This window comes from Apium graveolens, chromosome 5 (assembly GCF_009905375.1).
Source record: "Apium graveolens cultivar Ventura chromosome 5, ASM990537v1, whole genome shotgun sequence".
Classification (NCBI taxonomy): domain Eukaryota; kingdom Viridiplantae; phylum Streptophyta; class Magnoliopsida; order Apiales; family Apiaceae; genus Apium; species Apium graveolens.
This window is the reverse complement of record NC_133651.1, coordinates 310,273,784-310,345,872: the sequence shown is the minus strand read 5'-3', so window position 1 is coordinate 310,345,872 and position 72,089 is coordinate 310,273,784. Positions and strand designations below refer to the sequence as shown.

The following is a 72,089-nucleotide window of genomic DNA, read 5'->3' as shown; positions in this document are numbered from 1 at the left end:
ATTTGATGATTGCATGTTGTAGAGCTTGTTTTCCCTATGATTTTCATATGCCATATGACTGATTTTGAGTTCAATAACATGTTCAAAATTGAGTTTGATTTTCGAATTTTGAAATTAGGGTTTATAATTCGTTTGAATGTTCTTAATTGAATTTGGGGGTTTCTTATTTCGGGATAAATAGATGTTCTTGAGGGGTGGGCTGTGTTCCTTATGAAATTTGCAATCAAATCGTATAAGTCTTGCTAATCGACGAGGTCTGTAGAGGAGAGGGAGTTGTCTTTTAAAGTTTTCGTTGAGTTCGCCGGAAATCGGCAAACTTCTCGGCCAGATTCCGGCCAACTCAGGGATTGTTAGGATTATTTGATGATATGGTTATGTTCCATGTATTGTGTAGATGTGATCTGGAGGTGTTGGTGGGGTGAGGATGTCGGAATCGTCTTCTCAGTCGAGATATGACATTTTCTGGCGACCCCCCTGTAAATTTACAGTTTAGTACCTGAACTTTTGGGGACGACGCAGTTTGGTCCTTGAAGTTTCCAGAACTTATAAATTTAGGATTCCTGTTTATAAAATGTTTAAAAATCATATTTCCTATTTATTTTAATTATAAAAATCCATTTTTAATTTCTAAAAATTCCATAAATTATTATTTTAATTCCAAAAATTATTTTTAATTCAAAAATAAATCTGAATTAATTAGTTAATTAATTTTAATTGATAATTGATTGATTAATTAGTCAATTAATTCAAAAATTAATTGATTAATTGATGTAATTAATTATTAATTGAATTTAATTACTTATTTAATTAGAATTAATTATTTAAAAATGATTTAAAATTTCCGAAAAATAGTTTCGAGCTTAAAAATATTTCTTTAAATTGTTTTCAAGGCTCGATAATTATTTGAAAATTATTTTGAAGCCAGATGTGGCCAACCGAACCCTGTTTAATACTTTAAAAATTGATCCAACGACCGTTTTTATTCCGAAAAATGTTTTAAAAATTATATTACCCGAAAGCCTGTTTATGACCCAAGACTTCTTTATAAATGGTATATCATTGATTGTTTGACGTGTTACGTGTTATATGTGACTCGTTGTTTGCCTGTCGGTCTATATGTTCGGTGTTTACTTGTTTATAACATAACTTTCAATCCGTTAATCGGATTTGGGTAAAATGAAGGGTAGATAGAAGTGTATATCGAATAGAATTGTTTGAGTTGAGTAATGATAGATGTTTATGATATGTGAGCAGAAGAGGCAAGGCGTAGTAAAGGGAAACAGATAGCCGATGAGTAAGATGGTGGTAATTGAAAGTTAGTGAAGTATAGCAAGCTAGTACCAGCCAAGTAATCTGAACTTTCTCGAGATATATTGTTGATGATTGATAATCCTGTTCTATATTAAAAGTGCTTTGAAGCACTGAACCTTAAAACTTGATTCTAGTTATCCATCTTTGAGCCGTAAACCTTATTCTTTCTGAACCATTGATTGTTGCTTACCCGAATATGAACCACCGATATACGATACTACTCCACATATACATACAAACTAAATACCAAACACTGAATTAAATTGCTTACCTATTCAAACCATTGTGCCTTATGCTTTGAAAGACCAAATCCTTGTAACCTTGAAATGTTGATTTCTTTGTTATCCAATTCTTTCATTACCTAACAGCCATTCTTTAAAATTGACATATTGATCCTTTGTGAAGATTGAATGTCTAATGTTGCTTATGATTTTGGCTATTGCTTTACATTGTTTATTCTGTTATTATGTTAGAATTGGATTGTTTTATAAAATTGTGGACCAGATTCATGGTTAGTCCAGATTGGTGGTCAAGTTAGGCCAATGTGTGCCTTGGATCCAGTAATTAGAGTAGAGCTGTGTGCCTTACTCGGGGTTAGTGCGTGACTGATCAGCATCCTAACCTTAGTTTTTAAAATAAAAATATAATATCCAATTCTAAATCATTAATCCTTGTTCACTTGATACCTTAATCCTTTTTACTAAATTGTGGACCAGATTCATGGTTAGTCCAGATTGGTGGTCAAGTTAGGCCAATGTGTGCCTTGGATCCAGTAATTAGAGCAGAGCTGTGTGCCTTACTCGGGGTTAGTGCGTGACTGATCAGCATCCTAACCTTAGTTTTTAAAATAAAAATATAATATCCAATTCTAAATCATTAATCCTTGTTCACTTGATACCTTAATCCTTTTTACTTGATGATCGTTATTCTCAGTCTTGTCATTGTGACTTGCTGAGCTAGTTAGCTCATTTGTGCGATGTTGTATATGTTCTTTTCCAGTTATGAAGGAACCGGTTGGTAGCGAGGATCCCCAATCCAGTGCGAGAGCTAGGGGTCCATGTTTATCGAGTTAAGCTAGCTGGCATCTTTTGAGATAGTTTAAGTTTGTAAAAGTTTGTAATTATATTTAATATTCAGTTCTGAGTTTGAATAGTTGGGATTTGGATGTTTATAATATAAAGTGTGTGTGTGTGTGGCTTGTGTACATACTCTAACCTGTTGCGGTCTGTGGTAGTTGGTAAGTAGGGTCACTACATATTATTATTATCTTTACTATTGTTATAAGCAGGTTATAAATAAGGTGTATGTGCGTGTGGACCCCAAACTTCTGACCCGAGTTCAGAAGGTGCCACAGGTTTGGTATCAGAGCTACATGTTATAAGTCACTGACACAAGCCTAGGTTGACGGGAATGGGTAGATGGTTAGGATAATAAGTAAGGAAATAGAAAGATAGAACGTTGAGAAGATGAGTGCGACGGTATAACAGGTATTAGCATAATTCTCGTTATGGTTCGAGATTCTTATATTGCGATATGATTTTAGATAGCAGCGATGGCCGGCTCTTTCATCTCTGTACCAGCTGATCACTCAGAGCCCTCAGTTGGAGGACCATCTTCGGATCCACGTCCTGTTGTTCCACCCGTGTTGGCTATTTTACCTCCACATGTGTTGCAGCCCGTACCACTACAGGCTATTCCATCCCCAGGCATGAGGCCACCTATCAGATGACCCCCACCTGCTGATTCAGGTTTTACTGGTCACTCAGTTATAGGTGTACCTTTTCAGTTCTCTTCCTATCCTGTCCCATATCATCAGTCGAGGCTTTCCTTATGGAGCAGCGATTCCTACGGGGTCAGATTCAGGAGCTATTACATATTTTGCGTACCAGAGAGGTTGGGAGTGGTGAGAGGCGACTTAGAGAGAGACTCCAGGTATTTCGGAGAGCAGCTGCTGTGAGGATTGCTGAGGCTACTCATGAGGATATCACCCCTGATTTTCTTGTGGAGTGGGCTAAGTGGGTTCTGGAGGAGATTGGAGGACCAGACTTGCCATGAGCTAGAGGCACAGAGATGGAGATGCTGATCAGTGCTGTTGTGGTTATTTAGTATGTACAGTAGTGTGTAGTATGTATCAGTAGATTTTTGTGTTGTATTTATAGACTAGATCTGCTGACTAGTGAGTAGGTTTGTTGTACCCTTTTTGCTTTTACTTCCGAAGCGTCTTTACGCTTGTACTACCTAAAACTTTTGATCTATATATATCAGTACCTTTTCCTTTCCAGCATTGTCATTTACATTACTGCACCTGTTTTATTTTACTTTATTTATTGCACCGGTTATACCCTTGTGATACCATATACCCTGTTCCCTTAACTGTTGATATTCTGTAAAGAAACATGCAATTTATTTGGTCCAACTGTTACAACTATTTAAAAAAAAAAGAAAAAAAGAGATATTTCTGTTTTATGAAACTTTTCTTTTATGTAAAGGATTTGATTTAAAAGCTAAATAAGTTGTTTGATTCTTTATAGAAAATGCCTCCTAGAAGAAATACCCGCACCAACATCCAGAATGAAGAAACCAACAACAACAATAACAACCAAGATGATACTAACCAGAATGCAAACCCAGGACCCATAGACCTAGCAACAGCCCAGATTCTTCAAATCTTGGCTCAACAAACAGTTCACCTGACTCAACAACAACAAAGACAGACCAATCCCCATGTAACTTTCAAAACTTTTCAGGCGGTAAGCCCACCAGAATTCAAGGGATCTCTAGATCCGATTGAAGTAAATGTTTGGGTAAAGGAAATAGAGAAGTCGTTTGCTTTAGTTAAAGTGAAGGAAAACAGAATGTTGAATTTTCAAGTTATTATTTGAAGAATGAGGCCACCTACTGGTGGGAGACTGTGAAGATATTGGAAGGTACAGATGTCATTACTTGGGAGAGGTTTAAGGAATTGTTTTTATATAAATATTTTTCCTAGTTTATTCAGGATAAGATGGAGCTGAAGTTTTTTGAGTTATAGCAAGGAAATATGTCGGTAGCTGATTATGAAAGTAAGTTTGAAGAGTTGTCAAGGTATGTGCCGTCATATGTAGATACTGAAAGGAAGAAGGCTAAGAGATTCCAGCAAGGGCTGAAGCCATGGATCAGAGGGAATATAGCTATCTTTGAATTAGATACTTATGCGGGAGTTGTACAGAAGGCCATGATTACAGAGATAGAAAGGAAAGTAAGAAGAGGAAGTTTGAAGGAAATGAAGGACAGTCACAACTAGGGAAGTTTCCAAACTTTAAGATGGGTAAGTTTCAGCCAGGGAGAAATTTTAATTTCAAGAAGCAGAATGCAGGCGACGGAGATCAAAGCAACCGTCCAGTCAATGTGAATTACCTGAAATAGTTAAGGTTAACTTTTCCAGATTGTCAGGTATGTGGGAAGAAGCACAGAGGAGTTTGTAATAAGCTAAACGTGGTTTGTTTCAAGCGTAATCAGAAAGGGCACTATTAGAGGGAGTGTCACAATCAGCCAGCGCGAGAGCCAGCAAACAAGGATCAGCCTATCCGAAATCCAACAGTTAAGGTTCCAGCTATTGGATTTACATGTTTTAAATGTGGGAAGCCAGGACACATAGCCAGGGATTGCAAGACACCAGCCCCAGTCAGTAATACATTGAGAATTATGGGATCTACCCCAGCAATGAATGAGACTGCAAGGGCTAGAGTTTTTGATATGCCTGTGAAGGATGCTATCCAGGATACTGATGTCGTGGCAGGTACGCTTAATGTGAATTCTTTATGTGCCAAAGTATTAATAAATTCGGGAGCAACTCGATCATTTATTTCTCAAGATTTTGTTAGTAAGTTAAACTGTTCAGCTGAGTATTTAAATAAAATAATGACTGTGGAATTAGAAAATCAAGAACGTATATCTGTTAATCAAGTTTGTGGGAATTGTGAGTTTGAGATTTTTGGTAATAAGTTTTGTGTAGATTTGATACCATTTAAGCTAGGAGAGTTTGACGTTATCTTAGGAATGGATTGGTTATCTAAGCACGATGCTCAGATAGATTATCGAAATAAGAAGGTAATGGTGAAGACGCCAGACGAAAGGATAGTAACATTTAAAGGCCAGAAACAAATGAAGAAGTTTTTAACAATGATTCAAGCTAAAACGTTACTACGACAATGATGCGAGCATTACGTTGCTTATGTGATTGATAGAAGTCAGGAGCCAACAAAATTTGAAAATATTCCAGTAGTCAATGAATTTCTAGACGTGTTTCCCGATGAGTTACCAGGACTTCCTCCAGACAGAGAAATTGAGTTTGCAATCGACTTAGCACCTGGAACAGAACCGGTATCCAAGGCCCCGTATTGAATGGCGCCTGTTGAGATGAAGGAACTAGCAAAGCAATTGCAAGAATTGTTATAGAATGGAAAAATCAGACCCAGTGTATCCCCGTGGGGTGTACCGGTATTATTTGTCAAGAAGAAGGATGAGAGCATGAGAATGTGCATCGACTATCGGGAGCTCAACAAGCTTACAATCAAAAACAAGTATCCGTTACCCAGAATTGATGATTTGTTTGACCAATTGAAGGGAGCCAAGTACTTCTCCAAGATAGATTTGAGATCGGGATATCATTAACTAATGATTAAGCCAGAGGATATACCAAAGATAGCTTTCAGAACAAGACATGGACATTATGAATTTTTAGTGATGTCTTTTAGATTAACCAATGCCCCAGCAGCATTCATGGACCTGATGAACAGATTTTTCAAGGAATATTTGGATAAGTTTGTTATTGTGTTCATAGACGATATTTTGATTTATTCAAAGACAGAAGAGGATCATGCTGAACATTTGAGAACAGCTTTAGAGATTTTGAGAAAGAAAAAGTTATACGCTAAATTTTCAAAGTGTGAGTTTTGGTTACAGGAAGTTCAGTTCTTAGGACACATAGTCAGTAATAAAGGGATCAAAGTGGACCCAGCGAAGATTGAAGCAATTACAAATTGGGAAAGACCGAGAACACCAACAGTGGTAAGAAGTTTCTTGGGATTAGCGGGATATTATCGCCGATTTGTTCAGAATTTCTCAAGGATTGCAACACCATTGACGAAGCTTACACGGAAGAATGAAAAGTTCGTATGGAATAATAAATGTGAAGAAAGTTTCCAGGAATTGAAGCGAAGATTAATTACAGCACTTGTTTTGTCACTTCCAGATGATCAAGGGAATTTTGTAATCTATAGCGAAGCTTCTCATATAGGACTCAGATGTGTTCTAATGCAACACGATAAGGTTATTACGTATGCGTCAAGGCAGTTGAAACCACACGAGCAAAAGTATCCTACTCATGACTTGGAATTAGCAGCTATTGTATTCGCTTTGAAGATTTGGAGACATTATCTATATGGAGAAAAGTTCCAGATTTATATGGATCATAAAAGCTTGAAGTACATATTCATACAGAAGGAGCTTAACATGAGACATAGAAGATGGTTAGAGTTGATCAAGGATTACAACTGCACGATTAACTATCATCCCGGTAAAGCAAATGTTATGGAGGACGCGTTAAGTCAGAAAGAAAAGTTGAATGTGTTATCAGTACCCGAAGAGATATACAAGGAATTTCAGTAACTGGAATTGGAAATTAGAGTTTATAAACCTGATAAAGCGAAAGTGTATAGTATGACTTTCCAGCCAGAGTTGTTAGAGAAGATAAAGAAGTGTCAAGAAGAGGTAATGGATTAGGACATAAATCATTTGGTAGGTGAAGAATTGTGCACGCAAAAGGACGATCAAGGTATTATTAGGTTTTCTTCTAGAATTTGGATTCCACCAGTAATGGAGTTGAAGAATGAAATTTTAGAGGAAGCTCATAATTCAAGGTATTCAATCTATCCAGGAAGTACCAAGATGTACAGAGATTTGAAGGAAAATTATTGGTGGCCAGATATGAAGAGGGAAATTGCGGAATGGGTTAGTAGAAGTTATACATGTCAGAAAGTTAAAACAGAGCATCAGAGACCAAGTGGATTGTTGTAGCCATTGGAGATTCCAGAGTGGAAGTGAGAGCATATTGCCATGGATTTCATAGTTGGATTACCAAGGACAAAAGCTAATCATGATGCCATTTGGGTTATAGTGGATAGACTTACCAAGTCAGCTCATTTTCTGCCTATAAATGAATGATTTTCACTACCCAAGTTAGTCCATATATACCTGAAAGAGATCGTAGTTCATCACGGAGTCCCTATGTCTATCGAATCTGATCGAGATCCGAGATTTAATTCGAGATTTTGGAAAAGTTTTCAAGAATGTTTGGGAACGAGACTGAATATGAGTACGACTTACCATCCACATACGGACGACTAGAGTGAAAGAACAATCCAGACGATCGAAGACATGTTACGTGTTTGTGCCATTGATTTCAAAGGAAGTTGGGACGAGCATTTACCCTAGGTAGAATTTGCTTACAATAACAATTATCATGCCAGTATTGGGATACCGCCCTATGAAGCTCTTTATGGACGCAAATGTCGATCTCATATATATTGGGACGAAGTAGGAAAACACAAAATACTTGGACCTGAATTGGTGCAACGGACGAAGGAAGTTATTGAAGTTATCCAGAAGAGACTGATAGCAGCAGAAGACCGTAAAAGGAAATATGCAGATCAATCAAGGAAAGATATGGAATTCGAGAAAGGGAATTTGGTATTGCTGAAAGTATCGCCGTGGAAGGGATTAACAAGATTTGGAAAGAAAGGAAAACTGAGCCCAAGATATGTTGGACCTTTTGAGATTTTAAAGCACGTTGGCAAAGTAGCTTACGAGTTAACGTTACCTCCGCACATGGAGCACATCCACAATGTTTTTCACGTATTGATGCTTAAGAAATATAATCCAGACTCCAGGCATGTAATTGAATATGAGCCAATAGAGCTTCAAGCAGATTTGTCATATGTAGAGAGTCCGATAGAGATTCTAGAAGAAAGAGAGAAAATGTTAAGGAATAAAGTGGTAAAGTTAGTAAGAATATTGTGGAGAAACCCAAAGGTTGAAGAGTCAACCTGGGAGTTAGAAAGTAATATGAGAGAAAAGTACCCTCATTTGTTTTCCTAGGAGATTCTGAGGATTTTATCCTTTTAAGTGGGGAAGGATGTAATATCTGGGATATATCGTGTAATAATTTTTGCTAATAAATAAATATTATGCATGTCCAGTATTTATTATGTGAATTAATTGTAAAGTGGTATATGTATTTGGATGTTTAAAAATAATATCAATTGAGTATTTTAATTTTTATATGTCCAGAATAAAATATGGATAATTGTCATATCTTCCTATTTATTTTTATATTGATTTATGATTTTATAGAAAATTTATGGATTTTATGAATTCTTTTTCCGAGTATTTATGAACTATTTTATATAATCGGGAACCAACCGACGTCATCCGCTTTTACGTTTTTATAACCCGAAACTCTCCCGAGAACTCCTTCCTAACCTAATTGCAATATTCCGGGCATTTTCCATGTTTCGACTTTTTCGATCCGGCATACGATTTATCCGGTGCGGGTTCCGGCGCAATATTTGCGATGCATTATTCATTTCGGTAAATCAATAAAACTCGTATTTTTGATAAACAGGATCTTTTTATTGAACTATTACAATTATCACCTCGTAATACGTGTAACCAGGCGCTGAGACCAAGACCCCAGTACAAATTGTACTGATTTGGATAATTGTACCGAAAACCGGTACCGTTTGGATATGTTTTTATCAATAGACGTACCATTTTATATCCGGAATGATCCGGCGGGATACTAATTTTCCGTAGTTATAAATAGATGTTCTTGAGGGGTGGGTTGTGTTCCTTATGAAATTTGTAATCGAATCGTATAAGTCTTGCTAATCGACGAGGTCTGTAGAGGAGGGAGTTGTCTTTTAAAGTTTTCGTCGAGTTCGTCAGAAACCGGCAAACTTCTCGGCCAGATTGCAGCCAACTCAGGGATTGTTAGGACGATTTGATGATATGGTTATGTTCCTGGTATTGTGTAGATGTGATCTGGAGGTGTTGGTGTGGTGAGGATGTCGGAATCGTCTTCTCCAGCGAGACATGACATTTTCCGGCGACCCCCTATAAAATTACAGTTTAGTACCTGAACTTTTGGGGATGATGCAGTTTGGTCCCTGAAGTTTCCAGAACTTGCAAATTTAGGATTCCTGTTTATAAAATGTTTAAAAATCATATTTCCTATTTAATTTAATTATAAAAATCCGTTTTTAATTTCTGAAAATTCCAAAAATTATTATTTTAATTCCAAAAATTATTTTTAATTCAAAAATAAAACTGAATTAATTAGTTAATTAATTTTAGTTGATAATTGATTGATAATTAGTCAATTAATTCGAAAATTAATTGATTAATTGATTTAATTAATTATTAATTGATTTTAATTACTTATTTAATTAGATTTAATTATTTAAAAATGATTTAAAATTTCCGAAAAATAGTTTCGAGCTTTAAAATATTACTTTAAATTGTTTTCAACGCTCGATAATTATTAGAAAATTATTTTGAAGCCAGATGTGGCCAAGCGAACCCTTTTTATTACTTTAAAAATTGATCTAACGACCGTTTTAATTCCGAAAAATATTTAAAAAATTATATTAAATACCCGAAAGCCTGTTTATGACCCGAGACTTCTTTATAAATGGTATATCATTGATTGTTTGACGTGTTACGTGTTATATGTGACTCGTTGTTGGCCTGTCGGTCTATATGTTCGGTGTTTACTTGTTTATAGCATAACTTTCAATCCGTTAATCGGATTTGGGTAAAACGAAGGGTAGATAGAAGTGTATATGGAATAGAATCGTATGAGTTGAGTAATGATAGATGTTTATGATATGTGAGTAGAAGAGGCAAGGCGTAGGAAAGGGAAACAGATAGCCGAGGAGTAAGAAGGTGGGAATTGAAAGTTAGTGAAGTATAGCAAGCTAGTACCAGACAAGTAATCTGAACTTTCTCGAGATATATTGTTTATGATTGATAATCCTGTTCTATATTACAAGTGCTTTGAAGCACTGAACCTTAAACCTTGATTCTAGTTGTCGATTTTTGAGCCATAAACCTTATTCTTTCTGAACCATTGATTGTTGCTTACCCGAATACGAACCACCGATATACGATACTACTCCACAAATACATACAAACTAAATAACAAATACTGAATCAAATTGCTTACCTATTCAAACCATTGTTCCTTATGCTTTGAAAGACCAAATCCTTGTAACCTTGAAACGTTGATTTCTTTGTTATCCAATTCTTTCATTACCTAAAAGCCATTCTTTAAAATTGACATATTGATCCTTTGTGAAGATTGAGTATTAAACATTGTACTTTTCATTCTATAACAGTTATCATCTGAATGCATTTGTTTTTCTCAGTTTCAGAACTAACACCTGTGTAGAAATACCCTAGTTTACTTTCTTGTGTCTACATTTGGTATTAGAGCGATATCACCAGTACATGACCAAGTATATATCCAAGTCAGCAACCGCAAAACCTACAGAACACACAAGCATGGACACACCCAAATTGAAAAAAGGATCACCAGGACTCAGTTACCCAATGTTGACACGGACCAACTACACTGCCTGGTCAGTAAAAATAAAAGCCTTAATGGAAGCACATGGAGTATGGGGGGCGATTGAAACAGATGATTTGAAGGAGAAATGTGAAAAGTTAGAACCACATCTGGAAAAGATAGCACTTGCAGCCATATATCTGGGAATACCTGAGGATATGCTGTTGACGGTGGTTGAGAAAAAGACTGCCAAGGAGGCCTGGAAAGCCATCAAAACTATGAGCATTGGTGCTGAGTGAGTGAAGCAAGCCAAACTGTAAACTTTGAGAGCTGAGTTGGATCTGTTATCTCTGGGGGAGACATAATCATTGGACGACTTCTGTATGAAGTTGTATAGATTGGTAACCAACATTCGAGTGGTGGGAGAAACCGTGGATGAGACAAGTGTGGTCAAGAAATTGTTGAGAGCCGTCCCTTCGAAGTATGTGACGATTTCAAGCACAATTGAACAGTTTGGGATAATGGAAGAGATGGCGGTGGAAGACATCGTAGGTCAATTGAAGGCTCACGATGAGAGAACAAGAGGAGTATTTGAAGACAAAGGGGAAAAATTGTTGATAACAGAAGAGGAGTGGCTGAAGAGTGAGTCACCTGATGGAAAGTTATTGTTAACTCGTGAAGAATGGGCGAAGCGAGCAAATAGGGGAGGCAGTGATCAGAAATTCAGACGCGAATCAGGTAGTGGCATTCGCGGGGGACGTGATCGTAGTAAAATGAGGTGTTTCAATTGCAATATACTTGGACACTTCGCATATGAGTGTCGAAAACCTCGCCGTGATAAGGAGCAGAAAACTGAACAGAAATCGGAGGACAACTTGACGCAAATTGAGGGAGATGAACCTGCATTACTCTTAACTGAATGTGGAGAGGAAGAGAATAATGTAGTGTTGCTGAATGAAGGGAGTATAACGCCACAGCTCAGGCCAAAAAATGAGAAGACAGGAGAATCCAACCTTTGGTATTTGGATAATGGAGCAAGTAACCACATGACGGGGTTACGCTCCAAGTTCTATGAGTTGGATGAAGCAGTGACAGGACGTGTAAATTTTGGAGATGGGTCAGTTGTACACATAAAAGGTAAGGTTTCAGTGGCTTTTGAGTGCAAGAATGGGGAGAAGCAGATATTACGCGAAGTTTACTATATTCCATCACTTTGCAGCAATATTATAAGCTGAGGACAGCTCTCAGAGGAGGGAAATAGGGTGGTTCTTAAGGGTGAATATATGTTGGTGTATGATGTGAAATAAAGGTTGTTAATGAAAGTACAAAGGTCTGTAAATTGATTATACAAGGTGGTGCTAGAGGACAATATAGGTGTGTGTTTGAGCACTAAGGTGGAGGAAGATTCTTGGCTTTGGCACTCTCGCTTGGGACATGTCAACTTCCAGGCAATGAGCATGATTTTGAGGGAGGATATGGTTTACGGTATACCAAAATTGATGCAGCCAAAAGGCATATGTGAGGGATGCCTAATGTCTAAGCAAGCCAGGAAACCGTTTCCTCACCAGGAGAACTTTGCAGCAAAGGAAGTACTAGAGCTTATACATGAAGATATTTGCGGACCTTTCACGCCTGAAACATGTGCATGGAATAGGTACTTTCTTCTTCTAGTTGATGACTTTAGTCGAAAGATGTGGGTGTATATGCTAAAGTCAAAAAGTGAAGTACTCGAAGCCTTCAAGAAATTTAAGGTACTTGTTGAGAATGAAACAGAGCAAATGGTGAAAGTGTTACGAACAGATCGAGATGTAGAATTTTGTTCAAATGAATTCAATAAATTTTGTACTGAAAATGGAATAAAATGACATTATACAACTCCCTACACCCCACAATAAAATGGGGTGGTAGAGAGAAGAAACCGCACCGGGTTGCAATGGCCAGGAGTATCTTAGCAGGTATGAATCTACCTTCAAAACTATGGGGAGAAGCTGCGAGGCAATCGATATATGTTCTGAACCGTTTACCTACAAAGATTCTACATGGGAGAACTCCTTACGAGGCGTGGACAAGTAAGAAACCGGATCTCAGCTACCTTAAATTTTTGGATGTGTTGCCTTTATGAAATTACCTTCAATTCACATGACTAAGCTTAATAATCGAAGTAAGGCGGTGGTATATCTTGGAAAGGAGCCTGTAACAAAAGAGTATCGTTTGTACGACCCAAATACTGGTTCATTATGTGTTAGTAGAGATGTGACTTTCAATGAGAGGAAAACATGGGCATAGGAACAACATGATGGAGAAACAAGTATATTCTAAGTCAGCTTTTAGAGATTCATTTAATTTTAACACTTCATCTCTAACATATAAAGCATCATCTTTTTCTTTCTTAGTTTGATGAAGAATAACTAACTCCTTTTCTAAATAATCATTTCTCTTTTTATAAGCAGAATTTTCAGATGTTAATCTTTCACATGTTAAAGTCTGATCTCTATAACTAATAAACATGGTTTTAAGATATAATCTCAACTCGGTTAATATCATCAGTATGAAAAGCATAAGTTGTTTGAGGTACCTTCAATTCAGCAGTTTCTGGACTGCTATCAATGTAATATCTGGGATATATCGTGTAATTATTTTTGATAATAAATAAATATTATGCATGCCGAGTATTTATTTTGTGAATTAATTGTTAGGTGGTATATGTATTTGGATGTTTAAAAATAATATCAATTGAGTATTTTAATTTTTATATGTCCAAAATAAAATATGGATAATTGCCATATCTTCCTATTTATTTTTATGTTGATTTATGATTTTATAGAAAATTTATGGATTTTATGAATTCTTTTTTCCGAGTATTTATGAACTATTTTATATAACCGGGAACCACCCGACGTCATCCGTTTTTACGTTTTTATAACCCGAAACTCTTCCGAAAACTCCTTCCTAACCTAATTGCAATATTCTGAGCATTTTCCATGTTTCGACTTTTTCGATCCGGCGTACGGTTTGTCCTGCGCGGGTCCCGACGCAATATTTGCGATACATTATTCGTTTCGGTAAATCAATAAAACTCGTATTTTTGATAAACAGGATCTTTTTATTAACCTATTAAAATTATCACCTCGTAATACGTGTAAACAGGCGCCGAGACCAAGACCGCAGTACAAATTGTACTGATTTGGATAATTATCCCGAAATCGGTACCGTTTGGATCTGTTTTTATAAATAGACGTACCATTTTATATCCGGAATGATCCGACGGGATACTAATTTTCTGTAATTATAAATAGCCTTTACCGTATTTTATTTCGTACCGAAAATCATTTGCAAACAGTAATTATATAATTTTACATTGAAAATCTATATATTCATATAATCTTTCAAGAATCAAACTACTATTTGGAGGTGTTATTGAAATCTGCTCGGGAACCTCTGGTAACCAAAACGGAGGTTTTGAAGAGTACTATCAGATTATATAAGTTTCAGAACTGCAGAATCAAAGGTTGATTTTAAATATTTTTATTTATTTTCGAATTATTTTGATTAAAAATATGAATTTTTGTTCGGATGATTGTTTGAATGATTTGATGATTGCATGTTGTAGAGCTTGTTTTCCCTATGATTTTCATATGCCATATGACTGATTTTGAGTTCAATAACATGTTCAAAATTGAGTTTGATTTTCGAATTTTGAAATTAGGGTTTATAATTCGTTTGAATGTTCTTAATTGAATTTGGGGGTTTCTTATTTCGGGATAAATAGATGTTCTTGAGGGGTGGGCTGTGTTCCTTATGAAATTTGCAATCAAATCGTATAAGTCTTGCTAATCGACGAGGTCTGTAGAGGAGAGGGAGTTGTCTTTTAAAGTTTTCGTTGAGTTCGCCGGAAATCGGCAAACTTCTCGGCCAGATTCCGGCCAACTCAGGGATTGTTAGGATTATTTGATGATATGGTTATGTTCCATGTATTGTGTAGATGTGATCTGGAGGTGTTGGTGGGGTGAGGATGTCGGAATCGTCTTCTCAGTCGAGATATGACATTTTCTGGCGACCCCCCTGTAAATTTACAGTTTAGTACCTGAACTTTTGGGGACGACGCAGTTTGGTCCTTGAAGTTTCCAGAACTTATAAATTTAGGATTCCTGTTTATAAAATGTTTAAAAATCATATTTCCTATTTATTTTAATTATAAAAATCCATTTTTAATTTCTAAAAATTCCATAAATTATTATTTTAATTCCAAAAATTATTTTTAATTCAAAAATAAATCTGAATTAATTAGTTAATTAATTTTAATTGATAATTGATTGATTAATTAGTCAATTAATTCAAAAATTAATTGATTAATTGATGTAATTAATTATTAATTGAATTTAATTACTTATTTAATTAGAATTAATTATTTAAAAATGATTTAAAATTTCCGAAAAATAGTTTCGAGCTTAAAAATATTTCTTTAAATTGTTTTCAAGGCTCGATAATTATTTGAAAATTATTTTGAAGCCAGATGTGGCCAACCGAACCCTGTTTAATACTTTAAAAATTGATCCAACGACCGTTTTTATTCCGAAAAATGTTTTAAAAATTATATTACCCGAAAGCCTGTTTATGACCCAAGACTTCTTTATAAATGGTATATCATTGATTGTTTGACGTGTTACGTGTTATATGTGACTCGTTGTTTGCCTGTCGGTCTATATGTTCGGTGTTTACTTGTTTATAACATAACTTTCAATCCGTTAATCGGATTTGGGTAAAATGAAGGGTAGATAGAAGTGTATATCGAATAGAATTGTTTGAGTTGAGTAATGATAGATGTTTATGATATGTGAGCAGAAGAGGCAAGGCGTAGTAAAGGGAAACAGATAGCCGATGAGTAAGACGGTGGTAATTGAAAGTTAGTGAAGTATAGCAAGCTAGTACCAGCCAAGTAATCTGAACTTTCTCGAGATATATTGTTGATGATTGATAATCCTGTTCTATATTAAAAGTGCTTTGAAGCACTGAACCTTAAAACTTGATTCTAGTTATCCATCTTTGAGCCGTAAACCTTATTCTTTCTGAACCATTGATTGTTGCTTACCCGAATACGAACCACCGATATACGATACTACTCCACAAATACATACAAACTAAATACCAAACACTGAATTAAATTGCTTACCTATTCAAACCATTGTGCCTTATGCTTTGAAAGACCAAATCCTTGTAACCTTGAAATGTTGATTTCTTTGTTATCCAATTCTTTCATTACCTAACAGCCATTCTTTAAAATTGACATATTGATCCTTTGTGAAGATTGAATGTCTAATGTTGCTTATGATTTTGGCTATTGCTTTACATTGTTTATTCTGTTATTATGTTAGAATTGGATTGTTTTATAAAATTGTGGACCAGATTCATGGTTAGTCCAGATTGGTGGTCAAGTTAGGCCAATGTGTGCCTTGGATCCAGTAATTAGAGTAGAGCCGTGTGCCTTACTCGGGGTTAGTGCGTGACTGATCAGCATCCTAACCTTAGTTTTTAAAATAAAAATATAATATCCAATTCTAAATCATTAATCCTTGTTCACTTGATACCTTAATCCTTTTTACTAAATTGTGGACCAGATTCATGGTTAGTCCAGATTGGTGGTCAAGTTAGGCCAATGTGTGCCTTGGATCCAGTAATTAGAGCAGAGCTGTGTGCCTTACTCGGGGTTAGTGCGTGACTGATCAGCATCCTAACCTTAGTTTTTAAAATAAAAATATAATATCCAATTCTAAATCATTAATCCTTGTTCACTTGATACCTTAATCCTTTTTACTTGATGATCGTTATTCTCAGTCTTGTCATTGTGACTTGCTGAGCTAGTTAGCTCATTTGTGCGATGTTGTATATGTTCTTTTCCAGTTATGAAGGAACCAGTTGGTAGCGAGGATCCCCAATCCAGTGCGACAGCTAGGGGTCCATGTTTATCGAGTTAAGCTAGCTGGCATCTTTTGAGATAGTTTAAGTTTGTAAAAGTTTGTAATTATGTTTAATATTCAGTTCTGAGTTTGAATAGTTGGGATTTGGATGTTTGTAATATAAAGTGTGTGTGTGTGTGGCTTGTGTACATACTCTAACCTGTTGCGGTCTGTGGTAGTTGGTAAGTAGGGTCACTACATATTATTATTATCTTTACTATTATTATAAGCAGGTTATAAATAAGGTGTGTGTGCGTGTGGACCCCAAACTTCTGACCCGGGTTCAGAAGGTGCCACAGGTTTGGTATCAGAGCTACATGTTATAAATCACTGACACAAGCCTAGGTTGACGGGAATGGGTAGATGGTTAGGATAATAAGTAAGGAAATAGAAAGATAGAACGTTGAGAAGATGAGTGCGACGGTATAACAGGTATTAGCATAATTCTCGTTATGGTTCGAGATTCTTATATTGTGATATGATTTCAGATAGCAGCGATGGCCGGCTCTTTCATCTCTGTACCAACTGATCACTCAGAGCCCTCAGTTGGAGGACCATCTTCGGATCCACGTCCTGTTGTTCCACCCGTGTTGGCTATTTTACCTCCACATGTGTTGCAGCCCGTACCACTAGAGGCTATTCCATCCCCAGGCATGAGGCCACCTATCAGATGACCCCCACCTGCTGATTCAGGTTTTACTGGTCACTCAGTTATAGGTGTACCTTTTCAGTTCTCTTCCTATCCTGTCCCATATCATCAGTCGAGGCTTTCCTTATGGAGCAGCGATTCCTACGGGGTCAGATTCAGGAGCTATTACATATTTTGCGTACCAGAGAGGTTGGGAGTGGTGAGAGGCGACTTAGAGAGAGACTCCAGGTATTTCGGAGAGCAGCTGCTGTGAGGATTGCTGAGGCTACTCATGAGGATATCACCCCTGATTTTCTTGTGGAGTGGGCTAAGTGGGTTCTGGAGGAGATTGAGGAGATTGGAGGACCAGACTTGCCATGAGCTAGAGGCACAGAGATGGAGATGCTGATCAGTGCTGTTGTGGTTATTTAGTATGTACAGTAGTGTGTAGTATGTATCAGTAGATTTTTGTGTTGTATTTATAGACTAGATCTGCTGACTAGAGAGTAGGTTTGTTGTACCCTTTTTGCTTTTACTTCCGAAGCGTCTTTACGCTTGTACTACCTAAAACTTTTGATCTATATATATCAGTACCTTTTCCTTTCCAGCATTGTCATTTACATTACTGCACCTATTTTATTTTACTTTATTTATTGCACCGGTTATACCCTTGTGATACCATATACCCTGTTCCCTTAACTGTTTATATTCTGTAAAGAAACATGCAATTTATTTGGTCCAACTGTTACAACTATTTTAAAAAAAAAGAAAAAAAGAGATATTTCTGTTTTATAAAACTTTTCTTTTATGTAAAGGATTTGATTTAAAAGCTAAATAAGTTGTTTGATTCTTTATAGAAAATGCCTCATAGAAGAAATACCCGCACCAACATCCAGAATGAAGAAACCAACAACAACAATAACAACCAAGATGATACTAACCAGAATGCAAACCCAGGACCCATAGACCTAGCAACAGCCCAGATTCTTCAAATCTTGGCTCAACAAACAGTTCACCTGACTCAACAACAACAAAGACAGACCAATCCCCATATAACTTTCAAAACTTTTCAGGCGGTAAGCCCACCAGAATTCAAGGGATCTCTAGATCCGATTGAAGTAAATGTTTGGGTAAAGGAAATAGAGAAGTCGTTTGCTTTAGTTAAAGTGAAGGAAAACAGAATGTTGAATTTTCAAGTTATTATTTGAAGAATGAGGCCACCTACTGGTGGGAGACTGTGAAGATATTGGAAGGTACATATGTCATTACTTGGGAGAGGTTTAAGGAATTGTTTTTATATAAATATTTTTCCTAGTTTATTCAGGATAAGATGGAGCTGAAGTTTTTTGAGTTATAGCAAGGAAATATGTCGGTAGCTGATTATGAAAGTAAGTTTGAAGAGTTGTCAAGGTATGTGCCGTCATATGTAGATACTGACAGGAAGAAGGCTAAGAGATTCCAGCAAGGGCTGAAGCCATGGATCAGAGGGAAGGTAGCTATCTTTGAATTAGATACTTATGCGGGAGTTGTACAGAAGGCCATGATTACAGAGACAGAAAGGAAAGTAAGAAGAGGAAGTTTGAAGGAAATGAAGGACAGTCACAACTAGGGAAGTTTCCAAACTTTAAGATGGGTAAGTTTCAGCCAGGGAGAAATTTTAATTTCAAGAAGCAGAATGCAGGCGACGGAGATCAAAGCAACCGTCCAGTCAATGTGAATTACCTGAAATAGTTAAGGTTAACTTTTCCAGATTGTCAGGTATGTGGGAAGAAGCACAGAGGAGTTTGTAATAAGCTAAACGTGGTTTGTTTCAAGCGTAATCAGAAAGGGCACTATTAGAGGGAGTGTCACAATCAGCCAGCGCGAGAGCCAGCAAACAAGGATCAGCCTATCCGAAATCCAACAGTTAAGGTTCCAGCTATTGGATTTACATGTTTTAAATGTGGGAAGCCAGGACACATAGCCAGGGATTGCAAGACACCAGCCCCAGTCAGTAATACATTGAGAATTATGGGATCTACCCCAGCAATGAATGAGACTGCAAGGGCTAGAGTTTTTGATATGCCTGTGAAGGATGCTATCCAGGATACTGATGTCGTGGCAGGTACGCTTAATGTGAATTCTTTATGTGCCAAAGTATTAATAAATTCGGGAGCAACTCGATCATTTATTTCTCAAGATTTTGTTAGTAAGTTAAACTGTTCAGCTGAGTATTTAAATAAAATAATGACTGTAGAATTAGAAAATCAAGAACGTATATCTGTTAATCAAGTTTGTGGGAATTGTGAGTTTGAGATTTCTGGTAATAAGTTTTGTGTAGATTTGATACCATTTAAGCTAGGAGAGTTTGACGTTATCTTAGGAATGGATTGGTTATCTAAGCACGATGCTCAGATAGATTATCGAAATAAGAAGGTAATGGTGAAGACGCCAGACGAAAGGATAGTAACATTTAAAGGCCAGAAACAAATGAAGAAGTTTTTAACAATGATTCAAGCTAAAACGTTACTACGACAATGATGCGAGCATTACGTTGCTTATGTGATTGATAGAAGTCAGGAGCCAACAAAATTTGAAAATATTCCAGTAGTCAATGAATTTCTAGACGTGTTTCCCGATGAGTTACCAGGACTTCCTCCAGACAGAGAAATTGAGTTTGCAATCGACTTAGCACCTGGAACAGAACCGGTATCCAAGGCCCCGTATTGAATGGCGCCCGTTGAGATGAAGGAACTAGCAAAGCAATTGCAAGAATTGTTATAGAATGGAAAAATCAGACCCAGTGTATCCCCGTGGGGTGTACCGGTATTATTTGTCAAGAAGAAGGATGAGAGCATGAGAATGTGCATCGACTATCGGGAGCTCAACAAGCTTACAATCAAAAACAAGTATCCGTTACCCAGAATTGATGATTTGTTTGACCAATTGAAGGGAGCCAAGTACTTCTCCAAGATAGATTTGAGATCGGGATATCATTAACTAATGATTAAGCCAGAGGATATACCAAAGATAGCTTTCAGAACAAGACATGGACATTATGAATTTTTAGTGATGTCTTTTAGATTAACCAATGCCCCAGCAGCATTCATGGACCTGATGAACAGATTTTTCAAGGAATATTTGGATAAGTTTGTTATTGTGTTCATAGACGATATTTTGATTTATTCAAAGACAGAAGAGGATCATGCTGAACATTTGAGAACAGCTTTAAAAAGTTTGAGAAAGAAAAAGTTATACGCTAAATTTTCAAAGTGTGAGTTTTGGTTACAGGAAGTTCAGTTCTTAGGACACATAGTCAGTAATAAAGGGATCAAAGTGGACCCAGCGAAGATTGAAGCAATTACAAATTGGGAAAGACCGAGAACACCAACAGTGGTAAAAAGTTTCTTGGGATTAGCGGGATATTATCGCCGATTTGTTCAGAATTTCTCAAGGATTGCAACACCATTGACGAAGCTTACACGGAAGAATGAAAAGTTCGTATGGAACAATAAATGTGAAGAAAGTTTCCAGGAATTGAAGCGAAGATTAATTACGGCACTTGTTTTGTCACTTCCAGATGATCAAGGGAATTTTGTAATCTATAGCGAAGCTTCTCATATAGGACTCAGATGTGTTCTAATGCAACACGATAAGGTTATTACGTATGCGTCAAGGCAGTTGAAACCACACGAGCAAAAGTATCCGACTCATGACTTAGAATTAGCAGCTATTGTATTCGCTTTGAAGATTTAGAGACATTATCTATATGGAGAAAAGTTCCAGATTTATATGGATCATAAAAGCTTGAAGTACATATTCATACAGAAGGAGCTTAACATGAGACATAGAAGATGGTTAGAGTTGATCAAGGATTACAACTGCACGATTAACTATCATCCCGGTAAAGCAAATGTTATGGCGGACGCGTTAAGTCAGAAAGAAAAGTTGAATGTGTTATCATTACCCGAAGAGATATACAAGGAATTTCAGTAACTGGAATTGGAAATTAGAGTTTATAAACCTGATAAAGCGAAAGTGTATAGTATGACTTTCCAGCCAGAGTTGTTAGAGAAGATAAAGAAGTGTCAAGAAGAGGTAATGGATTAGGACATAAATCATTTGGTAGGTGAAGAATTGTGCACGCAAAAGGACGATCAAGGTATTATTAGGTTTTCTTCTAGAATTTGGATTCAACCAGAAATGGAGTTGAAGAATGAAATTTTAGAGGAAGCTCATAATTCAAGGTATTCAATCTATCCAGGAAGTACCAAGATGTACAGAGATTTGAAGGAAAATTATTGGTGGCCAGATATGAAGAGGGAAATTGCGGAATGGGTTAGTAGAAGTTATACATGTCAGAAAGTTAAAACAGAGCATCAGAGACCAAGTGGATTGTTGTAGCCATTGGAGATTCCAGAGTGGAAGTGAGAGCATATTGCCATGGATTTCATAGTTGGATTACCAAGGACAAAAGCTAATCATGATGCCATTTGGGTTATAGTGGATAGACTTACCAAGTCAGCTCATTTTCTGCCTATAAATGAAAGATTTTCACTACACAAGTTAGTCCATATATACCTGAAAGAGATCGTAGTTCATCACGGAGTCCCTATGTCTATCGAATCTGATCGAGATCCGAGATTTAATTCGAGATTTTGGAAAAGTTTTCAAGAATGTTTGGGAACGAGACTGAATATGAGTACGACTTACCATCCACAGACGGACGACTAGAGTGAAAGAACAATCCAGACGATCGAAGACATGTTACGTGTTTGTGCCATTGATTTCAAAGGAAGTTAGGACGAGCATTTACCCTAGGTAGAATTTGCTTACAATAACAATTATCATGCCAGTATTGGGATACCACCCTATGAAGCTCTTTATGGACGCAAATGTCGATCTCCTATATATTGGGACGAAGTAGGAAAACGCAAAATACTTGGACCTGAATTGGTGCAACAGACGAAGGAAGTTATTGAAGTTATCCAGAAGAGACTGATAGCAGCAGAAGACCGTAAAAGGAAATATGCAGATCAATCAAGGAAAGATATGGAATTCGAGAAAGGGAATTTGGTATTGCTGAAAGTATCGCCGTGGAAGGGATTAACAAGATTTGGAAAGAAAGGAAAACTGAGCCCAAGATATGTTGGACCTTTTGAGATTTTAAAGCGCGTTGGCAAAGTAGCTTACGAGTTAACGTTACCTCCGCACATGGAGCACATCCACAATGTTTTTCACGTATTGATGCTTAAGAAATATAATCCAGACTCCAGGCATGTAATTGAATATGAGCCAATAGAGCTTCAAGCAGATTTGTCATATGTAGAGAGTCCGATAGAGATTCTAGAAGAAAGAGAGAAAATATTAAGGAATAAAGTGGTAAAGTTAGTAAGAATATTGTGGAGAAACCCAAAGGTTGAAGAGTCAACCTGGGAGTTAGAAAGTAATATGAGAGAAAAGTACCCTCATTTGTTTTCCTAGGAGATTCTGAGGATTTTATCCTTTTAAGTGGGGAAGGATGTAATATCTGGGATATATCGTGTAATTATTTTTGCTAATAAATAAATATTATGCATGTCCAGTATTTATTATGTGAATTAATTGTTAAGTGGTATATGTATTTGGATGTTTAAAAATAATATCAATTGAGTATTTTAATTTTTATATGTCCAGAATAAAATATGGATAATTGTCATATCTTCCTATTTATTTTTATGTTGATTTATGATTTTATAGAAAATTTTTGGATTTTATGAATTCTTTTTCCGAGTATTTATGAACTATTTTATATAATCGGGAACCAACCGACGTCATCCGTTTTTACGTTTTTATAACCCGAAACTCTCCCGAGAACTCCTTCCTAACCTAATTGCAATATTCCGGGCATTTTCCATGTTTCGACTTTTTCGATCCGGCATACGATTTATCCGGTGCGGGTTCCGGCGCAATATTTGCGATGCATTATTCATTTCGGTAAATCAATAAAACTCGTATTTTTGATAAACAGGATCTTTTTATTGAACTATTACAATTATCACCTCGTAATACGTGTAACCAGGCGCTGAGACCAAGACCCCAGTACAAATTGTACTGATTTGGATAATTATCCCGAAAACCGGTACCGTTTGGATATGTTTTTATAAATAGACGTACCATTTTATATCCGGAATGATCCGGCGGGATACTAATTTTCCGTAGTTATAAATAGATGTTCTTGAGGGGTGGGTTGTGTTCCTTATGAAATTTGTAATCGAATCGTATAAGTCTTGCTAATCGACGAGGTCTGTAGAGGAGGGAGTTGTGTTTTAAAGTTTTCATCGAGTTCGCCGGAAACCGGCAAACTTCTCGGCCAGATTGCAGCCAACTCAGGGATTGTTAGGACGATTTGATGATATGGTTATGTTCCTGGTATTGTGTAGATGTGATCTGGAGGTGTTGGTGTGGTGAGGATGTCAGAATCGTCTTCTCCAGCGAGACATGACATTTTCCGGCGACCCCCTATAAAATTACAGTTTAGTACCTGAACCTTTGGGGATGATGCAGTTTGGTCCCTGAAGTTTCCAGAACTTGCAAATTTAGGATTCCTGTTTATAAAATGTTTAAAAATCATATTTCCTATTTAATTTAATTATAAAAATCCGTTTTTAATTTCTGAAAATTCCAAAAATTATTATTTTAATTCCAAAAATTATTTTTAATTCAAAAATAAAACTGAATTAATTAGTTAATTAATTTTAGTTGATAATTGATTGATAATTAGTCAATTAATTCGAAAATTAATTGATTAATTGATTTAATTAATTATTAATTGATTTTAATTACTTATTTAATTAGATTTAATTATTTAAAAATGATTTAAAATTTCCGAAAAATAGTTTCGAGCTTTAAAATATTACTTTAAATTGTTTTCAACGCTCGATAATTATTAGAAAATTATTTTGAAGCCAGATGTGGCCAAGCGAACCCTTTTTATTACTTTAAAAATTGATCCAACGACCGTTTTAATTCCGAAAAATATTTAAAAAATTATATTAAATACCCGAAAGCCTGTTTATGACCCGAGACTTCTTTATAAATGGTATATCATTGATTGTTTGACGTGTTACGTGTTATATGTGACTCGTTGTTGGCCTGTCGGTCTATATGTTCGGTGTTTACTTGTTTATAGCATAACTTTCAATCCGTTAATCGGATTTGGGTAAAACGAAGGGTAGATAGAAGTGTATATGGAATAGAATCGTATGAGTTGAGTAATGATAGATGTTTATGATATGTGAGTAGAAGAGGCAAGGCGTAGGAAAGGGAAACAGATAGCCGAGGAGTAAGAAGGTGGGAATTGAAAGTTAGTGAAGTATAGCAAGCTAGTACTAGACAAGTAATCTGAACTTTCTCGAGATATATTGTTGATGATTAATAATCCTGTTCTATATTACAAGTGCTTTGAAGCACTGAACCTTAAACCTTGATTCTAGTTGTCGATCTTTGAGCCATAAACCTTATTCTTTCTGAACCATTGATTGTTGCTTACCCGAATACGAACCACCGATATACGATACTACTCTACAAATACATACAAACTAAATAACAAATACTGAATCAAATTGCTTACCTATTCAAACCATTGTTCCTTATGCTTTGAAAGACCAAATCCTTGTAACCTTGAAACGTTGATTTCTTTGTTATCCAATTCTTTCATTACCTAAAAGCCATTCTTTAAAATTGACATATTGATCCTTTGTGAAGATTGAGTATTAAACATTGTACTTTTCATTCTATAACAGTTATCATCTGAATGCATTTGTTTTTCTCAGTTTCAGAACTAACACCTGTGTAGAAATACCCTAGTTTACTTTCTTGTGTCTACATTTGGTATTAGAGCGATATCACCAGTACATGACCAAGTATATGTCCAAGTCAGCAACCGCAAAACCTACAGAACACACAAGCATGGACACACCCAAATTGAAAAAAGGATCACCAGGACTCAGTTACCCAATGTTGACACGGACCAACTACACTGCCTGGTCAGTAAAAATAAAAGCCTTAATGGAAGCACAGGGAGTATGGGGGGCGATTGAAACAGATGATTTGAAGGAGAAATGTGAAAAGTTAGAACCACGTCTGGAAAAGATAGCACTTGCAGCCATATATCTGGGAATACCTGAGGATATGCTGTTGACGGTGGTTGAGAAAAAGACTGCCAAGGAGGCCTGGAAAGCCATCAAAACTATGAGCATTGGTGCTGAGTGAGTGAAGCAAGCCAAACTGTAAACTTTGAGAGCTGAGTTGGATCTGTTATCTCTGGGGGAGACATAATCATTGGACGACTTCTGTATGAAGTTGTATAGATTGGTAACCAACATTCGAGTGGTGGGAGAAACCGTGGATGAGACAAGTGTGGTCAAGAAATTGTTGAGAGCCGTCCCTTCGAAGTATGTGACGATTTCAAGCACAATTGAACAGTTTGGGATAATGGAAGAGATGGCGGTGGAAGACATCGTAGGTCAATTGAAGGCTCACGATGAGAGAACAAGAGGAGTATTTGAAGACAAAGGGGAAAAATTATTGATAACAGAAGAGGAATGGCTGAAGAGTGAGTCACCTGATGGAAAGTTATTGTTAACTCGTGAAGAATGGGCGAAGCGAGCAAATAGGGGAGGCAGTGATCAGAAATTCAGACGCGAATCAGGTAGTGGCATACGCGGGGGACGTGATCGTAGTAAAATGAGGTGTTTCAATTGCAATATACTTGGACACTTCGCATATGAGTGTCGAAAACCTCGCCATGACAAGGAGCAGAAAACTGAACAGAAATCGGAGGACAACTTGACGCAAATTGAGGGAGATGAACCTGCATTACTCTTAACTGAATATGGAGAGGAAGAGAATAATGTAGTGTTGCTGAATGAAGGGAGTATAAAGCCACAGCTCAGGCCAAAAAATGAGAAGACAGGAGAATCCAACCTTTGGTATTTGGATAATGGAGCAAGTAACCACATGACGGGGTTACGCTCCAAGTTCTATGAGTTGGATGAAGCAGTGACAGGACGTGTAAATTTTGGAGATGGGTCAGTTGTACACATAAAAGGTAAGGTTTCAGTGGCTTTTGAGTGCAAGAATGGGGAGAAGCAGATATTATGCGAAGTTTACTATATTCCATCACTTTGCAGCAATATTATAAGCTGAGGACAGCTCTCAGAGGAGGGAAATTGTAACGACCCGCACTTCTGGACCATTAATTCTAAATCAAAACTAATACAAAATACAATTTACTAATCGAAAATTCAATTACAAAGGAGACTATTACAAAAGCGCAGCTAACGGAAGTCTAAAAGTCAAACAACTCCAATTCTAAGTCCTCTAACTTCAATGCTATCCAACTCGAACTCTTAGGCGAAACCTGAAATTGTAAGAATGAGCTATACAGCCCAGCAAGAAAATAATCGATCCAACTAGTAGGCCAAGTAACACATACACATATTAAAAAAATACGATAATTAATATGATACGATATAAGAAACAAACACTTTTGATACATATTCTTATTCTTATTCGATACACATAGCACATAAACAACAATAATTCAAAATCCATAACCCATGCCACGACCACTACAACCCGGTGATAACGGTCCTAAATTTTCATAAAACTGTCACTACAATCCGGTGACTACGGTCCTAAGTTCTTATTCGATATTTTCACAAACCATGGCACAAATCAAAGATCTCAAATTATCGTTTATACATCACATATATACATCGATACATATTCTATATCACATAATACTATCAAATATATGATCACTTAGCCCAAGTTTTGATAATCAAATATACACACATAACACACAATTTGAAAACACTAATAAGATCGATCGAAAACTTACCTTAAAATCTGACCAGATCTGAATATAGCCTTTTTGACCTACTAAACGACGTTATATTAGAAAATACGAAACACGAAAGTTGAAGATAACGAAAAGACCTCTCCGAAAAGTCCAGAATCACTGAATTCCGACTTACGATGAATTTTCTACAAATTTTACAAGACTGCTGATTTATGCTGAGGAGAGCCCTACGAATTTTTATATTAAAAACGAGGAAGACGAATATGGTGTATTTATAACGATACCAAACCCTATATCTTTATCTACAAGTTATCCATATTAGAATCTGATCCAAATTTTAGGCCCAATAGTCTAACCCAATTTTAAATCCTAGTCCTTATCTAATTTTAATCCTTTTTATTCTATTATTCTTTTATTAATCGAATTCTAAAAATTACGGGATATTACATACTACCCTCCTTAAAAAGAATTTGGTCCCCAAATTCACAACAATCCTAAAGTTCGAGACACATCTACCCCCTGATCTACCAAAGGTCAAACTATGGTCCACAAGATCGAATCCTAGGGAATGTACTAGTCCCATACCTAATACACTCCGAAAGACAGCCTGCTCTGAATACCAACTGTAACAGCCCGCAAGAAAATAATCGATCCAACTAGTAGGCCAAGTAACACATACACATATTAAAAAAATACGATAATTAATATGATACGATATAAGAAACAAACACTTTTGATACATATTCTTATTCTTATTCGATACACATAGCACATAAACAACAATAATTCAAAATCCATAACCCATGCCACGACCACTACAACCCGGTGATAACGGTCCTAAATTTTCATAAAACTGTCACTACAATCCGGTGACTACGGTCCTAAGTTCTTATTCGATATTTTCACAAACCATGGCACAAATCAAAGATCTCAAATTATCGTTTATACATCACATATATACATCGATACATATTCTATATCACATAATACTATCAAATATATGATCACTTAGCCCAAGTTTTGATAATCAAATATACACACATAACACACAATTTGAAAACACTAATAAGATCGATCGAAAACTTACCTTAAAATCTGACCAGATCTGAATATAGCCTTTTTGACCTACTAAACGACGTTATATTAGAAAATACGAAACACGAAAGTTGAAGATAACGAAAAGACCTCTCCGAAAAGTCCAGAATCACTGAATTCCGACTTACGATGAATTTTCTACAAATTTTACAAGACTGCTGATTTATGCTGAGGAGAGCCCTACGAATTTTTATATTAAAAACGAGGAAGACGAATATGGTGTATTTATAACGATACCAAACCCTATATCTTTATCTACAAGTTATCCATATTAGAATCTGATCCAAATTTTAGGCCCAATAGTCTAACCCAATTTTAAATCCTAGTCCTTATCTAATTTTAATCCTTTTTATTCTATTATTCTTATATTAATCGAATTCTAAAAATTACGGGATATTACAGAAATAGGGTGGTTCTTAAGGGTGAATATATGTTGGTGTATGATGTGAAATAAAGGTTGTTAATGAAAGTACAAAGGTCTGTAAATCGATTATACAAGGTGGTGCTAGAGGACAATGTAGGTGTGTGTTTGAGCACTAAGGTGGAGGAAGATTCTTGGCTTTGGCACTCTCGCTTGGGACATGTCAACTTCCAGGCAATGAGCATGATTTTGAGGGAGGATATGGTTTACGGTATACCAAAATTGATGCAGCCAAAAGGCATATGTGAGGGATGCCTAATGTCTAAGCAAGCCAGGAAACCGTTTCCTCACCAGGAGAACTTTGCAGCAAAGGAAGTACTAGAGCTTATACATGAAGATATTTGCGGACCTTTCACGCCTGAAACATGTGCATGGAATAGGTACTTTCTTCTTCTAGTTGATGACTTTAGTCGAAAGATGTGGGTGTATATGCTAAAGTCAAAAAGTGAAGTACTCGAAGCCTTCAAGAAATTTAAGGTACTTGTTGAGAATGAAACAGAGCAAATGGTGAAAGTGTTACGAACAGATCGAGATGTAGAATTTTGTTCAAATGAATTCAATAAATTTTGTACTAAAAATGGAATAAAATGACATTATACAACTCCCTACACCCCACAATAAAATGGGGTGGTAGAGAGAAGAAACTGCACCGGGTTGCAATGGCCAGGAGTATCTTAGCAGGTATGAATCTACCTTCAAAACTATGGGGAGAAGCTGCGAGGCAATCGATATATGTTCTGAACCGTTTACCTACAAAGATTCTACATGGGAGAACTCCTTACGAGGCGTGGACAAGTAAGAAACCGGATCTCAGCTACCTTAAATTTTTGGATGTGTTGCCTTTATGAAATTACCTTCAATTCACATGACTAAGCTTAATAATCGAAGTAAGGCGGTGGTATATCTGGAAAGGAGCCTGTAACAAAAGAGTATCGTTTGTATGACCCAAATACTGGTTCGTTATGTGTTAGTAGAGATGTGACTTTCAATGAGAGGAAAACATGGGCATAGGAACAACATGATGGAGAAACAAGTATATTCTAAGTCAGCTTTTAGAGATTCATTTAATTTTAACACTTCATCTCTAACATATAAAGCATCATCTTTTTCTTTCTTAGTTTGATGAAGAATAACTAACTCCTTTTCTAAATAATCATTTCTCTTTTTATAAGCAGAATTTTCAGATGTTAATCTTTCACATGTTAAAGTCTGATCTCTATAACTAATAAACATGGTTTTAAGATATAATCTCAACTCGGTTAATATCATCAGTATGAAAAGCATAAGTTGTTTGAGGTACCTTCAATTCAGCAGTTTCTGGACTGCTATCAATGTAATATCTGGGATATATCGTGTAATTATTTTTGATAATAAATAAATATTATGCATGCCGAGTATTTATTTTGTGAATTAATTGTTAGGTGGTATATGTATTTGGATGTTTAAAAATAATATCAATAGAGTATTTTAATTTTTATATGTCCAAAATAAAATATGGATAATTGCCATATCTTCCTATTTATTTTTATGTTGATTTATGATTTTATAGAAAATTTATGGATTTTATGAATTCTTTTTTCCGAGTATTTATGAACTATTTTATATAATCGGGAACCACCCGACGTCATCCGTTTTTACGTTTTTATAACCCGAAACTCTTCCGAAAACTCCTTCCTAACCTAATTGCAATATTCTGAGCATTTTCCATGTTTCGACTTTTTCGATCCAGCGTACGGTTTGTCCTGCGCGGGTCCCGACGCAATATTTGCGATACATTATTCATTTCGGTAAATCAATAAAACTCGTATTTTTGATAAACAAGATCTTTTTATTAAACTATTAAAATTATCACCTCGTAATACGTGTAAACAGGCGCCGAGACCAAGACCGCAGTACAAATTGTACTGATTTGGATAATTATCCCGAAATCGGTACCGTTTGGATCTGTTTTTATAAATAGACGTACCATTTTATATCCGGAATGATCCGACGGGATACTAATTTTCCGTAATTATAAATAGCCTTTACCGTATTTTATTTCGTACCGAAAATCATTTGCAAACAGTAATTATATAATTTTACATTGAAAATCTATATATTCATATAATCTTTCAAGAATCAAACTACTATTTGGAGGTGTTATTGAAATCTGCTCGGGAACCTCTGGTAACCAAAACGGAGGTTTTGAAGAGTACTATCAGATTATATAAGTTTCAGAACTGCAGAATCAAAGGTTGATTTTAAATATTTTTATTTATTTTCGAATTATTTTGATTAAAAATATGAATTTTTGTTCGGATGATTGTTTGAATGATTTGATGATTGCATGTTGTAGAGCTTGTTTTCCCTATGATTTTCATATGTCATATGACTGATTTTGAGTTCAATAACATGTTCAAAATTGAGTTTGATTTTTGAATTTTGAAATTAGGGTTTATAATTCGTTTGAATGTTCTTAATTGAATTTGGGGGTTTCTTATTTCGGGATAAATAAATATTCTTGAGGGGTGGGCTGTGTTCCTTATGAAATTTGCAATCAAATCGTATAAGTCTTGCTAATCGACGAGGTCTGTAGAGGAGAGGGAGTTGTCTTTTAAAGTTTTCGTTGAGTTCGCCGGAAATCGGCAAACTTCTCGGCCAGATTCCGGCCAACTCAGGGATTGTTAGGATTATTTGATGATATGGTTATGTTCCATGTATTGTGTAGATGTGATCTGGAGGTGTTGGTGGGGTGAGGATGCCGGAATCGTCTTCTCAGTCGAGATATGACATTTTCTGGCGACCCCCCCTGTAAAATTACAGTTTAGTACCTGAACTTTTGGGGACGACGCAGTTTGGTCCTTGAAGTTTCCAGAACTTATAAATTTAGGATTCCTGTTTATAAAATATTTAAAAATCATATTTCCTATTTATTTTAATTATAAAAATCCATTTTTAATTTCTAAAAATTCCATAAATTATTATTTTAATTCCAAAAATTATTTTTAATTCAAAAATAAATCTGAATTAATTAGTTAATTAATTTTAATTGATAATTGATTGATTAATTAGTCAATTAATTCAAAAATTAATTGATTAATTGATGTAATTAATTATTAATTGAATTTAATTACTTATTTAATTAGAATTAATTATTTAAAAATGATTTAAAATTTCCGAAAAATAGTTTCGAGCTTAAAAATATTTCTTTAAATTGTTTTCAAGGCTCGATAATTATTTGAAAATTATTTTGAAGCCAGATGTGGCCAACCGAACCCTGTTTAATACTTTAAAAATTGATCCAACGACCGTTTTTATTCCGAAAAATGTTTTAAAAATTATATTAAATACCCGAAAGCCTGTTTATGACCCAAGACTTCTTTATAAATGGTATATCATTGATTGTTTGACGTGTTACGTGTTATATGTGACTCGTTGTTTGCCTGTCGGTCTATATGTTCGGTGTTTACTTGTTTATAACATAACTTTCAATCCGTTAATCGGATTTGGGTAAAATGAAGGGTAGATAGAAGTGTATATCGAATAGAATTGTTTGAGTTGAGTAATGATAGATGTTTATGATATGTGAGCAGAAGAGGCAAGGCGTAGTAAAGGGAAACAGATAGCCGATGAGTAAGATGGTGGTAATTGAAAGTTAGTGAAGTATAGCAAGCTAGTACCAGCCAAGTAATCTGAACTTTCTCGAGATATATTGTTGATGATTGATAATCCTGTTCTATATTAAAAGTGCTTTGAAGCACTGAACCTTAAAACTTGATTCTAGTTATCCATCTTTGAGCCGTAAACCTTATTCTTTCTGAACCATTGATTGTTGCTTACCCGAATACGAACCACCGATATACGATACTACTCCACAAATACATACAAACTAAATACCAAACACTGAATCAAATTGCTTACCTATTCAAACCATTGTGCCTTATGTTTTGAAAGACCAAATCCTTGTAACCTTGAAATGTTGATTTCTTTGTTATCCCAATTCTTTCATTACCTAACAGCCATTCTTTAAAATTGACATATTGATCCTTTGGGAAGATTGAATGTCTAATGTTGCTTATGATTTTGGCTATTGCTTTACATTGTTTATTCTGTTATTATGTTAGAATTGGATTGTATTTATAGACTAGATCTGCTGACTAGTGAGTAGGTTTGTTGTACCCTTTTTGCTTTTACTTCCGAAGCGTCTTTACGCTTGTACTACCTAAAACTTTTGATCTATATATATCAGTATCTTTTCCTTTCCAGCATTGTCATTTACATTACTGCACCTGTTTTATTTTACTTTATTTATTGCACCGGTTATACCCTTGTGATACCATATACCCTGTTCCCTTAACTGTTTATATTCTGTAAAGAAACATGCAATTTATTTGGTCCAACTGTTACAACTATTTTAAAAAAAAAGAAAAAAGAGATATTTCTGTTTTATAAAACTTTTCTTTTATGTAAAGGATTTGATTTAAAAGCTAAATAAGTTGTTTGATTCTTTATAGAAAATGCCTCCTAGAAGAAATACCCGCACCAACATCCAAAATGAAGAAACCAACAACAACAATAACAACCAAGATGATACTAACCAGAATGCAAACCCAGGACCCATAGACCTAGCAACAGCCCAGATTCTTCAAATCTTGGGTCAACAAACAGTTCACCTGACTTAACAACAACAAAGACAGACCAATCCCCATGTAACTTTCAAAACTTTTCAGGCGGTAAACCCACCAGAATTCAAGGGATCTCTAGATCCGATTGAAGTAAATGTTTGGGTAAAGGAAATAGAGAAGTCGTTTGCTTTAGTTAAAGTGAAGGAAGAACAGAATGTTGAATTTTCAAGTTATTATTTGAAGAATGAGGCCACCTACTGGTGGGAGACTGTGAAGATATTGGAAGGTACAGATGTCATTACTTGGGAGAGGTTTAAGGAATTGTTTTCATATAAATATTTTTCCTAGTTTGTTCAGGATCAGATGGAGCTGAAGTTTTTTGAGTTAAAGCAAGGAAATATGTCGGTAGCTGATTATAAAAGTAAGTTTGAAGAGTTGTCAAGGTATGTGCCGTCATATGTAGATACTGACAGGAAGAAGGCTAAGAGATTCCAGCAAGGGCTGAAGCCATGGATTAGAGGGAAGGTAGCTATCTTTGAATTAGATACTTATGCGGGAGTTGTACAGAAGGCCATGATTACAGAGACAGAGAGCAAGATGTCACAGAAGGAAAAGGAAAGTAAGAAGAGGAAGTTTGAAGGAAATGAAGGACAGTCACAACTAGGGAAGTTTCCAAACTTTAAGATGGGTAAGTTTCAGCCAGGGAGAAATTTTAATTTCAAGAAGCAGAATGCAGGCGACGAAGATCAAAGCAACCGTCCAGTCAATGTGAATTACCTGAAATAGTTAAGGTTAACTTTTCCAGATTGTCAGGTATGTGGGAAGAAGCACAGAGGAGTTTGTAATAAGCTAAACGTGGTTTGTTTCAAGGGTAATCAGAAAGGGCACTATTAGAGGGAGTGTCACAATCAGCCAGCGCGAGAGCCAGCAAACAAGGATCAGCCTATCCGAAATCCAACAGTTAAGGTTCCAGCTATTGGATTTACATGTTTTAAATGTGGGAAGCCAGGACACATAGCCAGGGATTGCAAGACACCAGCCCCAGTCAGTAATACATTGAGAATTATGGGATCTACCCTAGCAATGAATGAGACTGCAAGGGCTAGAGTTTTTGATATGCCTGTGAAGGACGCTATCCAGGATACTGATGTCGTGGCAGGTAAGCTTAATGTGAATTCTTTATGTGCCAAAGTATTAATAAATTCGGGAGCAACTCGATCATTTATTTCTCAAGATTTTGTTAGTAAGTTAAACTGTTCAGCTGAGTATTTAAATAAAATAATGACTGTGGAATTAGAAAATCAAGAACGTATATCTGTTAATCAAGTTTATGGGAATTGTGAGTTTGAGATTTCTGGTAATAAGTTTTGTGTAGATTTGATACCATTTAAGCTAGGAGAGTTTGACGTTATCTTAGGAATGGATTGGTTATCTAAGCACGATGCCCAGATAGATTATCGAAATAAGAAGGTAATGGTGTAGACGCCAGACGAAAGGATAGTAACATTTAAAGGCCAGAAACAAATGAAGAAGTTTTTAACAATGATTCAAGCTAAAATGTTACTACGACAATGATGCGAGCATTACGTTGCTTATGTGATTGATAGAAGTCAGGAGCCAACAAAATTTGAAAATATTCCAGTAGTCAATGAATTTCTAGACGTGTTTCCCGATGAGTTACCAGGACTTCCTCCAGACAGAGAAATTGAGTTTGCAATCGACTTAGCACCTGGAACAGAACCGGTATCCAAGGCCCCGTATAGAATGGCGCCCGTTGAGATGAAGGAACTAGCAAAGCAATTGCAAGAATTGTTATAGAATGGAAAAATCAGACCCAGTGTATCCCCGTGGGGTGTACCGGTATTATTTGTCAAGAAGAAGGATGGGAGCATGAGAATGTGCATCGACTATCGGGAGCTCAACAAGCTTACAATCAAAAACAAGTATCCGTTACCCAGAATTGATGATTTGTTTGACCAATTGAAGGGAGCCAAGTACTTCTCCAAGATAGATTTGAGATCGGGATATCATTAACTAATGATTAAGCCAGAGGATATACCAAAGATAGCTTTCAGAACAAGATATGGACATTATGAATTTTTAGTGATGTCTTTTAGATTAACCAATGCCCCAGCAGCATTCATGGACCTGATGAACAGATTTTTCAAGGAATATTTGGATAAGTTTGTTATTGTGTTCATAGACGATATTTTGATTTATTCAAAGACAGAAGAGGATCATGCTGAACATTTGAGAACAGCTTTAGAGATTTTGAGAAAGAAAAAGTTATACGCTAAATTTTCAAAGTGTGAGTTTTGGTTACTCAGTAATAAAGGGATCAAAGTGGACCCAGCGAAGATTGAAGCAATTACAAATTGGGAAAGACCGAGAACACCAACAGTGGTAAGAAGTTTCTTGGGATTAGCGGGATATTATCGCTGATTTGTTCAGAATTTCTCAAGGATTGCAACACCATTGACGAAGCTTACACGGAAGAATGAAAAGTTCCTATGGAACAATAAATGTGAAGAAAGTTTCCAGGAATTGAAGTGAAGATTAATTACGGCACTTGTTTTGTCACTTCCAGATGATCAAGGGAATTTTGTAATATATAGCGAAGCTTCTCATATAGGACTCAGATGTGTTCTAATGCAACACGATAAGGTTATTACGTATGCGTCAAGGCAGTTGAAACCACACGAGCAAAAGTATCCTACTCATGACTTGGAATTAGCAGCTATTGTATTCGCTTTGAAGATTTGGAGACATTATCTATATGGAGAAAAGTTCCAGATTTATATGGATCATAAAAGCTTGAAGTACATATTCATACAGAAGGAGCTTAACATGAGACATAGAAGATGGTTAGAGTTGATCAAGGATTACAACTGCACGATTAACTATCATCCCGGTAAAGCAAATGTTATGGCAGACGCGTTAAGTCGGAAAGAAAAGTTGAATGTGTTATCAGTACCCGAAGAGATATACAAGGAATTTCAGTAACTGGAATTGGAAATTAGAGTTTATAAACCTGATAAAGCGAAAGTGTATAGTATGACTTTCCAGCCAGAGTTGTTAGAGAAGATAAAGAAGTGTCAAGAAGAGGTAATGGATTAGGACATAAATCGTTTGGTAGGTGAAGAATTGTGCACGCGAAAGGACGATCAAGGTATTCTTAGGTTTTCTTCTAGAATTTGGATTCCACTAGTGATGGAGTTGAAGAATGAAATTTTAGAGGAAGCTCATAATTCAAGGTATTCAATCTATCCAGGAAGTACCAAGATGTACAGAGATTTGAAGGAAAATTATTGGTGGCCAGATATGAAGAGGGAAATTACGGAATGGGTTAGTAGAAGTTATACATGTCAGAAAGTTAAAACAGAGCATCAGAGACCAAGTGGATTGTTGTAGCCATTGGAGATTCCAGAGTGGAAGTGAGAGCATATTGCCATGGATTTCATAGTTGGATTACCAAGGACAAAAGCTAATCATGATGCCATTTGGGTTATAGTGGATAGACTTACCAAGTCAGCTCATTTTCTGCCTATAAATGAAAGATTTTCACTACATAAGTTAGTCCATATATACCTGAAAGAGATCGTAGTTCGTCACGGAGTCCCTATGTCTATCGTATCTGATCGAGATCCGAGATTGAATTCGAGATTTTGGAAAAGTTTTCAAGAATGTTTGGGAACGAGACTGAATATGAGTACGACTTACCATCCACAGACGGACGACTAGAGTGAAAGAATAATCCAGACGATCGAAGACATGTTACGTGTTTGTGCCATTGATTTCAAAGGAAGTTGGGACGAGCATTTACCCTAGGTAGAATTTGCTTACAATAACAATTATCATGCCAGTATTGGGATACCACCCTATGAAGCTCTTTATGGACGCAAATGTCGATCTCCTATATATTGGGACGAAGTAGGAAAATGCAAAATACTTGGACCTGAATTGGTGCAACAGACGAAGGAAGTTATTAAAGTTATCCAGAAGAGACTGATAGCAGCAGAAGACCGTAAAAGGAAATATGCAGATCAATCAAGGAAAGATATGGAATTCGAGAAAGGGAATTTGGTATTGCTGAAAGTATCGCCGTGGAAGGGATTAACAAGATTTGGAAAGAAAGGAAAACTGAGCCCAAGATATGTTGGACCTTTTGAGATTTTAAAGCGCGTTGGCAAAGTAGCTTACGAGTTAATGTTACCTCCGCACATGGAGCACATCCACAATGTTTTTCACGTATTGATGCTTAAGAAATATAATCCAGACTCCAGGCATGTAATTGAATATGAGCCAATAGAGCTTCAAGCAGATTTGTCATATGTAGAGAGTCCGATAGAGATTCTAGAAGAAAGAGAGAAAATGTTAAGGAATAAAGTGGTAAAGTTAGTAAGAATATTGTGGAGAAACCCAAAGGTTGAAGAGTCAACCTGGGAGTTAGAAAGTAATATGAGAGAAAAGTACCCTCATTTGTTTTCCTAGGAGATTCTGAGGATTTTATCCTTTTAAGTGGGGAAGGATGTAATATCTGGGATATATCGTGTAATTATTTTTGCTAATAAATAAATATTATGCATGTCCAGTATTTATTATGTGAATTAATTGTTAAGTGGTATATGTATTTGGATGTTTAAAAATAATATCAATTGAGTATTTTAATTTTTATATGTCCAGAATAAAATATGGATAATTGTCATATCTTCCTATTTATTTTTATGTTGATTTATGATTTTATAGAAAATTTATGGATTTTATGAATTCTTTTTCCGAGTATTTATGAACTATTTTATATAATCGGGAACCAACCGACGTCATCCGTTTTTACGTTTTTATAACCCGAAACTCTCCCGAGAACTCCTTCCTAACCTAATTGCAATATTCCGGGCATTTTCCATGTTTTGACTTTTTCGATCCGGCATACGATTTATCCGGTGCGGGTTCCGGCGCAATATTTGCGATGCATTATTCATTTCGGTAAATCAATAAAACTCGTATTTTTGATAAACAGGATCTTTTTATTGAACTATTACAATTATCACCTCGTAATACGTGTAACCAGGCGCTGAGACCAAGACCCCAGTACAAATTGTACTGATTTGGATAATTATCCCGAAAACCGGTACCGTTTGGATATGTTTTTATAAATAGACGTACCATTTTATATCCGGAATGATCCGGCGGGATACTAATTTTCCGTAGTTATAAATAGATGTTCTTGAGGGGTGGGTTGTGTTCCTTATGAAATTTGTAATCGAATCGTATAAGTCTTGCTAATCGACGAGGTCTGTAGAGGAGGGAGTTGTGTTTTAAAGTTTTCGTCGAGTTCGCCGGAAACCGGCAAACTTCTCGGCCAGATTGCAGCCAACTCAGGGATTGTTAGGACGATTTGATGATATGGTTATGTTCCTGGTATTGTGTAGATGTGATCTGGAGGTGTTGGTGTGGTGAGGATGTCGAAATCGTCTTCTCCAGCGAGACATGACATTTTCCGGCGACCCCCTATAAAATTACAGTTTAGTACCTGAACTTTTGGGGATGATGCAGTTTGGTCCCTGAAGTTTCCAGAACTTGCAAATTTAGGATTCCTGTTTATAAAATGTTTAAAAATCATATTTCCTATTTAATTTAATTATAAAAATCCGTTTTTAATTTCTGAAAATTCCAAAAATTATTATTTTAATTCCAAAAATTATTTTTAATTCAAAAATAAAACTGAATTAATTAGTTAATTAATTTTAGTTGATAATTGATTGATAATTAGTCAATTAATTCGAAAATTAATTGATTAATTGATTTAATTAATTATTAATTGATTTTAATTACTTATTTAATTAGATTTAATTATTTAAAAATGATTTAAAATTTCCGAAAAATAGTTTCGAGCTTTAAAATATTACTTTAAATTGTTTTCAACGCTCGATAATTATTAGAAAATTATTTTGAAGCCAGATGTGGCCAACCAAACCCTTTTTATTACTTTAAAAATTGATCCAACGACCGTTTTAATTCCGAAAAATATTTAAAAAATTATATTAAATACCCGAAAGCCTGTTTATGACCCGAGACTTCTTTATAAATGGTATATCATTGATTGTTTGACGTGTTACGTGTTATATGTGACTCGTTGTTGGCCTGTCGGTCTATATGTTCGGTGTTTACTTGTTTATAGCATAACTTTCAATCCGTTAATTGGATTTGGGTAAAACGAAGGGTAGATAGAAGTGTATATGGAATAGAATCGTATGAGTTGAGTAATGATAGATGTTTATGATATGTGAGTAGAAGAGGCAAGGCGTAGGAAAAGGAAACAGATAGCCGAGGAGTAAGAAGGTGGGAATTGAAAGTTAGTGAAGTATAGCAAGCTAGTACTAGACAAGTAATCTGAACTTTCTCGAGATATATTGTTGATGATTGATAATCCTGTTCTATATTACAAGTGCTTTGAAGCACTGAACCTTAAACCTTGATTCTAGGTGTCGATCTTTGAGCCAGAAACCTTATTCTTTCTGAACCATTGATTGTTGCTTACCCGAATACGAACCACCGATATACGATACTACTCCACAAATATATACAAACTAAATAACAAACACTGAATCAAATTGCTTACGTATTCAAACCATTGTTTCTTATGCTTTGAAAGACCAAATCCTTGTAACCTTGAAATGTTGATTTCTTTGTTATCCAATTCTTTTATTACCTAAAAGCCATTCTTTAAAATTGACATATTGATCCTTTGTGAAGATTGAATGTCCAATGTTGCTTATGATTTTGGCTATTGCTTTACATTATTTATTCTGTTATTATGTTAAAATTGGATTGTTTTATAAAATTGTGGACCAGATTCGTGGTCAGACCAGATTGGTAGTCAAGTTAGGCCAATGTGTGCCTTGGTTCCAGTAATTAAAGCAGAGCTGTGTGCCATGCTCGAGGTTAGTGCGTGACTGATCAACAACCTAATCTTAGTTTTTAAAATAAAAATATAATATCCAATTCTAAATCATTAATCATTGTTCACTTGATACCTTAATCTTTTTTACTTGATGATCATTATTCTCAGTCTTGTCATTGTGACTTGCTGAGCTAGTTAGCTCATTTATGCGATGTTGTTTATGTTCTTTTCCAGTTAAGAAGGAACCAGTTGGTAGCGAGGATCCCCAATCCAGTACGAGAGCTAGGGGTTCAGGTTGATCGAGTTAAGCTAGCTGGCATATTTTGAGATAGTTTAAGTTTGTAAAAGTTTGTAATAATGTTTATTATTCAGTTCTGAGTTTGAATAGTTGGGATTTGGACGTTTGTAATATAAAGTGTGTGTGTGTATGGCTTGTGTACATACTTTAACCTGTTGCGGTCTGTGGTCATTGGTAAGTAGGGTCACTGCATATTATTATTGTCTTTACTATTATTATAAGCAGGTTATAAATAAAGTGTGTGTGCGTGTGGACCCCAAACTTCTGACCCGGGTTTGGAGGGCGCCACAATCAGCATTTGTCATCAAGGCATAGTTCACCTCATGTTCAGAATCTGAAGTGTCTGTCCATCTTTTCTTCTTTGTGACAAGTGTCTTGCCTTTGTCACTTTTTCCTTTCTTGCAGTCAGGAGATATGTGGCCTCTTTCACCACAGTTGTAGCATTTGACATTTGAGTTGTCTCCTCTGTCAGACTTTCCTTTACCTTCAGACTTTCTGAATCATCTCTTATCAGAACTTACACCTTTCCTGGAAAACCTCTTGCCCTTTCTGAATTTCCTGTAGGCTATCGTTGTGATACCCTTCACCATAAGAGTACACAATTTTATCATCTCTTCATCAACATCTATTTCAGATAAACTTTCAGTTTCTGAATCATCATTATCAGAATATGATGACTCTGAATCAGACTTTATAATGAGAGCCTTTCCTTTGCCCCTTTTTGAGGCAGCCATTTTAGTAGATTCCTCCTCCGCCTTAAGAGCAACTGTCCTTGACTTTCTTCCATGTCTCTTGCTCCTTTGATCCATCTCAAGTTCATAAGTCTTGAGCATAACATAAATTTCATTAAGAGTAGTTTCAATAAGGTCATAGTTGTCTCTTATTGTAGTAGACTTCAAATTCCAATTTTCAGGAAGTGCTAAAAGGAATTTTAGATTTGAATCTTCAAGATCATATTCCTTGTCCACCAGTGACAAATCATTCAAGAGTTTGATAAACCTGTCATATAAGTTAGTTAAAGACTCATCAGTTTTTGAGTCAAAATGCTCATACTCTTGAGTGAGTGTAGTCCTCCTGTTTTTCTTGATTGCATCAGTTCCCTGATATCTTGTCTCCAAAGCTTTCCATATCTCCTTTGCAGTCTTGCAATCCTGTTTGACATGATATTATCAATAACACTATGTAGCAAATGCCTTACCTTTGCATCCTTGGAAATAGATGAGATGTCTTCAGCTGTGTACTCACCTTTCTCCTTTGGCATGGTCTTCGCTGGTTGATCAGCAACTACAATAGAGAGCTTGTTAGGATTATGTGGTCTTTCATTAATTCAGTCAAGGTATTATGGATCTGTAGCTTCCAGAAATATAGCCATCTTCACTTTCCATATGGGATACTCAGAAGGTCTCAGTATGGGAACCCTAATAGTCTCATATCGACTGCATTTGAATTTCTTCAGTTTTGGTGGGCTTGGTTGGAGTTTGTGCTTCTTCAGACATGATTGTTTGGATCTTTACTGTATGTATGTTAACAAAAAAGCTCTGATACCAATTGTTAGGTCACACAACACTGTAGAAGGGGGTTGAATATAGTGTTATTATAATCAAATAAATTTTGAACACAAGTAACAGTAAACAGATATATTCAATATAATAAACTCTGTTACAATGGAACTGTACTCTCTCAGTGATGAGTAAATATCACTAAGAGCTACTAGGTTACAATGTATAATCTTCTCGATAATGATAACACATATAGTGTAAACCCTAAGTTTGTTTTTATATAGTACACAATTACAAGATAACTTCTAATTAATATGGAATATAATTCTGTCTCCTAAAATATATCAATCAGATATCTTCTACAAGTCTTCCAATCTTCTAACTCTTTCCATGCATATCTTCATTTGTTTTAGTCTCGATCTTCTACTGTAAATCAGCTTCCTTCCTTATATAAAAGTCTTCCCGCACTTAACTTCTGATATGACCTTAAGTTCTGATATTAAGTTCTGACTTCCAGTAAGTCCTGATTTGTCCTGTTGTTAAGTTCTGAAAACTAAACACAAATCATATTAGACATGACATCTCAAATAGGGTTAATTATCAGGTAGGTCACTTAGTGCGTCCAAATATATCAAGTGAGTCACTGATTACAAAACGGTCTCAAATGAGTCACTCATTTGAAATTCTGTATCAAAAATACCATTCTATCGTTAGTCGGAATTTTTAAAAGTATTATATATTGAGTTTCACACATTTTTTATGAATGATATTACATCCAAATGAAAGGTTTTGAATTCTACTATTTTAGATAATATTGTTAGATTTTTAAAATTTTATAAACTATTTATTTTTAATTTGTTGATTTTTTTATCTGATTTAAATAAAAATAAATAGTAGATAAATTTTTAAAAATCTAAAAATATTATCTAAAATACTAGAACTCATAATTTTTTATTTGGATGTAATATCATTCATAAAAAATGTGCGAAACTCAATATATAATATTTTTAGAATTTCGACTAACGATAGAGTGATATTTTTTATACAAATTTTCAAATGAGTGACTCATTTGAGTCCGTTTTATAATCAGTGACTCACTTGATACATTTGGACGTATTAAGTGATCTACTTGATAATTAACCCCATCTCAAATATATCTAACAAGTTGTTATATCTAAGCTCCATATATTTTGCAAAAAGATAAAATTCTAAAATTTTTGGCGTTTGGTTGAACTCTAAAAAACCTTATTATGAAAAATGTTCTTTGTACATTTGTTAGACTTTCAGAAAAATATTTTTTAGATTTTTATATATTTGTTTGCTAAATATTATTTCATAAGAGTAATTTTTTAAGAAAACTAATGAATTTATGGAAATTTTCTTACTAAATAAAACAAATTTTGAAATTAACATCTTATCACTGTTTTTCAAAATAGCAAAATACTTAAGAAATTCAGCTAGAACACATGGAAAAAGTTTAAAAAAAATTACATATGGGGTACACATGCTTGTTATGTATTCTCGTAATGTGTATCCATTAACACGCATGTGTCAAATGCCTATGTGAATAATGAAACTATCATAAATTAAATATATAATATAGTAAATTAGAGTAAAAATATAGAAAATATAAGAGCTAATAAAAATATAGCAAGAATTTGTGCTTAACCTTGTTAGTCCCTTAACAATATAGCAAGAATTACAGAAGGGGGGTTGAATGGAATTCTTGAACCTTTTTCTTGAAATAAAAATGTTCAACTCGATTATGGATATATTTGTTTTGATTAGCACAATGCGGAATGTAAACTTGAATGAATCAAAACATAAGTAATTAAAAACAAGAGTCTTTAAAAACTTTCTGGTGGATTTAAACAATTCCACCAGAGATATATTTAATATATCGAGAGGACTCTGTGTGCAGAAATGCTCACATCTGCTTACAAAATAGAACTGCTAAGAACACAGGAAATGCTAAAGATAGTGCTTACAAAGATTTCTCTGTTGTTGTTTCTTAGCTATCTCAGTTATTTTTCTATTTGCTACTCTCTTGGTTTATATATTACCAAGATTACAAAGTCAAAAGAACTGAACAAATATAAAATCTAACAGTCTTGATCTTTGCTGCTTTTTGTCCTCTATTACCCAGTTAATGGGCTTCTACAGTGTTTTTGTATCCAATTCAACGGCTGTGTGTTAGCTTTCACTGTTCAACTGATGTTTGAATCTTGATGTGATCATCTGTCGACTTTCAGATCATCCGTCGATGACTTAATTGATCATCCGTCGACTGCTATGTTAAACATCCGTTGATAGTCATTTGATCATTCGTCAAAGCTTTGTTAAGCATCCGTTGGTAGCTATTTTGGTCATCCGTCGAAGCTTTGTTAATCATCTTTTGGTAGCTATTTTGGCACTTGACTTCATTTCACTTATACAGAATTACAAGATATTTCTTATATACAGTTAATCAACCTATTCTGCATATCTAGTTAAAGTCAACATGACTTATATGCTACTACAGATTCTATACAAAGGTGCATACAACACTGTGCTACAAACTTATTATTACATAAGCTACTCACTCGATGGATAATAAGTTAATCATCCGTCGGGACCATAATGAGTTATCCGTCGGGACTATAATTCTTATCCGTCGAGTGCTACATGATTTCACTAAGTAAAATCTACTTAGATGTTTTGTTTAGGTAATCATCAAGTACACAACATATTCACAACAATCTCCCCCAATTTATGTCTACTGGAATTGTAGCCATAAATTAAGAGATACTTGATGATAACAAAACATCCTTAACATATATCTTTAAAGATAAGTAGATAAAACTGAAAGTGCTTCAATTTAAACAAAAATGTACAAGGTTTGGCTCACAGTCAGTTTAAGATGCTTCTCTAGTCTGAGCAGATTTTTCTAGTTTCTTGAAGGTCTGGATCTTCTTCCAAGCTTTCTGTTGTTTTCTTCAATTTGATTCTGGAGCTGTCTGTGGAATTCTAATTCATCAGATTCTGAGAGATCTAACATTTCTTGCATTTCCAAGAGAGTCTCATTGCTAGAGATACTCAATTGGTCTTCTAATCTGAAGAATCTTCTCACACCCTTGTCATCCATGAATTCCATCAGCCAGTAGGGCCTTAGATGCACTCTTCTCCCTGTGTATGGGATGATAAGAGTTTTGGGTAGTGCATCTTTGGCTCTAACACTCCTTAGCTCTTCAATCTTCTTCAATACTAATCTTCTTGCAGTTACATTGAAACCAAAGTTTTTCTTGAAGGATGAATAGACTTTGATCAACACAGCTTGACTTTCTTGAAGTATCCTGTGAAGAGGCCACTGAATCTCCCTTCCCCCTTTGTACTTGAACACCAACCTTTCAGGTAGGTTTCTGTATGCATCAATTGCCCTTACCTCATCCAGCTCCTCCAGATAAAGGTTTAGATCTGAGAATTCTTTGATGTCACACAAGTACAAGTAGTCTCCCCTGTTGACCTTGGGTTGAGCTTTGACTACTGACTTGGATTTGAGAGGTGACAGCTTCACTTTCTTGACTGCCCTTGATTTTGTCCTTCTTGGCTTAGTAAGAATTGGCAAGTTGAAGTCAGGAATTGGTAATTTATCCCACTCTATTAGCTCATCCTTTGGCACAATAGGCTCTCCATGTATGTTCCTGAAGGGGTCCACCACCCTTATGTCTTCAAATACCACAGAGGGCTTTGATGCTTGAGTTTCAGCTTGAGTGGATTCCTTTGGAAATTGATCTTCCAATTCCTTGTCAACAACATCCAACTTTCTTTTTGTTCTTTTAGCTAGTTCTTTCTTTCTTAGGGATTTCTTCTGTTCTTCAATCTTCTTCTCTGATTCAGTAGCTTGAGATGGTTTAGAGGGAATTTGTTGAGAAGAATTCACAGCCTGTAGCTTGGCCAAGATAGCAAACTGTTCTTTCTTTTATTTCAACTTCTTTGCATCTAGAGCAGCTTGCCTCTTTTCCTACTTTAATCTGGCCTTTTCTTCTTCCTTTGCATGAGCAAATTGTGGATGTCCAGCTATCACACAAATTTCCTTCCCATTTCTGAATATCTTTGCAATTCTCTTTCTTGAGGCTGAATCAGCTGGATCTTTGTAGAGGAGAATAGATCTTGACAGAAGCTTCTTTTCATCAGGCTTGGGTGTCTCATACACAGAATCCATAGGGTTCTTCAAAGATAACTTTGGATAGTTTGCTCTTGGTTTAAGAATTATCTCAGCCTTTGTAGTCTTGATACAGGAAGATTGTCCTATCTCCAGATAGTTCATGCTCATCTCATTCACATTGATTGGCTTGACATGAGAGTGATGGATGGCTGACTGATCTGGTTCCTTGACTAATTGAAACTTTTTCTGTATTTCCTCATCAATCTTTTTCCAGTTGATCAGAGTCAACTCTCCTTTATCAGTATCTTTCAAATTTGCTGCTGCTGCATTTATAAGATCTATACCATCTGCAACTGGTGGCTTAGAGATAGTAATTGAAGGTACAATTACTTTGCTGATTTGAACTAGAAGTTTCTCCCCCTCAGTTGGTCCTTTCTCCCCCTTACTTGATTCTCTCTCCCCCTTTTTGTTATCATCAAGTGGAGGAGTTAGGCCTTGTGCTTTAGCCAGTTGCATAAGAAGATTTGTCTGAGTCTGTTGATTTTGAAGAAGTAGAGCCACTGAATTCTCAATAACCTGAACTCTGTTCTCTAGCTTGGCTATCTTCTTGTCAGAATCTGATTCTCTCCTTAATCTTAGTAATAGATCATGCATGGTACCATATGGCATTATTGAATCCAGCTTCTCAGAGTTATAGGTCTTTAAGTCAGCTATCTCCTTTTTCAATTCATCCACACTGAGATTCTGTCTTGAGTGTTGGATCTTCATTAAATGTAAAGAGTCTAGGTGAGCTTGAAGAACAACCTTGGTACCAGCATCTGAAGCTTCCTGAAGGGCCTGCTGAATAGCTATTATTTGTTTTACCAAAGACACCTCAAATTGCCCTGGTGAAAATTCCTTTGCCCATGCCCATTTAGGTAAACTTAAAGCAGAACTTGGGCCTTCAGCTCCCCCTAAGTTCATGCTTCCATCCAAAGAACCAGAGTCATCATCATCAGAATTTACTCCAAATTCTTCAGATGGCTCTCCAGCTTGAGAAGGCATTCTGTTCACAGCAGCTTTATCTCTTTGAAGAGATTCTATGGTGTGCACTAAATTCAAAGTCTGCCTTGCCTCCACATTGCCCTGAGCAGCCAACAGTTGATAGGCTGAAACAGGGTGAGTAAAAGTGTCAGCATCCAAGGAAATGTTATCAATTACAGCTTTGTAATGTTGCTGAAATTATCTTTCCTTTTCAGCATCATCCACAATCATTGACTCACTAGCAATGGCTGGTTCCATCCTTATTTCTCCGAAACCTGCCTTTCTCTCATATTCTCTCTTTTGTTGTATCAGGGTCTCACCCTGGCTCCCCACCCTCACACCCTCACCTTCACCTACTAAGGTGGGACTCCTCTCATTCAATTTTGCCAATCCTGAATGAATGGATTGCTGAGATTCACTCTTTTCCTCTCCTTTTGCCTGGGAGCAACCCAGCCTCTCACTCAATGCACTCTCCTCTCTCAGTCCTAAGAGTGATTGTATTACCACTAAATCTTTTGCACTTGAAATTATTGAAGTTTGAAGTTGTGCAGAGACACTCAACGGATAAGTGATATCCGTCGGGTGAGTGGTAAAGCTATCTGACGAATAACTGCTGTTAAGCTTATCCGTCGGGATACAATCACTACTCGATGGATGAGCAATATCCATCGAGAGAGTAGAAATGAATGAGGTGGGAATAGAAACTATTGTTGACTCTGTGTTGATTGAAGTTATTTGAGGCACATATGTCACAATAGAATCAGAATGAATTGGCAAGTGAGCCAACAAATCATCTAAAAGATGATGCTCACTTGCACTAGATTTTGGCTTCCCCAACAGAGTTAAAGAAGAGGAATCAGAAATTGAAGTGTTTATCATGTCCACTTCCAGTGAGTTAGTTGGTGAGTATTGTGTTTCTGTGGCTTCTATTATGAGAGATTTTGGCTGTGACTCCATATTTATTGGAGCCACATCAATCTGAATTTGAGAAGGTGCAGGGACTGTGTCTTTAGCACCAGTTTGCACTAAGTGTGTGCCCTGTGCATCCCCAGTTGTTTTGGATTTCTTCTTTCTAGTGTAAGTTTGGTGTGAGCTTGTGTCCCTAACCCTCTTGGCCTATGCTCTTGGATGAGAGCTTTGTTCAATAGCCACATCCTTTTGGGAGGATGCAGCTAGAAGTGAGCTTTTGTCCTTTTTAAGCACTACAGTTTGTTAGGAAACTGCAGTGTGGCTAGGCTGGGATTCACTCAACTCTCCAACCTTATCCTTGGGGTTTCTTTGATGTTCACCCCTTCCCTCACCTATCTTATCCTCCTTCACACTCCCCTCTTTGGCTTTGGTAGATTTTTCAACTGATACCTTTTGAGAGATACCAGAGGGGGTTTTCTTTGATTTGGATTTAGAAATTGCAGTTGTTTTGGCAGCTTTGGTAGGCAACTGTTTGGTCATTGTCACAGTTGCCATAGCTAAGCCTGAAGTCAAAGAAATAGAAGAGATTGGAATAGTTGAGGGTCTAGATGAACTTACCTCACTTACCTGAGGTGTCAGCATTACAGGAAAATAGAACATTGGCACATCCTTGTGATGGTTGGCTCTGTTCAAGTCTGCAATGATTCTTCTCTCTTGAACCCAACAAGCTAATTTGTTTGGGTTCTCAAGTTCAATCTCTTGACAAAGATGGTTAGCCAAAAGCATAAAAAATCTAGCATAGTAAATATTCTTTCCTCTCTTGGCTAAGTCACCTAGTTTAAAACCTAACTCATACACAACAAGGTCACTGAAATTGTAATATTTGTCTGTAACTAGCATGTATAGCATGTTAAGCATGGAAATATTCACATAATCAAAATTACTAATTTTTCCAGAAAAGACTTTAGTTACTACATCACACAAGTAACTCCATTCCTTCCTAAGACCTAGTCTTCTAATTTCACTTAGTTTTGCAGTAGGAAGTGCATAATGAATGGAATTGAGCATATTGACAATATCAATGTCAGTGTGTGGCGCAGTTACATTATCATCAGGAATCTTGAAACATGCTTTTATTACATCACTATTGATACAGAAATCATTACCTTCGATGGTTAGAGTGATGGTTTTGTCAGTAGAGTTGTAGATTGCTGTTGTCCACATCTCCTCAACAACTTCACAATAAATTGTGGGTGATTCCAGCATGGCAAAACTTAACTTACAGTTGTTCATGAAGTCCATCATCTTATGATAGTCTTCAGATTGCTGAATCCCCTTATTGACCAAGGCAGTGAAGTTGTTCTTCTCATAGATGAACCCAGTCTGTGACATGATCTTAACTACGGGTGCCATTGTTAGAGAAGAAAAGCTTGAAGAGAAAGAGGATTTTTGCTTGAGAGAGAATGAAGTAACACAGTTGAATTTGAGAATGATAAAAGAAAATGATTAGAATGAAATAAGCTTTTATACTTTACTCAAAATCAACTGATAAAAATAATAAAGAGAAGTAAATTACCCAATAGAAATTATCTAAAATAGCCGTTTTAAAATAAACTGTAAAAATTCTACCCATTATCCGTCGTGTAATGCTTACAAACTGTAAGTATACTCGATGGATAATGTTCAGGGAATTAACGGTTAAGATTTAGACACTTCGACGGATGAGGATAAGTTGATATCCGTCGAGCTTTAAAATACTCCAGAAAAGTAATTGGTTTTTATTTACAATTTGTATATCGACGAATGACTCAACTCGATGGATAATGGTCATCCGTCGAGATGCAAATTTTGACTTAGCCAAAATTTTCATCCAATACTAAAAATCAGTTGAATTTCTGGCTACTTTTCAACTTTCAAAATAATTCAGATAAATTCAAGAGTAATTAAGCATACCTAACTCACTTACCAACCTAGAAAAGGTGGATTCATCCAGTGGTTTGGTAAAAATATCTGCAAGTTGCTTCTCACTTGGAACAAAATGTAACTCTACAGTACCATTCATTACATGTTCCCTTATGAAATGGTACTTGATGTCTATATGCTTTGTCCTTGAATGTTGCACTGGATTTTCAGTGATGGCAATTGCACTTGTGTTGTCACAGAAAATAGGAATCCTTTCAACTTGCAAACCATAGTCTAGCAATTGATTTTTCATCCATAAAATCTGTGCACAGCAACTGCCAGCAGCAATATATTCAGCTTCAGCTGTAGAAGTAGAAACTGAATTTTACTTTTTACTGAACCAGGACACAAGCTTGTCTCCTAAAAATTGACAGGTTCCTGTTGTGCTTTTTCTATCAATTCTGCAACCTGCATAATCTGCATCTGAATAACCAGTTAGATCAAAACCAGAATCTCTAGGATACCCAATGCCAAGGTTTGGTGTTCCTTTGAGATATCTGAAAATTCTTTTAATAGCTATCAAATGAGACTCTCTAGGATCAGCCTGAAATCTAGCACACAAACATGTAGCAAACATTATATCTGGCCTACTAGCTGTTAAGTACAGAAGTGAGCCAACCATGCCTCTATAACTTGAAATATCCACAGACTTTTCAGTAGTGTTTAGTTCAAGCTTAGTTGCAGTGGCCATGGGAGTTTTTGCAGATGTGTAATCCATTAGATCAAACTTCTTTAAAAGATCATAAATATATTTAGTTTGACTAATGAATATTCCATCACTAACTTGCTTAACTTGTAAACCAAGAAAGTAAGTTAGTTCTCCCATCATACTCATTTCATACTTGCTTTGCATCAGTTTGGCAAACTTTTTACAAAGTTTCTCATTTGTAGAGCCAAAAATAATATCATCTACATAAATTTGAACAAGTATGCTAGAGCCATTCACATTTCTGAAAAATAAAGTTTTATCTACAGTACCTCTTGTGAAGTGATTTTCCAAAAGGAACTTTGATAAAGTGTTATACCAGGCTCTAGGTGCTTGCTTCAGTCCATAAAGTGCTTTCAGTAGATAATAGACATACTCTGGGAAATTTGGATCTTCAAAGCCAGGAGGTTGACTTACATACACTTCTTCCTCCAAATCTCCATTCAGAAAGGCACTTTTGACATCCATTTAATAGACCTTGAAATTGGCATGGGCTGCATAGGCTAAGAAGATTCTGATGGCTTCAAGTCTTGAAACAGGAGCAAATGTTTCATCAAAATCTATTTCTTCTTGCTGACAATAGCCTTTAGCAACCAATCTTGCTTTGTTCCTTACTACTATGCCATTTTCATCCATCTTGTTTCTGAATACCCATTTGGTGTCTATTGGATTCTTTCCTGTAGGCTTGGGTACCAGCTTCCATACTTTATTCCTTTCAAATTGGTTTAGCTCCTCCTGCATAGCTAAAATCCAATAAGGATCTAACAAGGCTTCTTCTACCTTCTTTGGTTCTTCCTTAGACATGAAGCTGCTGTATAGACATTCTTCTTGAGTTGCTCTCCTGGTTTGAACTCTGGAAGAAACATCACCAATAATCAGTTCAAAGGGGTGATCTTTTGTCCATTTTCTTGGTTGAGGTAGATTAGCCCTAGATGAAGAGACCTCGATGTTGTCTTGATGTGTGATTGAGTTTTGATTGCTAGAAACTCCCCCTGAGTTTGTGGATCTTTGATTTGAGATTGGGGTGCTTTCTATGGGTGATCTGCCTTGACTTCCTGCTCCTTTTGATAACCCGACGGATGGTGAATGTTGAGTACCGACGGATGAGGCAGGTTGTCTTCCGACGGATAATACAGATTGCCTTCCGATGGATGAAGCATTATGTAACTCGATGGATGTTGAGTTTTGTGCTTCATTTGAAGTAGATTTGTCTGCATTATCCTTAGACACTGTTTCTTGATCATTCTCATCATCACTTTCATCACTGACCATCTCAACATTGTCGAATTTGAGGCTCTCATGGTAATCTCCATCTTTTAGTCCTTCAATCTTTTTATCATCAAACATAACATGTATAGATTCAACGATAATGTTGGTTCTTAGATTGTAGACTCTATATGCTTTACCAACAGCATATCCAACAAAAATTCTTTCATCTGCTTTAGCATCAAACTTCCCATTTTGATCAGTTTGATTTCTCAGAATATAGCATTTACAGCCAAAGACATGAAGAAAGTTCAGAGTTGGCTTCTTGTTCTTGAACAATTGATAAGGTGTCATGCATCTTGCTTGATTAATCAGAGAGATGTTCTGAGTGTAGCATTCAGTGTTTACAGCTTCAACCCAGAAGTATGTTGGTAGTTTTGATTCTTCAAGCATTGTCCTTGCAGCTTCAATAAGAGATCTATTCTTTCTTTCCACTACTCCATTCTGTTGTGAAGTCCTTGCTGCTGAAAACTCATACAAGATTCCATTTTCCTCACAAAATGCTCTCATGATATAGTTCTTGAACTCAGTTCCATTATCACTCCTGATTCTTCTAACTTTGAAATCAGGATGATTGTTAACTTGCCTTATGTAATTGATGATGATTTCACTAGCCTCATCTTTGGACTTTAGGAAATAGGTCCAAGAGAACTTTGAGAAATCATCTACAATTACTAGGCAAAATCTTTTCTTTGAGATTGACAATATATTGACTGGTCCAAACAAATCCATGTGAAGCAGTTGTAGAGGTTCTTCAATTGCTGAATCAAGTTTCTTCCTGAATGATGCTTTAATCTGCTTCCCTTTTTGGCAGGCATCACACAGTCCATCCTTTGTAAACTCCACCATAGAAATGCCTCTAACTAGCTCTTTCTTTACCAGTTCATTCATGGTCTTGAAGTTCAAATGAGATAGCTTCTTGTGCCATAGCCAACTTTCATCTTGACTTGCTTTACTGAGAAGACAAGTTACAGATTCTGCTTTAGTTGAGTTAAAGTCAGCTAGATACACATTTCCTCTTCTCATACCAGTGAGAACCACTTTGTTGTTTTGATTATTAATCACAACACATGTTTCTTTGTTAAAGGTTACTGAGTTGCCTTTATCACAAAGCTGGCTGATACTCAACAGATTGTGTTTGAGACCATCCACTAAGGCAACCTCTTCAATGATGACATTATCCTTTGAAATCAAGCCATATCCCACAGTATAACCTTTGCTGTCATCTCCAAAAGTGATACTTGGGCCAACTCTCTCTTCAAACTCTGTGAGCAGGGTAGAATCACCAGTCATGTGTCTTGAACAACCACTATCCAAGTACCAAAGATTCCTTCTGTTTCCCTGCACACATCAAAATCAAATCAAGTTGATTTTGGTACCCAAGTTTCCTTGGGTCCTGCCTTGTTAGCTTTCTTCTTCTATTTCTTAGGTCTTAACTCATTTGACTTAGGAATTTCAGATTCTTCCTTAGTCATTTGGGTTGGGCCTTTGAAACCACTAGATGCAACATAATTATCATACACTAACAGGAAATGGCATGCTTGGTGCAAACATGTTATTCCAGTAAGGCATGCTAAATGGCATTTGAGGCATATTGTATGCAGCATAATATGGATTAGGTGCAAATGACATATTAGCAAACTGTGCATTCATGTTCTGTGTAGGCATAACATTAACAGGCATGGGAGGCATGGTATTCATGTTAGAGAATTGAGGCTGAACATACATGGGAGTAGGTATGGCAGATTTGCAATTAACAGACAAATGATTTACACTACCACATTTGACACAGATTTTTCTAGGAGCATATTTGTCAGGTGTGTAGTTATTATGTTTGTTAATCCCTACTTTACCATTCCTATTGTTTTTCCTTTTAGTCTCTGTTTTTACCTCTATCTTCTCAAGTCTGTCACTTAACTGTTTGACAGTCATGTGACCAACATTAGCCTTCTTCCCTTTCTTGGCTTGACTTGACTCTCCTGAAACAAAGTTCTTGGAAACAGACCCATACTTTTCATTTAGCTTGGTTAATTTGGCTTTGCTAATGGGTTTGCTCACAGCCGACGGATGAGGATTTTTATCATTCGACGGATAACACTTTTTGTTATCCGACGGATAGTTCTCATCATCCGTCGAGTCTACATCTGTCAGCAATCCATCTACCAAAATAGGTTCTAGTTTCTCCTTATTCTTTTTCCAGGCTTCATCACAAAAAGACTCAATTCCTTGAACCTTGGTGATTTGAGCATGAACATCTCTGGATGTTTTCCATGCTTTAATCACCTCCTGTTCACGATCGAGTTGCTTCTTTAAAATTTCTTCCTTTTTCAAGGACTCAGTTAATTCCTCCTTGGCAATTCTACACTCAATTTTTAGTTTCTCAAACTTAACAAACTGAGACTCAAGCACATTATTCTTCTCACTCAAAAATAAGTTGTTTTCTTTGATTTTAGCATTTTCTTTAGTGAGGGACTTAAGTGTAACACGCAAATGATACAATTCTGTAGACATGTCATTTATTGCATCATTACACTCAGCTTTAGATAAATGTGCAAGGTTTGTAGTGATTACTTGATTGCTTGAGGAACTTGTCTCTGTTTCATCAGACTTGGCCATAAGGGCTAGATTGACATAGCTGACATCCTCATCTTCATCCAAACCATCAACTTCCCAGTCATTCTCTTATGTAATAAAAGCCCTTTCCTTCTGTTTGAGTAGATCAAAGTATTTTTGCTTATAATCCACAGACTCAAATCTTTTCTTACTGGAATCTGACTTTCTACACTCATTTGCAAAATGCCCTGCCAAGCCACATTTGAAACACTTGAATTTTGATTTATCCACCATGTTTCTATTTGGCTTGGCAGCTCCAATGTTCTTCTTGAACTTGAGCTTGGCAAATCTTCTTAAAAGGAATGCTAGGTGCTCATCAATGTCCTCCATGTCATCTTGACTCAATGAATCTTCACTTTCTGCAGCTAGCCCTTTACCCTTGCTTTCACAGGCCTTTGAAGTTGATTCCACAGCTTCCATCTTCACTTCCTTCTCCTTTTCCAGTTCAGCCACTAGTGCAATGGATCCTCCTTTCTTCTTTCCTCTCTCCATTCTTTCATCCTGCTCTATCTCAAGCTCATAGGTCTTCAGAATGCCATACAGTCTCTCCAAAGTAAACTCCTTATAATCTTGTGAGTTTCTCAATGAGACTTTCATTGGTTTCCATTCCTTTGGAAGAGATCTGAGAAATTTCAGATTGGAATCTTTAGTCTGATAGACTCTTCCATGCAATTTAAGAGCATTTAGTAGCTTTTGGAATCTACTAAAAATGTCAGTGAGTGACTCACTTTCTTCATTGTGAAAATGCTCATATTGCTGAATCAGGAGCTGCATTTTATTTTCTCTTACTTGCTTAGTACCATCACAGATTATCTGTATTGTGTCCCAAACTTCCTTGGCAGTCTTGCAGTTGATGATGTTATCAAACATGTCTGCATCAACACCATTGAACAGAATGTTCATGGCCTTTTTATCTTTCCTGACTTGTTCAATATCAGGATCAGACCATTCATGCCTTGGCTTTGGAACAGATGGTTCATTTCCTGTTGCAGCTCTCATTGGAACATGAGGGCCTCTTTCTATGCAGTCCACATAGGCCTCATCTTGAGAAAACATATGAAGATGCATCTTTACCTTCCAATGATGGTAATTATCTTTATCAAGAAAAGGAATCTTGACTCCAACATCTTTCTTGTTCATCTTGCTGATTTGTTTTGATCTTTAAACTCTTTGTAGATTAAGAGCTTGCTCTGATACCAATTATTAGTCCCTTAACAATATAGCAAGAATTACAGAAGGGGGGTTGAATGGAATTCTTGAACCTTTTTCTTGAAATAAAAATGTTCAACTCGATTATGGATATATTTGTTTTGATTAGCACAATGCGGAATGTAAACTTGAATGAATCAAAACATAAGTAATTAAAAACAAGAGTCTTTAAAAACTTTCTGGTGGATTTAAACAATTCCACCAGAGATATATTTAATATATTGAGAGGACTCTGTGTGCAGAAATGCTCACAGCTGCTTACAAAATAGAACTGCTAAGAACACAGGAAATGCTAAAGATAGTGCTTACAAAGATTTCTCTGTTGTTGTTTCTTAGCTATCTCAGTTATTTTTCTATTTGCTACTCTCTTGGTTTATATATTACCAAGATTACAAAGTCAAAAGAACTGAACAAATATAAAATCTAACAGTCTTGATCTTTGCTGCTTTTCGTCCTCTATTACCTAGTTAATGGGCTTCCACAGTGTTTTTATATCCAATTCAACGGCTATGTGTCAGCTTTCACTGTTCAACTGATGTTTGAATCTTGATGTGATCATCTGTCGACTTTCAAATCATCCGTCGATGACTTAATAGATCATCATCGACTGCTATGTTAAACATCCGTTGATAGTCATTTGATCATCCGTCGAAGCTTTGTTAAGCATCCGTTGGTAGCTATTTTGGTCATCCGTCGAAGCTTTGTTAATCATCCGCTGGTAGCTATTTTGGCACTTGACTTTATTTCACTTATACAGAATTACAAGACATTACTTATGTACAGTTAATCAACCTATTCTGCATATCTAGTTAAAGTCAACATGACTTATATGCTACTACAGATTCTATACAAAGGTGCATACAACACTGTGCTACAAACTTATTATTATATAAGCTACTCACTCGATGGATAATAAGTTAATCATCCGTCGGGACCATAATGAGTTATCCGTCGGGACTATAATTCTTATCCGTCGAGTGCTACATGATTTCACTAAGTAAAATCTACTTAGATGTTTTGTTTAGGTAATCATCAAGTACACAACATATTCACAACAAACCTCATGAGTCGTGACTGGAGTTTAGTCCCAAATGAAGCTAGAAGCCAGCGCAGTACACTACAAGAAAGTTAGGGCATTTTCGACCAACTAAAAGTGACTGCAGATAATATCTACCATATTTGGTCGAATTTAAGGGGCACCAGTAAATTCGACCATTTACGATCGAATTACGGAGCTGTCATTTCTAATCGGTCGAATTTACTGCTAAATTCGACTGATTTTTTATTCGGGCGAATTTAGCAGCTAAATTCGACCAATTTTTTATTCGGTCGAAATTAGTACTTTGCCAAAAAAGGGGGGAAACTTCCCGCTAATAACTTGAATTTTTGAAAATAAATTCAATCATTTTTGGTCGAATTTAGTAAATGGTTTGGGCGGTAAATATCCCGCCTTTTTTTCAAAATGAATGAAAATAACAAATTTGCCGCTAAAGAAAATGCACCAAAAGTTTTTTACTAAATTTGACCCAAAATGGCAGAATTTAGCTAAAAGCGACCAAATTCAGTTGAAAATTCTATTTTTTTTAATTTTTGTTTTGTTTTTTAAATGGTTAGTACATATCATGTAAAGAAAAAAATTAATTTGAAGGACACTTTCATTATTTAAAAAAATTATTTAGGAATATACATAGATATATACATATATATATAATATAATGTAATATAATATAATATAATATATATAATATAATGTAATATAATATAATATAATATAATATAATATAATATAATATAATATAATATAATATAATATAATATAATATAATATAATATAATATAATATAATATAATATAATATAATATAATATAATATAATATAATTTAATATAATATAGGTATGTTGAATTTTTATTTGTGTGAAAATAGTAAATTTGACCATTATTGGTCGAATTTAGCACATTTCAGAATTGTCATTTGTCACGCTTCTATTGGCTGAGAAGAAAGAACATGGATTGCCAACTTGAATTAATCTTAATCATTCATTTATTTCTCAATCCTTTCATCCCAACCATTAAATCTTTCACCCTCATCTCTTTCTCTTTATATTCTTCATTCAATTTCATTCTCTTATAAAAAAATTACACCCATACTTAACCTTACTCTCTAACTACATACACACTCATATATATTTTGTATATTCCAAATAATACACATACACACACACACACATACATCTCTCATACTAAACCTCATCTAATTAATTTAAACAAATTCTGGTGAATTCATCCGATTCACACCAATTCCGGCGAGTTCACCATTTCACAACAATTCCGGCGAGTTCATCTCCATCACCTCCGATGATAGTTTATGCCATCACCTCTGGGAAATTTATTTTCGGAAACTTAGAAGTAAAATAAAACTTGTATTAATTAGTTAATGTATATGAACCAATTTAAGTTTATTTTTTTATTTTTTTCATATTTGTTTATCAATTGGGTGAGTTAATTTTATAATATTTGATTTTCAATATGTTACTAATGGATAGAAATTGTTGTATTCTAAAATCTATATTACATATTTATATAATTTTAAAATTAGTAAACAAAAATTAGTATTGTTTCCCTTATTGTTTTATGAAATTAAATTATGAAAAAGCTCGTAAAAAGTTCCAAAGATTTGGTCGAATTTAACGTAGTAATTTTGACCAGATTTGGTCGAATTTAGTATGTGTGGGCGGGATTTTTGATTTTTTATGAAAAAATTGAAATTTTGTCAAAAAAAATTGGGGATGAGTTTTTGCAACCAATTTCGGTCGAATTTAGTTGGTCGAATTTAGTTGGTCGAATTTATTCGGTCGAATTTAGTACGGTCGAATTTAGCTAAATTCGACCGCACCCCTGATTTTTGACTAGCCTCTGTTCGACCAGCAACTGGTTGGTCGAAAATAGCTATTTTAAACCAAAATCAGTCGAATTTAGCCAAATTCAACCAAAAAAATTTGGTCAAATTTAGCCGATTTAAATTCGACCAAAAAAATTCGGTCGAATCTAGCCGAATTTCTTGTAGTGGTAGTTATAGGTTTCAAATCACCTTATTAACATATACTAGCTTAAATTCGGTGCTATGCACCGGTTCGTTAATATTGAAATAATTTTAAAAAAATTAAATGATTTTAATATATTAATGTAAATATATAATAATTATAGATTTATGATAAAAATAATAAAAGAATTAGGATGAAGCTATAGTCATAGTTTACGAGGATAAATTATAGTCATAGCTAGTTTAGCAGGATAATGAGTAGTTTAGTAATTTAATAGTTTAACATGTATATAACACTATTTTTTTAAATATTTAAAATAGGGGATAACCATTGAACTAAAATATACCCCATTACGGTTATTATATTATAGTATACATACAAGCAACTTGATTTTTTTCATTTATTTCTCGATGTAGGATACATAGATTATATATATAATGAGATACTTCCTCTCATTTACACTCTAATTGAAAAAGTTGACATATGTACAAGTTGCAACCTAAAGACCTGAGAGTTAAACAATTACAAAGAATTTTGAGAGTGAACTTGGAAGTGGTAGCCATCAATGAGCTTGATGGTAGTAGTAGACTAATATTCTGAAATTAGTTCCTATAAAGCAGCAATGTTTTGTACTGCAACTTATTTTTGATGTAAAAAGCACATTTATCTTGTAGTCATCTTCTTAATATGCAGCTCTATCAACCTTATAAGTACTATCTACGCAACATAGCAAGTCAACAACTATTAATCCTAATTTAATTTCAAATTTGATCGATCAGTTGCAGAAGCTCATATATAAAGCACATGTATTTCAAATCGTCTCATCAAATTCTTAATCTATAAAGACAACAAATCAGATGACAACCATGAAATGATCCTGTAAATCTCCTAGAATTTGCAACATGGGAACCTCAGGATTCTTTCTATCTTGTTTTGCTTACTAGATTTTGACATTCTCTCTGGACTGCCTACCACTTCCAAGTTCACTCTGAAAATTCGGGTAAAATATATGAGTCAATTAGAAAATATAGTAAAGCCCAAATTACATTAAATCATACTACAAATCAAATATCATTCAAATATTAATAACACTACAAATCTAAACCAAAAATTGGAGCATGTTGTCATAGTAAATTGAAAACGTAAAAATTTTATGAGGCAGTTATACCTAATGGTTCAGGGTGTCTTATTTAAGCCGGAAGATCCACGAAGATCACACTGGCAGAAGTCGTTATCTTTATCGCTTGACTCTTCTTCTATGATCATTTTCATTTTTCTCTTTAAGCCAATGTTCATAGACGACGAATTACCTTCCAGACCACATATATGTCCTCCTTATTCTATCACACCCCGTAATTTTAAGTATAAAGATCAATTAAAGGCACCCCTAGATTTTGTTGTTGTTTATTTCTACGAACTTGATCTAGCACTCAATCCTAGCTTCAATTTACTAACGGAGTTTTAAAATTTGTTTTATTACATTTATTTAAACAATTTTTTTTTAAAAAATTGTTTTGTCGTGCTTGGCATCTTCCATTCTCCCGCGTTGTTTAGTAAAGGATCAATAAACAAGTTTGAGCAATAATGTTTTCAGCATTCGAGAAACACAAAAGTGACATTTCGTCGTAATTCATTTCTATTCGTCCTAATGCGCTTTTTTGGTCAGTTTTTATATTGCGCAAAATTATAAAGAAAATATTGTTAAAAAAATGTAAAATAATTGTGTATATATAACTAACATCATTCCTTTTCTCATTACAATGATCCGCCCAGCCGTCATCTTTCTCACTTTCTTCTTCTCTCCCTAAAGTACATATCTAATTCATTGGATTGTCTATATTGGAGTATTTTCACCAGTAGAAAATACAATGAAAGGATAACATTGATCAATTATTTCTTATAACTAAAAATGAAAATAAAGCATATTCTGAATTAATTTATAATTGTTTCCTTAGCTTAATATTATTCTAAACAAGCCAAGATGAGCTATCACAAAATATTTGTATCAATCTCGACTTTCTAAACTAATCGGGTCACACACGATCTTTCATCTAATAAAATAAGCCAAGACATACTCGTGCCGCTAACGAACAGCTCGTAAAAAGTAACATTTAATATTGAAAAAAAGTTCAAACCCGCCCACTAGGATCACTATTAGTATCAGTTTCAAAAAAAGTTCAAACCCGCCAACTAGGACCACTATATTTATTAGTTTCAACACAACTGAAAAAGCTTGCATTTGAATTTATTATTCTCAAAGGATTTATGGATTACATACTTGAGTGTAATTTCTAAACTTAAAATATTAACAATAAGGATATATGTCAATTTTATGAGATTTAACTAGCCAAGTTCAAGTCTAATGATCTTGTGCCGAGCTCAAGCCACACATGCTAGTAGCTCGGCCCGAGCTCGTTAACTTAACCCACACATTCTTATATTTGAGTTCAAGTTCTTAACGAACCATGTAGTTATCAGGCCGAGCTGTTCACCATCTACACGTTCATAGCCAACTCAATTTGTAATAATTCATGTTCAATATATTGTCATGGAATTGGTAGCGGGTACATGCGAGTGTACATGTAATGGTACATATTAGAGAAACATAATAAAAATATCTAAAGTGTAGTGTTGAAAATTTTGGCATAAATGAAAAATATATGAAGGAGTATTACCGATAAGTAAACCATGGTATAGAGACATCCATCTTTTCTGGAGCATTTACTTCATTGTTTACTGCAAATAATTCATAAACATATAAGTAAATACGTATTGGTCACTTGAGCAATAAAAATTTTCAAATCATGCTGGAATACTGAATATTTACTATGTGTATTTTGGGGGAGAAAACTCATATCAAACTAGAGTAAGGATCATGTTAAGTAAATACGTAAGGTTGATCCAAATCTCTTTACACCAATATCCAAAATTGATGTCATTAAGTCAAGGGACACGGTTGATGGATATTTGAAAATGAATTGGAATTCGAACAAAAGAAACAATACGCGCGCTATGTATAAATATATATTCAGGTTTTTGACTGAGTTCGAATATGGATTCATTTTTTATTTTGGAGCAAAATAAATCTGAACTAAATCCTTTTCGGCTTGATAAAAATATAAATTCAAAAATTTGATTTCAATTACACCTAACCGAGGCGATAAAAAATTCACTTATCTTCCAAATTAAGAAATTTAAATAAAGTTTACCTTCAAACTTGAGCAAAGTCATGATGCAATTCAATTTGCATGAAAATATCAGTATCGCGGAATATTGAAAATCTGTAAAAATTTGCAAACCAGTTAAGAATAATAAATCACATATAAATAAATAACAACATAACATGGTGACATAATGTTTTGAGATTCTTGTTGGTCATAGTGTTGTGTTATGTAGGATGTAATCAACTAATGAAGAAAGACTTACATTTGTACATAATTAATACTTCAACAAATATATCGATTTAAAAAGATTGTAAAATTTTGAGATACATACCAAGAAGGATATGATCGGATGTGTACCGAGGGATAATGTAAAGAATGGAAAATGAGATTTCTTATATAGAGATGATTGAAAGTATTCGTAAAATATGATAAACTTCTAGAGACCCGTTTTGTAAACCTGATTGTTTGAATGGAAAAGGGAAGTGATTATATAACTCACAATTTGACATAAATACATATAAACAACTATCTAACCATCCTCTTCGATGTATAAACTAGTTAATTTTACAAATAATTGCAAGAGAAATCAAGAGATTAAGCCAAAGAAAGAGATGGTTTGATAAGATGTATAGACAAGAGAGAGTGGCGGTAAGGGGTGTACATCCCTAAAATGAATACATGATGTGATATATATATATAAGTATCATCCTATATCAACGGATCAGATTGGTTGATCTTATGTATATTTGACGGCTAACTAATCAAGATTAAACTCAGTTATGGTTAAAGGTACCAATTGGGTCAGAACTAATATATATTTATTTAGGTTTCATTTTCAAATGAACGTCTCCGACCATTCTCTTTTACTTTGAATGTATTCGATTAATTAACTTGAGAAATCTATTTAGATTTTACAATATTTTATTTTAAGAGTATATTCGCTAATAAGATTGAATATACATATTAGCTTAAAAGGAATTTAGACTTTGGTTATATGTAAGCATAAGTTATGTTCTTAATATTGGAATATAACATCTGTGACCCCAAACTACTCCAAGATCTTTTAAGGTTACAATTCTAGAAACAAGATCTCCAAATTTCCACAAATAATTTTTTTACTATTTTTTCAAAAATCTTTTCAATAATTCCAAATCACTGGACTGAACCCGCTAGTATAACTTCGAAAAGAAGTGTACTAGACCCAACTATACAATACACACATATAATATAATATATTATAATATAAACACTTTTACATCATAGAACTTACACTAGTCCGCAAACCCTGGACCAACCACCTTCCAAAAGCTTCTTCTTTGCTTCCTCGAATTACGTGGCTAAATAGTGCAAGCTAATCTTCGCTGGAGGTTAAATTTAAAAACAGGTAAGTATGAACGAAAGAAATGCTCAACAAGTTCATTATGACATATAAATGGTCTTTTGATATAAAAACCGATATCTATAATAGAGCAGAATAATTGAATCATAATTGCTGAATCAGGAAATTTAGTTAAGGGACTCTATAATTAGTTCCTTAAATGTAATAAAAATCCTTTTGATAATTTTGAGCGAAATTCTTCAGCAATAATGCTCACAACATCCCATACTGAAGTCAACATCAATCATCTATATTATTGCCACCTTTGATATTTAACAGCAAACTAAGTATTAACATCAACTAGAAAGTGAATCAAAACTGCATTTCATCTTTTTATCCAAAACAGAAACACTTGATAAATCACTCATTATATGATTATCAAAAGAAATATAATAATTTAGATTAGAATCCTCGAACGACGGTGTGTTTCCGACGGTGATCAGCCGCGGAGCAACACCTGTGTGCCAAGCATATCCAACTAAACAAAGGGTACCCAAGGCACATATTGGCCTACAAATATATTATATCCTATATAATACATAGCTCATACTGGACCGCCCCCACAGGCTCTTACATAACCATCAAATCTTAAAATATTTTATTAAAAGGGGTCATAATAATCGACACCCTTATATATTTTTATTCCCCAATTCACTTGGGTAGATATATACGTAACAAAATCATTATTCTCAAAATCTAAAATATTTATAAATCCAGTGATTGGAAAAGTAAAAACACTCAACTATTATGAACTTAAAATATCAGAAGATTACTTGCTTAATAAACATTTAACTCAGCGATATGTAAAATCTTTATCTATTTTGAACTGAGAATAGAGAAGCACTACTTGCATAATCATAAACTGTTGGATATGTAGAATATTGAACTATTTTGGAATTAGAATAGCGTAGAAAACTTGCCTTTGGTTTTTAGCAGCTAGTCACACTCGTAGCAACACAATTATCTCAGTCTGGCATCTCAAGATATCACCGTCTTTCATTCCAACAATTTATTGATATGCTGCTCCTATGATTGCCAGAAGCTAGATATCCGATACCATTCCATTTTATTCCTTCCAATGACTCGTCCAGATCAACTCGAATGATTCGTATCTATAATTAAAAGATACATCTTAATCATCTACACGATAGTTAATCAACGAACTGCGCGTCAAAACCTATCATCTACCCATACGATAGCCCACACATAAAGAAAATAGTCACATACAAGACTACTGACTCACTTACGCACGTAATTCACATAACATATACACACATAATCCACGCATCATATAATTCATATAACACATGACTTGGTTCATCAAAACATTTGACTAGGTACTTTTAGAATTGAAATTGGGTCAAAAAAATGATTTATCGGTCAATAATCAACTCAGAATGACTCGCAAAACAAGCAAGCTTTCGAAACAAAAGAATTTAGGCCTCGGAAGTATTTTTAATGAAAGCGGAATATTTTTCTGAGTCTAGACGCGTTCGTTTCGTATCAAATAGACAAACGGTCTATATATTATGAATAATATAAGAATAAATCAATTAATAATAATATTAATTAAATAGTCATTACCTTTATATAATTTTAAAAGCTAAATATTATTTTAAAATATTATTTGGCTCAATTATAAATAATTACACTTCATTCAACTATTTACAAATAAAATAAATTGATAAAATGAACTAATTAATTAATTAAATGGATAATTAATTAATTAAAATAAATTGTAAATAATTAAATCAAATTTTAATTTTCTAAAATAATAAAAGATAGTTATTTGAAATTGAAGTAAATATTTTACAAAAAATTTCGAAATAAGGTCTTTGTAAAACGGACTTTTCCCGGGGTCAGAGCCCCTCAAAATTGATACCAAACAATAAAATCCAACTATACTCTATTAAAATTTATAATTTTAAAACACGCCGAAAGCGAAAAATACGGCCAAATGAACCAAAAATTCAGGTCAAAAGCGACAACCTCTAAAAAATATGAAATAAATATATAAATACTAAAATGCTATAATATATCTAAGTACAAAAGGGGAGTCTCCAAATCCTTATCCAAAAAAAATTCTGATCACCCAAGAGATTATCTGATGTCCGGTAAATATCTCCATAAAAATCCAAAATTAATATAGCCATAGACATACACATGTTGAAATGCCATGTGGAGTATTCAACACCGTCAAACTCTTGTTCTACGCCCCAAAAATAAATTAAAACGGAAAATATACTCCGCAAATTTTCTTCTCAAAATCTAGCAATATATATACCTATGCGCAGATATCGAAGCGTTGATCATTTCTATATATATTAATTAAAATTTGGACGGACGGTTTGTAAGATATGAATTTTTGAAAATTAAAAGTAAATAAATATACGGAGAGGAAGAGAGAGAGAGAAGAGGGAGAGATGAGAGAAGAAGAATGGGGGGCGGCGCAGAAAAGAAAAGGAAAGATGGAGGAAGTATATCTGTGTCGTGTGTTTGTGTGTTCATTTTTTTTTTGTAAAACCAACGCTGCAACAGACATAAACCAACCATTGCCACTTGTCATTTAAACACAATCGACGCGTGTCTCCTTTTCCGCAATGCCCAATTTCATACCACATTCCGATATTTAACGAACTAAGGTGTGCACAAATAAAACTCGAAAAAATACCAAAATAATTTTAAAATTTCTCAAATATTAAAACACTAATAAAATGTAAATGTCATGATTTTTAAGTTATTTTTGGATTTAACATTAAACCCGCATTTCGTGATTTTGCGAACAAAATTGCGAGTGAAACTAACTCGAAAAATTACTGAAATACTTCTAAAATTCTCAGAATATTTAAAACTAATAAAATAAATTTTTCATAATTTCTAAAACATTTTTGAATTGTGCATCATACTCGCATTTTACGATTTAACGCACAAACGTGTGTGTTAATATAATCCAAATTTTTTTTGAAATAATTTTAAAATTCTAGAAATATTCAAATACTAATAAAATATAAGTTTCATGATTTTGAAATATTCTTGAATTTAATAATAAATTTACACTTAAATATAATTAAAAAATCATTTAGGGATAAATAATTGACAAAATATTGTTTTCAAAATTTTATAAATTCCCAAAAATAATTATTGAAATTATAAAGGTATAAAAATAATTTTAAAAATAATATTAATATTTATGAAAATAATTTTTCAATAAAAGCAGTTTTGAAGGCAAAAACAAAATGATATGACCTAGTAATTAATAATATAAATAATTCTCAATCATAACTATGAGTCACCCACAATTAATATTACATACAACACATAACTGACAAACTATCCACTCAATCCTTAATATCACTGAACCAACTCACTTTACCATTACCAATATCAATAAAATGATGGGCTTTCAAATATAGTTGAGTCCATTCACGTTTTCAACACTTATGTGCCTTGGTGTACCTAAAGCCTTCAACTGCATTTGGTGGGGGTAATAAGTGCATACCTTTATATATTTAAAATCTCAGAAAATTGACCTGTTAATCAAGGTGTACATCACCCTACTTAGTCGGCAGTGATTTGGCGTCTGCTGTTGATCAGATTCAGGGTGATTCTTCTACAAGTCGACATAGTGCCCTCTGTCTTTTTGTACACATAATTACTATTTGGTTTGAAACAGTCTGTTTACTGCAGGCTATAGACAGTTTTTGAAGAAATAAGGATGGCATACTGGTTGCAACTGGTATTGGAGCAAGAGGAATTCATATACTTGGTGTCGGGACTGTGGTTCATTATCAACTTCCCCATTCAGCGGAAGAATGCTGTTATATGTAATTTCTATATAACAACTAGATTAGTTCCCCCGTTATATTATAATTAAATTTTAAAAAATTATTTTGAAATAGCTTAATTTGAATTATATATATTAATATAATATTTTTAATACATAATAATAAGAAGAGTATAATAAAATTTTGAACACAAAAACTCAAAAAATAATATTACCCAAACTACAAATATTGATTATCAACTTTTTACTAAATACTAAAATATAATAATGAATATTGGTGTAAATAAAATTAATTTTGAATAAGATAAAATTAGGGAAGAAAATAAAACTATTAAAAATTATTAATTTAAGAATATAAAAATGAGTAAGAAAGAGAATGAAAAATAGGTAAGAGAGAGAATTAGTGAAGGTAATAAATGAAAGAGAGAGGTTAAAAGTAAATTAAATGAGAAGGGGATTGTTAGTGGATGATAACATCAGCAAAATTGATGAGAGTTTGACACATGGATTTGATGATGTATAAGCTCTTAGATGAGAGCTTGAGTCATAAGATATGAGGATGTAAACTGTACTTTGTTTTAGTATAATGTAGATGTTTTTAATGGTAGGTCTATGTTCATAGAAGTGCTGAATTGCCAGAGCCTCTGCTGATGGGTGCAGCATTGCCCTAATATCCCCGAACAAAACTTCAAAATTTGCTGCTATGTGCAAAGATTTTACTTCCTATGTCCAATATAGATGTCCTTTTTGAAAAAAAAATTGTTCCAATTTACTTGTCCATCTCTTGTTTCAATACAAATTTAAGAATAATTTTTCAAAACTATCCCTATATTTATTATTCCCAAGATTTGATTTTTTTTTTAAATTTTGCTCAATTCTCTAAGAGTATTTGATAGAAAACCTTATCCAACTAACCTTTTTATAATTATGAGTAATTTTTTCAAAAGGGACATGTAATATGGGATGGAGGGAGTATCATGTAAAAAGAAATAAGGGTGGGCGTGTAGACCAGTATTATGTACTTTATGCTTCATAAATCACATGTATCATTATACATGTTATTTCAAATATATTTAAATGCGAATAGGCTATATAAGATTTAAAAGTAGTGACTTCAGTGAAGTAGGATATTATGAAATATCTGATGCTTAGGATCATGATACGTAATATTATGTAGCCTCTAAACTCTAAACTGTGGCTTTCTGTTAAGCTGAGACAAGGAATCAAATGTTGTTATTATATTTTGGTTATAAAATATCACAAGTGATGGATTGGTCCTAATGACATTTTGTTTTGGATTTCATTTTGTTCGCCATCATTGTTGGGATTATACCCAATAGATAGTTTGAGCTTTGTGATAGAAAATATAACTGGATTGGGTAATAATTATATGAGTATACAACTATAATCATAATTGAGTTGGAATATAATTATTATTATAATGAGATTAGGTTATTAGTCTTGGTGGTCAAGTTTGTGATGACTATATATACATAGTCCTCTTTTTGTTTTGATTAATGCTTGTGTATTGTTTGGCTTAAATATCGTGTGAGTGAATACCGTCTGGTGAGATTAATTGTATTATTGATAATTGTTTGGATTAATAATACAAGTTGGGACGTGGATTTTTTCCCGTCATATATTGTGTGTGGGTTTTGTATTTTTTGTTTGGTTCTATATATGTGTGTATTCCCCCTAACAAATGGTATAAGAGCAAAGGTTCATGATGGAGAATGTTGGAGGATTTGAGATTGAATTGTTTAATGGAAGCAACAATTTACATTGTGGAAAAACACAATGAAAGATCTTGTTGACTCAATGACGGTTATATGCGACTCTCGGAGAGAAGAAGCCTACTGAAGTTGATGGTACAAAGTGGGGAGACATGAAGTTACGTGCAAAATCAATGATCAGGTTGGCCCTTACACCGGAAATCAAGTATGATGTTCTTGAAGATTATCATGATAATCCCAATAATTTATGGGAGAAGTTAATGAAGACTTATCACTCAAAGTTTTTGGCCAACAAGTTGTTTCTTAAGAAAGATTTGTTCGGGCTCAAGATGGAAGAAGATGGATATTTAAGAGATCATCTAAATCATTTTAATGGCTTAATCAACCAGCTAAATAATTTGGATGAAAAATTGAAGGATAAGGATAAAGTTATTCTTCTACTAGTGTCTCTACCAAAGAAGTATAATAATGTGATGACTTCTTTATTGGTTGGGAAAAAAAGTTAGATTTGGATGAGACTATAGTTGTTCTTCTGGTGGCCGAAAGTTTGATGAAACAAGAATCGAGTGACATATCTGATGGAAGTGCATTCGTGGTACGTGCGCATGACACGAAAAAGAGGTATATTAAGAAACATAACCATAATATTAGGTGTTTTCATTGTGAGGAATTGGGTCATATACAATTTATGTGTCCCAAGGCAAGAGAAGACTTGAGAGAGTTGAAGAAAAATCGAGGAGGGGGTAGTGTTTCGCTTGTAGAAGCTAATGAAGATGTACTTTCGGTTGAAGAAGAGAAGGGATCAAAAGAAGAATGGGTGCTTGACTCGGGATGTTCTCATCACATATGTGCTAGGAGGGAGCGGTCCTCCTCCTATAAAATTTTTGATGGAAAGATGGTAACTTTACCGAACGGTAAAAAGGTATAGGTTGCTGGCAATGGTGATGTAACAATGAAACGTCACAATGGTCGTGTTCAGAAGTTAACTCAAGTAAGATACATACCGGAGTTAAATCAAAATCTAATTTCATTGGATAAATTAGTTGATTTGGGATATACTGTTATGATGAAGAACAGTAGTTGGAAGTCACTAAAGGGTATTTAGAGGTACTTAAAGGCCTAAAAGATATGAGAAATCTTTTTGTACTAGAAGGAGGGGTTATTTTTCGAGGGGAGGCATTGGCGAATCGACGTCGATGGCTTGATGATGACCGTTAATTCGGTTGTGCATGAAATCATATTGGGTTGAAGGGGATGATTGTTGGGGTTAAACCCAATAGGTAGTTTAGGCTTGATAATAGAAAACATAATTGGATTGAGTAATAATTGTATGAGTAGATAATTATTATCATAATTCAGTTGGGTAATAATTGTATGGGTAGACAATTGTTATTATAATGGGATTAGGTTATTAGTCTTGGTGGTCAAGTTTGTGATAACTATATATACATAGTCATGTTATTATTTTGATGTATGCTTGGATATTGTTTGGCTTAAGTATCGTGTGAGTGAATACCGTTTGGTGAGATTGATTATATTATTGATAATTATTTGGATTAATAATACAAGTTGGGACATGGATTTTTTTGCGTCATATTTTATGTGTGTGTTTTGTATTATTTATTTAGTTGTATTTTTGTGTGTATTTTCCCTAACAGGATGGCGTTCAATTCTGTCTATGCTTGAGAAGTCGATATTATAATACAATACCTGACATGTAAAAAAATAATTAATAATATGTTCCCAACACAGTCTAAAGTTATTTTTTCATTAAAAAAGTTAATAATAAAGAAGTAGAATTCAAAAGTAGCATATATATAGCGGTACTAATGTTTATCATGTCTAATTTTGGCCTTTAGTGTATCTTACATAAAATTGCTTACTATTTTCAGGAAAGTTTTAAACGCTTTCCGATAGAACTCTCATACATGCCAGAGGTTCTAAAATGTATGTCCCTTGCATGTCAAATTGTCAAGATTATGAGGAAGGAATCCCAGGTATTTGCAGCTTCCCAACTTACTTGAGAACACATAGTACATTAATTAGGATTAAGAAGAAAGAGAAATAGTTTCTTGGCACTACTTATATACAAATACCAGCTGAAAAAATGATCAAATATAATTTAACTGTAATTGCTTTTTAAATCTAATAATTAAATGAACAAAAAACTTTATAACTTGTAAAGTTACTTCAGAACTTTTTGTTGCCTTCCCAAGTTCCAGGCATATTTTTAATGGCAATGCATTATACTGCCTTGTAGCTGTAATTTATTTTTCTTGCACTTACCTATTGATGCATCTAAAGATATTTGACTCTTGATCCCAGAAAAAAGCGAGCAAAGGCTGGTTGCAATGTAATGCTGAATCAGTTGAATTAACGGTTGTGGACGACGATGACATCGAGGAAGAGAGAGTGAATATTTGCAACCAATAAAAAACAAGTTTAATTCTTCTAAAGAAGCTTTAACATGTTTCTTTAATTATGGGATACTTATCACAAAACTGAAACTACACTTTCTATTCTTCCTGTTTTTCTAGTTTCACAAAACTTGTTGTATCTCTGAATCATAGGAGCTCAAAATGCTTCTTTCTAGACCATTGCAACCTAAAACATTCTCACATCGGTATCTAGCTGGGGTAATTTTATTCACCTAACCTCTTTTTTTTTAATTTTACTTGCCCTCATCCGATGTTAGAAAGATTGCATGTAAATTTTGCATATTTAGAATTTTTGCACATGTTTTTCCTCTGCATATAATATATCTTGTTTAATGCATGATTAGTTGGTCCATACATGAGTCATGTTCTTACAAACAGTGGAAAATAGATTGTTACAAATCAAAGAAATTTATGAAAATTATGACATTGTTTATGACTATAATTGACTGAATTTGGTTATTCCAAGACGTGGCGGATGTAGCTGGAAGCTTGGAAAGAGTTTGTAGAGTCTAGATCACTAAGTCTCCATATTTTATAGTTCACAAAACCTGGGAAAATGATAGTACATATAGT

General features: G+C 34.8%; 1 protein-coding gene across 1 annotated transcript; it reads left to right on the top strand.

Annotated features, from left to right (window-relative positions):
- Positions 1–25,816: 25,816 nt before the first annotated feature.
- Positions 25,817–26,668, top strand: LOC141661234 (uncharacterized). The gene has a single exon (XM_074468218.1). The coding sequence runs from the start codon at positions 25,817–25,819 to the stop codon at positions 26,666–26,668; it is 852 nt and encodes a 283-aa protein (XP_074324319.1).
- Positions 26,669–72,089: the final 45,421 nt, after the last annotated feature.

Coding starts and splice junctions, on each gene's coding strand:
- LOC141661234 (XM_074468218.1), top strand. CDS start 25,817: ATGAAGTTGTATAGATTGGTAACCAACATTCGAGTGGTGGGAGAAACC.